Below are 56868 nucleotides of genomic sequence, written 5' to 3'. Positions count from 1 at the left end.
GCTGGATCTGGCCCCCGGGCCTTATTTTGCCAACCAGAAGGCCCTCGGAGCTGGACCTCAGTGTCTGGGCTGAGTGATGTGGGTGGAGATGCTGCTTCAGACCAGTAAGGACTGAGCTACTTTAGTGGCCACAGGCTGCTGGCTCCCTCAGAGTGGAAGGAAAGTTGGAAAATGGAAGTCCCCATAGATGTCACTCCCTCTGCCACTGTTGATGCTTTAAATAATAGCACACTGGACTATGGAAGTCCAGTTATAGTCATTATTAAAATGGAATGGTGGGGGTTGTTCGGAGAGAATGCAGTCATCCGCTAAAGGAGAGGAGAGACTCTAGAATGGTTTTTGCTCAGACTGATGAATCAGCCCAATAATCCAATCAAACAGGCCCTTTTTTGGAGGGTTGCCAGGAAATCAATACCTTGAATTCCAAAACCCAGATTGTCGCTACCAAATTGATTCCCTCCCCCCCTCCCCCCCCCCCCGATTTCCCTGCATATGTAAAGAAATGCAGAGAAACTCAAATTTACCTTGGCTTGTGAGGCGAGAATGAGAAGGGTTCAAAAGTAGGAGAAGCTCTTGAGTTTGTATGTTTAGTCTGGAAATGAGGAGATTGAGGGGAGATGTGTTAGCCATATTCAAATACCAAAAGGGCTGCCGCATGGAAGAAGGAATAATAATAATAATAATAATAATAATAATAATAATAATAATAATAATAATTTGTACCCCGCCCATCTGGCTGGGTTTCCCTAGCCACTCTGGGCAGCTTCTAACAAAGATTAAAAATACATTAAAATGTCACACATTAAAAACTTCCCTAAACAAGCTTGTTTTCTCCTGCTCTGGATGGTAGGAGTCGAACCCATGGCTTCAAGTTACAAGAAAGGAGATTCCAACTAAACTGATAATAAGAATCATTTGACAATGGAACGGGCCCCTCTGGGTGGATATGGACTCTCCTTCCTCAGACTTCTTAAGGAGAGGTTTGACAGCAACCTGCCATTGATACTTTAGCTGAGATTCCTGCATTTCAGGGGGTTGGACTAGATGTCCCTTGGGTACCTTCCAACTGTACAATTCATAGAATCATAGAATCATAGAGTTGGAAGAGACCACAAGGGCCATCGAGTCCAACCCCCTGCCAAGCAGGAAACACCATCAGAGCACTCCTGACATATGGTTGTCAAGCCTCTGCTTAAAGACCTCCAAAGAAGGAGACTCCACCACACTCCTTGGCAGCAAATTCCACTGTCAAGCAGCTCTTACTGTCAGGAAGTTCTTCCTAATGTTTAGGTGGAATCTTCTTTCTTGTAGTTTGGATCCATTGCTCCGTGTCCGCTTCTCTGGAGCAGCAGAAAACAACCTTTCTCCCTCCTCTATGTGACATCCTTTTATATATTTGAACATGCCTATCATATCACCCCTTAACCTCCTCTTCTCCAGGCTAAACATGCCCAGCTCCCTTAGCCGTTCCTCATGAGGCATCGTTTCCAGGCCTTTGACCATTTTGGTTGCCCTCCTCTGGACACGTTCCAGTTTGTCAGTGTCCTTCTTGAACTGTGGTGCCCAGAACTGGACACAGTACTCCAGGTGAGGTCTGACCAGAGCAGAATACAGTGGCACTATTACTTCCCTTGATCTAGATGCTATACATTTCACCCTCAACTTGTCTGATTTGTTGAGAGAAGCTGCCATCTACAGTTTACGGAGGAGAAAACAAAAGGCCTTTCTAATGAGGACTGAACCTGGTTTCTCTTTTTTTATAATTTTTTTTATTAATTTTCCAATTTTAACAACAAAACAACACCAAACAATGCAAACAACAACAAACACAGACACATACATACATTTTGCTTTCTTAACCTCATTTTCATAAGCCTCTTTTCTCGGACTTCCCCGTACCTTCCCCTTTTTGCATCCTAGTTTCAAAATTTTTCAGCAACCCTTTTAGCCAATTATAGTTTAACTTATTCTCCTCTCAATTACCCTTTAAATCAAAAGATATATATAGCTGTAATTATACATCTTCCTTTCCCTTAACACTTTAACACTCCTCAATTTTATAGCAATTTTTAAGATATGCTTTAAACTTCTTCCAATCTTCCTCCACAGTCTCTTTCTCTTGGTCACGGATTCTGCCGGTCATTTCTGCTAATCCCATAAAGTCGATCACTTTCGCCTGCCACTCTTCCAGCGTGGGTAACTCTTGTGTCTTCCAATACTTTGCTAGAAGAATCCTTGCTGCCGTTGTGGCGTACATAAAAAAGATCTTATCCCTCCTCGACACCAATTGGCCGACCATACCCAAAAGAAATGCCTCTGGTTTCTTATGAACTGAACCTGGTTTCTCTTTCCTGAGAGGGTTGCCAACTTTTCTCTCCCTTCACCGCCATGCCTCTGCCTGCAAGAATTAAGCAGGTGAAACTTCCGCCGCCATGTTATCTCCACTGCTTAAGGTTGCATTGTATGGGACTGCTCTTAAAGACAGAGGAACAACTTGGCAATGAAAATGGATTCAGCAGGAATGAAGACGTGTGCTTTGAACAGCTCCAGAACTTGCAACAAGTTTCAAGTATGTGTGAATATATATATATATATATATATATATATATATATATTTGCTTTCGTAGATTTTCACGGGTACAGGAATGCAGGTTTTGGTGTCCTCGGGTGTCTTCCCGTGTAAAAGTTGGGGTGTCTAGGCGACGTTTCGACGAGGTCTCACTCGTCATCTTCAGGCTGGTGCTTTCGGCTTCTTGTTACTGGAACAGAGCGGGATCTCAATGTTTGAGTTCCTATAAATACTGTAGAGGGGGTGTGGTGTCTAGCCTCCAATGTTCTGGGCAGAGAGGAAGTTCCCAGGCTAGTGTGCCTTTTCTTCTTTTGTTCCTTAATTACTTGAGAGATACCTTGAGTGATTTCTTGAGTGATATCCTGAGTACCACTTATATATACACATACACACACACACACACACACACACACACACACACACACAGTGGATGCTCGGGTTGCGAACGTGATCCGTGCAGGATGCACATTCGCAACCCGCAGCATTCGCAACCCGCGTCTGCACACGCGCGGGTTGCAATTCAGCACTTCTGTGCATGCGCAAAGCGAAATTTGTTGCTTCTACGCATGCACGACTGCCGAAACCCGGAAGTATATATGCACACACACACACACCACATGCATAGCGCCAGATTAAGACCTTTAGAGGCCCTTAAAAGATTTTGGTGTCCCCGCAGAGATCTAATTAAAAACATAAACAAAGATAAACTGTAAAATGGAATTCTATTTTTCAAAATAAAACCTACAGTAAGATGGAAAACAATGTTTATTTTTCCATTCTTCCACTTTATATTTGATTTTTTCTCTCCAACTTTTTCTAATTGCAGCCTTTGATCAGATCCTCACAACTAATCTTACGTGAATGCATTTGCTTTTATACTTCACAGCCATAAGGCATCCAGCCTGCCTCGTTGCACAATTGTTCCGTGGGGATCTTTCATATACTTCCAACTGAGAAAATGCTCAGCTGAGCAATTTGGGTGCACTTCTTATGGGTGCCTTGATTTGAAAATCCAGGTGTGTTGCATTCATGCTTCGCATTAAAAACAATAAAAATAAATCACAGATAGGTGTACCTTTTAAATCATAATGTGTGGAAAGAATGACAAGCTTGGGGTGAATAGACTTATCTGTAGGAACTGGGCGAGTGCATGGCCTCGTCTTGGAGCAGAAAATCCTCGTTTGCCTTCTGGTTCCCCTACAGGCCTGTGAAACCATTACTCTTTTTTTCTTGCCGCAATTTAATTTGCCTTAATGCGACTCTCATTCCCCTACCCCGTCCTTCTCCTCCCTCTTCCCTTGTATCCCTGATCTTTCTTAAATGTAGGACCTTATCCGTTGTGATGGAAAACAACACGCCAGCCCTAGATTTTCCTCTGTAGTTTCTTACGCTCTTGTTGCAAGTGGAGTGAATGTCCTCTAGTGGTTACGTCCTAATGTGTATGCTTTCAAAAGGCTTTCTGACAGGAGTAACACAACCTTAAAATGTGACTCTCAACCTCTGTGAGGTCCTGGATTGGCCCCCTTTGGCCTGATTCAGCAGGGCTCTTCTTATAGAATCACAGCATTGCGGAGCTCGAAGGGACCAAGAGGGTCCTCTAGTCCAACCCCCTGAAATGCAGGAATCTTTTGCCCAAGGTGGGGCTCGAACACACAGCCCTAGGATTAAAAGTGTCAGGCAATAGATTTAGGACACAATATAGATTTCCAGAAAAACTCTGGAAAAGCAACTTGAAATTTACGGCATGTTATTCTTCGAAGGTTAAAAAGCAGAGACATCACCTTGCTGACAAAGGACCATATAGTTAAAGCTCTGGTTTTCCCAGTAGTGATGTATGGAAGTGAGAGCTGGACCATAAATGCCAGCTGAAAACTCTGGCATTATTAAGAGAAATTCAAGAGTGTAAATAAGTTTTGATGGATGTAAGAAAGGAAAACTGATTGGTATAGTTTTTGTAAAATATGCAGGGATTTAAGATACGTAAAATGAACCATGGAAAGAGAAGCAGGGAAGCCACTGATCTATTTTAAGGATGTAAAATGAGTATTTGAAATTGTAAAACAGAAAATTTAATTAATTTTTTAAAAAATAAAATAAAAAGTGTCAGGCTTCACCAACTAAGTCAGTGTTCTCACTCACTCACATAAACCCCTTCTTCTGCCTTGCTCCCCAGTGCACCCACTCTAATCCCTATTGGGCTTAGACCTGCATATTGGGCACCCCTGTTGCGTAACTTAGACAAGTCACCAGATCTGGGAGGCATCCAGTCACAAAATTTGGAAGCATAGGGAGAAGACTTAAGCGGGGACATGATAAAGGTGTTTATTATTACAGAGAAACTCAGTATCTGTCCTCCCTCTCTCATATTACCGTAACTCGGGTTCGTTCCATGAAATTCGTTGGCGACAGATTCGGGACAGGCAAAAGGAAATACAGTCATACCTCATGTTATGTCTGCTTCATTTTACGTTCTTTCAGGTTACACAGCAACCTGGAAGTACCGGAAAGGGCTACTTCTGGGTTTCACCGCTTGCACATGCACAGACATGCAAAATGATGTCACGCGCATGCGCAGAAGCAGCAAGTCGCAACCCGCGCATGCGCAGATGCGCCACTGCAGGTTGCGTTCCTTTCATGTTGTGAACGGACCTCCAGAACGGATCCCGTTTGCAACCAGAGATACCACTGTACTTCTTCACACAATAAACAATAAACGTATGGAATCTGATGCTACAAGAAGCCAAAGCTTTTGAAAATAAAACCAGCACCCCAAACCTACATTTTGCCCCCAAAGCTAAGACCCCCTGATGTTCCTACAAGCCTTGCCTCTGAAAGGCACATGTTCGCACATGTTCATGGAGGGCGCATGGAGAACAGGGGTCTCCTGCTCTGATTTTGAACAGATGTGAGCTCGGAGCGAAGTTTGCAGTGGGAGGTTAAAGATCTTGCCAGTTAATGAGTTTTCTGAACATTTGCATAGCAATCACAAGAGCGTGCAACTTTCTCATTAAAAACCGCTGAACGGTATGAATGCTGCTGATGGATCTGTCAGCGAGGGTATCGCACACTAAATCTACCAGTGGGAAAAAGACAAACTGGGTTGTGATGTCGCCCAGGAAAACAACATGTGGCTCCTCATCTCCTCTGGGAATTATTTCAGAACTTTGTTGCACAGTCTCATAGTGGAGATGGTGTTTCTGGTTTGATTATTGTCGGTGGTGATGGTGGTATAATCATAGGATCGTAGAGTTGAAAGGGACTCTGAGGGTCATCTAGTCCAACCCCCTGCAATGCAGGAATCTGAGGATGTCCCATACAGGGATCGAACCTGGAACCTTGGCATTATCAGCACCACGCTCTAACCAATCGAGTAGCAGTCGCTCTAAGAGCAGTTCTGCAGAGTTCCTAACAGGAGAAGGGGCTGTGTGGGAGGGTGCATTTCCTTAAAATATCCAAGTGATCCACTGATCCGGTGGGTGGTGAAGGAGGAGGAGGAAGGGATGGGAAAGGAGAAAATAGCCCGTACTGTGTAGCTTTCTTTTTCCACCCCTGCAGCTAGCTAGCTACTCACTCACTCAGATGTTTAAAGGGCTTTGCAAGTCTCCCTGTGCTCCAATATCAGGCGTTTAATTCCCCCCCCCCCAAATAATATTTTTCAGTTGCATAATCCACATACACATAATGTGTTGCATTTTACATTTATACTTGCTCCTAAGCATTGACTTCCCTCCTTCCTTCTTCTGGTTTTTTCATCTATTTTGTATGTTATTCATTTCCCATATTTGTCCATAGTATATCGGCGCTGTGGGTTAAATCACTGAGCCTAGGACTTGCCGATCAGAAGGTCAGTGGTTCGAATCCCCGCGACGGGGTGAGCTCCCGCTGCTCGGTCCCTGCTCCTGCCAACCTAGCAGTTCGAAAGCAAGTCAAAGTGCAAGTAGATAAATAGGTACTGCTCCGGCGGGAAGGTAAACGGCGTTTCCGTGCGCTGCTCTGGTTCACCAGAAGCGGCTTAGTCATGCTGTACGCCGGCTCCCTCGGCCAATAAAGCGAGATGAGCGCCACAACCCCAGAGTTGGCCACGACTGGACCTAATGGTCAGGGGTCCCTTTACCTTTACTATATCCATAAACAAATAAATCCTCCTGTTTATACAATTCTTGTTGTCAGTCTGTATTCATTTACAACTACTGTTAGTTATGTTAATCTCCTTATACATTTTGCTTCTTATTATTTTCATTATCCATCACTTTTCTTAATCTTTCCCATTATGAGGTTTATTTCCAATTCTACTGGTTTCACTATTTCATCTTATCTTTCCTGTACACGACATAAATTTTTCCCATTCTTTTTGAAATGTTTCCTTGCCCTGTTGTCTAATTTCCCCTGTTAATTTGGCTATTTCTGCATATTCCATTACCTTCTGTCGCCATTCTTCTACTGTTGGTATTTGCTGTTGTTTCCAGACTTGGGCTAGCAGTAACCTTGCTGCTGTTGTTGTTGCATATAAAAAGAATTTCTGGTCGTTCTTGACTACATATATTCTCCTACCATTCCTAACAAGAATGCCTCTGGCTTTTTCAAAAACGTATATCTAAAGATCTTCTTTAATTCGTTGTATATATTTTCCCAGTACATTTTTACCTTATCATATCAGGCATTTAAAGTGGTGTCAGGGTCTGGACAAAGGAGGAATGATGGAGACTCCCCCCCCATTCTGACCCTCCCAGGAGAAGGAAGAGGAAGACAATATAGACTGACAACAGGGGTTTGAGGGACGTCACAGCTCAGAGGCAGATGAGGGGGAAAGTTAGGACATAATGGGAGAGGAGGAGAAGGAGGCAGAATCGGAACAGCACCTGGCTGACATGTCGTCACTAGAAAGCATCCCAGATCCTCCATCTCCCAGAACCTGGTGAGCCTTAAAAGTAGCAGAGCAAAGAGCTCAAAGACAGAGGGCACTTAGCGGCACCCGTAGGGAAGACGACGAGAATGATGAATGAGGAAGTGGGAGAGATGGGAGGGGTGGAGATTCACTCGGGACAAAATGCCATTATCCAAGAAGCTGGGTGCTATAGCCTATTTCTGAAAAGATTGAAATAAAACAGGACTGTAATAAACTTTTACAGAGCTGGTATGGTGTAGTGGTTAAAAGCGGTAGTCTTGTAATCTGGTGAACCGGGTTCGCTTCCCTGCTCCTCCACATGCAGCTGCTGGGTGACCTTGGGCCAGTCACACTTCTCTGAAGTCTCTCAGCCCCACTCACCTCACAGAGTGTTTGTTGTGGGGGAGGAAGGGAAAGGAGATGGTTAGCCGCTTTGAGACTCCCTAGGGTAGTGATAAAGCGGGATATCAAATCCAAACTCTTCTTATTCTTTTCATTGCCTTTATACTTTCCCCTGGGCAACCAGCCAGGAGCCACTGACATCATCCTGACAAGCATTGGAAACTTGCAAAGACCTGCACAGCATTTGGATAACTGGGCGGGGCAACACACCTGCCAGTCAATGTGATGATATAGTGATGTGATGTGATGGACAGGTGGGCAGCCTCATCTTTGGCTCCTAACGGGGTAGGATTGGGGAAGCAGGAAGATCCAGGGTGCCCTATGACTTTATGTTATGCCGTGAGCTTTCCAACACCCAGGAAAGATGGGAGAAGAATTCCGTGCCGCTCAAAAGCTTGCTTCCAGCCCTTTCAACATCCGTTCTTTCAATAAAGGCATTGGATGGATCGACACACCGGGGGGGGGGGGGGGGCGACGCTATAAATAAGTCAGAAATTAAATCACCATAACCGAAGGGGGAAAAACCCCTATGTAAAAATGGCAATTTGTTTGCTCTCTGATGCCATCTGGTGTTGCATGTTTATAACGCATTCAAAGCGTTGGGCTTTTTTTGACTAATGTAGCTGAGTCCATTGTCTCCCTTAAAGGTAAAGGGACCCCTGACCATTAGGTCCAGTCGTGGCCGACTCTGGGGTTGCGGTGCTCATCTCGCTTTATTGGCTGAGGGAGCCGGCGTACAGCTCCATGTGGCCAGCCTGACTAAGCTGCTTCTGGCAAACAAGAGCAGCGCACGGAAACGCCGTTTACCTTTCCGCCTGAGCAGTACCTATTTATCTATTTGCAGTTTGACGTGCTTTCGAACTGCTAGGCTGGCAGGAGCTCACCCCGTCCCGGGGATTTGAATTGCCGACCTTCTGATCGGCAAGTCCTAGGCTCTGTGGTTTAACCCACAGCGCCACCCGCGTCCCTATTGTCTCCCTTACCGAGGAATAAATGCCATGAAAAATTCCAACATGGCAGGCCAGTCGAGTAGAGATGATGTCCAAGGAAGATTAGCGAAGAGGGAGATCAAAGTCTAGCTAGGAAAAAAAAAAACAGCAGCTAGCAACTCCCAGCAGAAAAGTGTCCTGGCCCCTTTGTTCTCCTGCAAAAAACCCCCCACACATCTGGCTTTGTACCGCCATGTCTCTTGCAATCCCTTTGCTTGTTTGCACTGTGGGTTGAGCTCTATTCAGCAGCTTCTCGGCTCACGCTCAGAACAAGCTCTCCTTTTGCCATAGCCGTCAAGCTGAGAGAAGCTTCAAAGGCCTATTCTTCTCCCTAACAAAAGAAGGGGGGGAACTGGAGCCTCGCTAGTTCTGTAGATGGCCCACAATTTAGAAGGAACATCCGTGCGCATGCTTTGGAAATCGCTGCTGTGAGAATGCAGTGCTTTCGCACGCCATTGTGTACCTCCCGAGTGACGATGACACACAACAGACACTAATGGGGTGTCATCAGAAAGGGGACAATGCACAAGAATTTTTAATCTTGCAGAAGGAGCTAAAAATGGATGCAACCCGGTGGGAAAGAGAGAGAAAAGCTCTTTTTGCGGATATTACTTATTTATCTTGATGGAGTAGGCTCCTTTCCCCACTTTGAAACATGATTCCCTGTTTGCATGTTTAAGGCAGTAGGTCTTTTTGCCACCTCAGACCACTTGAAAATTGCTGGTTGCAGCTCGTGGTTTTTCATTCTGCTTCTTGTTCTTAGGCAAGAAGCATATTCCTTAAAAAAAAAAAAGTTTATAGAGAAAACTAGAAAACTTAATATATTTCCCCCTTTTTTTAACCAAACGAAGACATTTATCTAGATACAATAAGAACACAAAAAAGGTGGAGAGAAAGAAATAGAGAAAGAAAAAGAAAGAAAAAATAGCAGAAACGAGGATTAAAAAGAAAGAAAAATAAGATTCCGAAAATAAAGAACTTCCGATTCTTCATCTGTCCGCTATATGAAAACAATATTCACTTTGTCCAATCCGATATAACAGCCAAATAAAGCCACTTTCTATAAACAAACATTATCTTCAATCCTCAGAGTCCTCAAAGTCGAAGCGTATTCTTAACTCAAATTGTAATCGTGCAACCGGCGTGAGCGTTAAAGAAGAAGAAGAAGAAGAAGAAGAAGAGTTTGGATTTGATATCCTGCTATATCACTACCCTAAGGAGTCTCAAAGCGGCTAACATTCTCCTTTCCCTTCCTCCCCCACAACAAACACTCTGTGAGGTGAGTGGGGCTGAGAGACTTCAGAGAAGTGTGACTGGCCCAAGGTCACCCAGCAGTTGCATGTGGAGGAGCGGAGACACAAACCCGGTTCCCCAGATTATGTGACTGCCGCTCTTAACCACTACACCACACTGGCTCCCCGTGCCTGTTCTGAAAGTCAGGGCCGTGCCTGTTCTGAAAGTCAGAAAACATAAATCGCTTTCAGATCATCTGTTTTGCGTGCAGAAGGTCCCAGGTTCAGAGCTGCTGAAAGTCAGCTGGACCTCAATGTCCGGGCAGAACGATGGAGGTGGAGATGCTCCTTCCGGTATACTGGACCGAGGCCGTTTAGGGCTTTAAAGGTCAGCACCAACACTTTGAATTGTGCTCGGAAACGTACTGGGAGCCAATGTAGGTCTTTCAAGACCGGTGTTATATGGTCTCAGTGGCCGCTCCCAGTCACCAGTCTAGCTGCCGCATTCTGGATTAGTTGTAGTTTCTGGGTCACCTTCAAAGGTAGCTCCATGTAGAGCACATTGCAGTAGTCCAAGCAGGAGATAACCAGAGCATGCACCACTCTGGTGAGACAGTCTGCGGGCAGGGAGGGTCTCAGCCGCATACCAGATGGAGCTGGTAGACAGTCGCCCTGGACACAGATTTAACCTGCACATCCATGGACAGCTGTGAGTCCAGAATGACTCCCAGGCTGCGCACCTGGTCCTTCAGGGGCACAGTAACCCCATTCAGGACCAGGGAGTCCTCCACACCCGCCCGCCTCCTGTCCCCCCAAAACAGTACTTCTGTCTTGTCTTTGCTCCGATGTTCCTCTAGGCAGAGTCTAGAGTGGATTTTGTGGAATCTTCCGCAGTCTTTCCTTGTACCTCTTACAGAGCTACGATTCCCAGAGTGTTTGAAGCCTCAAATCCCTGTGGGTGGCGTGAGGGTGCCTTGTTTGGGTGGTTGCCGCTGTGGAAAGCAGGTGGTCCCGACTTCACTTTGATTTCCACAGGCCCATTTCAGGAGTTCCCCCGCCCTCCTAATTCCCTCACATATCCTTTCTTGAAACAGAGAGACCCAGGGAAGCAGAGCACTGTGCTCTAATGGCCTCCTGCCAGGCAAGGAACGGAGCGGAATAATTGAATTGCTGGCTTTACGCAGAAGAGGGACGTTCTGCCTTTTGTCCTTAACGTTTGGCCCGTCCGTTCCAAAAGTCATTTCTCTAATCCGGTCCCCACACCCGAACGCACACACGCTCCGAATCCTTTTATGCCTCACCAGAAGCAAACAACAAGCATCTCTCATCATGTCCGTTAGCATTAAGGCAGACTTGAGGGTTTCCTTCAGGAGAAAGGGATTTTTCTCTCACATAGAACCACAGAACAGTTGGAAGGGGTGCAGGAAATGTGGGCTATTCAAAGGGAATCACATGGAATTAAGTGGATTATTCGCTGTCCAGGTAGATCCAGTGGAAGCTCACCTTGGTGGGTGAAGCAAGTCCAGGACCTGCTCACATTCTTGTTTTTTTATTATTATGTACCTCCTGGTTTAATTCAACATGTAAATAAATAGGAAGAAACGGCTCCTGCAGTTCTGGGGTTTACCACTCGGGGGAGCTGCAGATGGTTCCAGGGGCTCCCAACAAAGGAGTCTCTCTAGGAGAGGCTTCCTCAACCTCAGCCCTCCAGATGTTTTTGACCTACAACTCCCATGATCCCTAGCTGGCAGGACCAGTGGTCAGGGATGATGGGAATTGTAGTCTGAAAACATCTGGAGGGCCGAGGTTGAGGAAGCCTGCTCTAGGAGATGCTGTGTGGATGGCTGTTAGTTTAGATGGCTAGAAAAAGAAAAAAAGGAGATAAATTCATGGAGGAGAAATGACAGTGCGCTTCTATGTTCAGAGGCAATGTACCTCTGAGTAATAGAGACTTGAAGGAGGGGCAGGAACCACGGTGACAGCTGCCATTTCCATGTCCACTTTGTGAGCCTGGTTGGGAATAATATGCTGCAGAAAGTGGAGGATAGCTCAACTGGTAGACCACGAGACTCTTGATCTCAAGGTCATGGGTTCGAGTCCTGTGTTGGCCGAAAGATGCCTGCATTGCCTAGGGTTGGGCTGGATGAACCTCGTGGTTCAAATCTAGAATTCTGTGATGTGATGAAAGGGAAATGCGACCACGGCTTACGAGGGACGGAGTTCTAAGCCCTTTTTACAAATCAAACATTGACGCATCCCAGGGTCCCAATGGTATCAGGCTTGAGGGACTCAAATGTGAAATGGCTGAACTTCTAACAAAAATGTGCTATTTGCCATAACAACGTAAGAATAGCCTGCTGGCCCACCGACGAAAGAAGAATGGAGGATGAAGTTGATGGACTATGCAGAATTAGATAAATTAGCAGGAAGGATTTGAAACCTGCGGGATCAGAGATTCTTAGGGGACTGGAGTAAATATATGAACTATTTGAAAAGTAATTGTGAGGAACAGATTACGCTAGTAGGACTGCAAGAAGTTTTGTAAAGTGGATTATCTGAAATATTACAAGAAAGAATATGAAAAGAATTATTAGTTAAGGAACATTTAATGCAATATAGAAATTAAGAAATGCATAATAAGTGAGAACGAATGGAAAATCATCAGAGGTGTTGACGGAAGTCTAAAACATTGTATAAGATGAGAAGATATGTTGTATGGCTGCTGGAACTGTTATGTTAAAAAATCAATAAAAGTGTGTGTGTGTGTGTGTGTGTGTGTGTGTGTGTGTGTGTGGAGAGAGAGAGAGAGAGAGAGAGAGAGAGAGAGAGAGTTATGTACCTATATATATATGTACATATGTACATATATATGTGTGTGTGTGTGTGTGTGTGTGTGTGTGTGTGTGTGTAGAGAGAGAGAGAGTTATGTACCTATATATATATGTACATATGTACATATATATGTGTGTGTGTGTAGAGAGAGAGAGAGAGAGAGTTATGTACCTATATATATATGTACATATGTACATATATATGTGTGTGTGTGTGTGTGTGGAGAGAGAGAGAGAGAGAGAGAGAGAGAGAGAGAGAGAGAGAGAGAGAGTTATGTAGGTTGGACTAGATGATCCTCAGGGTCCCTCCCAACTCTACAAGCCTGTGATTCTATGATCAGTAGCCAGTATCGAGTCCAGCATCCTCACAGTAGCAAACCAGATGCCTGTCAGAAGCCTACAAGCACAAGATCCTTCTCCCCTCTTGTGGTTTTCAGCAAAGGGTATTTGGAAGCTGTAGAGACAGAGCATAGCCATTGTGTTAGGTTGTGAGCGAACATATCAGCCGACACAGTGATTCTTCAAACAGCTCTTCTTTATTCTGAGGCCAGAACTGAACTGAGCTGAAGGGCTCAGTCTGCCTGCTTATATAGAGTTCCAGTACCTTGTTGCGTGGAGAGTCTCTTCCCCCATGTGAAATGAAGACACTGGACACATTATTTAAGGTTAAAGGTAAAGGTAAAGGTACCCCTGCCCGTACGGGCCAATCTTGACAGACTCTGGGGTTGTGCGCCCATCTCACTCAAGAGGCCAGGGGCCAGCGCTGTCCGGAGACACTTCCGGGTCACGTGGCCAGCATGACATCGCTGCTCTGGCGAGCCAGAGCCGCACACGGAAACGCTGTTTACCTTCCCGCTGGTAAGCGGTCCCTGTTTATCTACTTACACCCGGAGGTGCTTTCGAACTGCTAGGTTGGCAGGCGCTGGGACCGAGCAGCGGGAGCGCACCCCGCCGCAGGGATTCGAACCGAAGACCTTTCGATTGACAAGTCCTAGGCGCTGAGGCTTTAACCCACAGCGCCACCTGCGTCCCTTATTTAAGGTTAATGGGCATTAAAAGGCCACAACTTTATTGATTACAGAATTGAAAGGTATTGGCTTTAGGCATTGGCTCCTATCGACTACCTGGCATGGAGACCGGGAAGGGTTGTCCACAAGCCGTGGGAGTCCTGTTGAAGTACGCCAACTAGGATCCCACAGGTGTCACTGCTCGGGGGCGTGCCGGAGGCCCTTACCTCCCTAGGTTTCGGACAAGGCAACGCCCCTCAGAGTCCTCTACCGGACTACCCCTTTCATTGGGGGGAAGGTGATGGCGCTTCCTCCCCCGATTCATTTGCATAACAATTAACCCCTGCCAATGCCTAACCGCCAATACCGCGGAAGTTGTGACATTTGCTACGAGGTAGGCGAAAAAACCAAAAGGCTCGAAGTGCGCCAAGTTGGAAAAATTCCTACCAGGCCCCTTGCGGCGACCAACCGAAGTCCATAGCAAGGTCATAGCTAGCTAAGCCTAAGGGTGGGTGGGATGGGAAAACCTCTTGGCTGGCAAGGTGGAAAGAGGGCGGTCCCTGGGCGTGCCTGGCCTTAAATAGGCTAGGCCCCACCTCCCCAGCCCGCTGATTGGCGGGCCGGGCCGGAGACACGCCCGGGGATTCCCTGTTCGCGCGGGGGCAAAGGCCAGCCCCCACGTGTGTGTGGGAGGAATTAGCCCGCAACCCCCTCTCCTCCCAAGTCGGAAATGGCTTTACTGTAACAACTTTCTAAAACTATCCAATCACTGAACGTCACTTTTGATCCTTCATTTGCATAACTATCTACAGTATCCCCCTGCTGGCCCAGGGTGAGAACTTCAGTACATAACACATTGTAGCTATTGACAACCCTCACATCGCTGAATTTGTCGATCCTGTTTTAAAGCCATTCAGGTTGGTGCCTATCGCTGTCTCCTGTGGCAGGGAGTTCCATAAGTGCTGCATGAAGAAGTACGTTATTTTATTTGTCCCGAATCTTCCTTTTTTTTTTTTAAAAAAAATCATCTTTATTAATTTAAAATACAATCATACATTACATATGGGTACATCAGAGTTGAACCTGAAAATGAAAAAGAAAAAAGAAAAAAAGACATAAAAAGAATTAACAGTAGCAAAAAAAAAAATCAGTTAAAAAAGCCAGTTATTTATATAGCATCATATCCTATCCAATAAAGTCTAATGAAGAAAACTTCCAATCGTTCTCATTGTACTTATTACGCTGTCATGATTTTATCACACAGTTTGTTTTATGACATTTTCTATTTATTCCTCTAAGATGCTTATTTCATTAGTTTATTATATTTGTCCCGAATCTTCCAACACTCAGCTATATTGGATACCAATAAGTTCTACTGTTAGAGAGAGAGAGAGAGAGAGAGAGAGAGAGAGAGAGAAATCTTTTCTCTATCTCTTTTCTCCATGCCATAGTTAATTTTTAAAAAAACTTCTATCAAGTTGTCTCTTACTCGCCTAAGTTCATTTTCCATACCCAAGGTCTGGGAAAGTGGCCAATCTAATACCAAAAAGGACCTTTGAAATTGCAGGCTCATTAGCTTGACATCTGCTGTGGGGGGGAAATGAGTGGAAAGCATTGTCAAGAATAAAATTACCCAGCGCGTCGAAGAATGAGCCTCGCTGACAAAGAATCAGCATGGCTTCGGCAACGTTGAGCCCTGTCTAACCAGCCTTTCAGTGTTACACGTGGCGTACTTGCATTTTCAAAAAAAAATAAAAATCGTTTGATGAGGTTCTTTACGAAAAAGAAAACTCCTGAGTAAGATCGGCAGCCACAAGATGAAGAGGGCAGGTTCACTTATGGGTCAGACACAGTAGAATCATAGAACTGAAGAATTGTAGAGTTGGAAGGGACCACAAAGTCATCTAGTCCAACCCCTTGCAATGGAGGAAACTCAACTAAAGCATCTATGGCAGATGGCTCTCCAATCTCTGTTTAAAAACCTCCAAGGAAGGAGAGTCCATAATCTCCTGAAGGGGACCGTTCCACTGTCAAACAGCTCTTCCTGTCAGAAAGCTTTTTCTGATTTTTAGTCAGAATCTCCTTTCTTGTAACTTGAATCCTACCCTCCGGAGCAGAAGAAAACAAGCTTGTTCCCTCCTCCGTGTGACAGCCCTTGAGATAGTTGAAAATGACGATTGATGGTTAATTTTCAAGCTAAAAGTTCAGTGAGGGGTCAGCCCCACACAAACCCTCCTCTCTGGCTGTGGTGAAGTAGCAGAGCAGCTGGATGAGGGGAACTCAATGAGGCTTGGAAATCAGAAGTCACCAGTTTTAGCTTATCCGCCTCTAGTGAACACCATTGCTGTGTTGTTGTTGTTGTTGTTGTTTAGTCGTTTAGTCGTGTCCGACTCTTCATGACCCCATGGACCAGAGCACACCAGGCACTCCTGTCTTCCACTGCCTCCCGCAGTTTGGTCAAACTCATGCTGGTAGCTTCAAAAACACTGTCCCACCATCTCGTCCTCTGTCGTCCCCTTCTCCTTGTGCCCTCCATCTTTCCCAACATCAGGGTCTTTTCCAGGGAGTCTTCTGTTCTCCTGAGGTGGCCAAAGTCTTGGAGCCTCAGCTTCAGGATCTGTCCTTCTAGTGAGCACTCAGGGCTGGTTTCCTTCAGAATGGAGAGGTTTGATCTTTTTGCAGTCCACGGGACTCTCAAGAGTCTCCTCCAGCACCATAATTCAAAAGCATCAATTCTTCAGCGATCAGCCTTCTTTATGGTCCAGCTTTCACTTTCATACATCACTACTGGGAAAACCATAGCTTTAACTATACGGACCTTTGTTGGCAAGGTGATGCCTCTGCTTTTTAAGATGCTGTCTAGGGTTGTCATTGCTTTTCTCCCAAGAAGCATTGCTGTGTTATTTCAGTCTAAATACAGCAAAATGGTAGATATGGACCAGAAAGACACACACTCAGCCATGAAACTGGCTAGGCCACCAAAAAGGATGTTACTTTTTTCTGTATGCCACAACAGCTGTGAGAATATTGCTAGCGAAGAATTGGAAGAAGATGTACCAACTATTGAAGAATGGCAGATGAAGATGATGGACTATATAGAACTTGCTGAACTGACCGGGAGACTCTGAGACCAGAGAGAGGAGACGGTGGAAGAAGACTGGAATAAGTTTAAGGAATATTTGAAAAAAATATGTAAATATTTAAATATTTGAATAGCTTTGAATAGGCTGTAGGATTAGAAGTAGAAGATAGTGTATTTTAAAATAGTATTATTTGTAAGTGATAAAATGTGAAGTTATTTTAAGTGTGATTAAAAAAAAAGATGGTTAGAAACTACCTTGCAAGGCCGTTGTGAGGATAAATTGGGATCTTTCCCCTGAGCACCTGGGCTATAATTAGACATGATCAACTAATAATCTCTCATTCCTCTGAACAGTCTGAGCGTCCTGCAAGCCAGATGGGGAGATGAATCATCTTGCGTATTTTTAAGAAGATTGCAAGGCACATGCTAATAAGTCAGGATATTTCTGGGCCCACATCTTATCGTCAGCTTCCTCCATTCTGATTCCTGGGAGGAAAAGTTCTTGGCAAAGAGCCCATCCTCGCAGTAAATAGTGACTTTACTATTAACAGGTACCTCGTAGGATCACACAGAGAAGATTGCCTGCTTCTCCCTTGACTAGGACAGGTTTTTGAGAGTGTCCGTGCTTGTGCCTGTTGTTGTTCTTGTTGTTGCTGCTGTTGCTGTTGCCGTTTGTAAACCACCCTATACCTGCTGGTCTCAGGGCAGTTCACAAAATCACAACAACAACAATTTATTATTTATACCCCCGTCCATCTGGCTGGGTTTCCCCAGCCACTCTGGACAGTTTTCAACAGTATATTAAAATACAATAGTCTATTAAATATTAAAAGCTTCCCTAAACAGGGCTGCCTTCAGATGTCTTCTAAAAGTCTGGTAGTTTTTTTCTCTTTGATATCTGATGGGAGGGTGTTCCACAGGGCGGGTGCCACTACCGAGAAGGCCCTCTGCCTGGTTCCATGTAACTTGGCTTCTTGCTGCGAGGGAACCGCCAGAAGGCCCTCAGCACTGGATCTCAGTGTCCGGGTAGAACAATGGGGGTGGAGACGCTCCTTCAGGTATACTGGACCGAGGCCATTTAGGGCTTTCAAGGTCAGCACCAACACTTTGAATTGTGCTCGGAAATGTACTGGGAGCCCATGAAGAGCTCTCAGGACCGGTGTTATGTGGTCCCGGTGGCCACTCCCAGTCACCAGTCTAGCTGCCACATTCTGGATTAATTGCAGTTTCCGGGTCACCTTCAAAGGTAGCCCCACGTAGAGTGCATTGCAATAATCCAAGTGGGAGATAACCAGAGCATGCCCCACTCTGGCAAGACAGTCCGCGGGCAGGGAGGGTCTCAGCCTGCGTACCAGATGGAGCTGATAGACAGCTGCCCGGGACACAGAATTGACCTGTGCCTCCATGGACAGCTGTGAGTCCAGAATGACTCCCAGGCTGCACACCTGGTCCTTCAGGGGCACAGTTACCCCAGTCAGGACCAGGGAGTCCCCCACACCTGCCTACCCCCTGTCCCCCAAGAACAGTACTTCTGTCTTATCAGGATTCGACCTCAATCCATTAGCCGCCATCCATCCTCCAACCGCCTCCAGACACTCACACAGGGATAGAGCAACGGGAGCTCATCCCGTTCCGGGGATTCGAACCGCCGACCTTCTGATCTGTAAGCCCAAGAGGCTCAGTGGTTTAGACTGGGGTGGGCAGGCGTGGTGACACATCAAGAGGAGCCAGGGAGCAGAGCTGAACGTGGCGGCAGCATAGCTTCAATGGCTGGTGGCTCCTACTTTCAATGGCTCTCAGCTTCCTTCTCCTCATTCTGAACATTGGGGGGATATTGGGGGCTCCCAAAGTGCTGGCCCCTAGAAGCTGGAGCCAATGCACACCTGGGTTTCTCCCAGTCCTATCTGAAGGTGCTGGGAACTGAACCCAAGACAGGTGCTCCAACCACTGAGCAAAAGTGCTTTTCTCAAGAAATAGGAAACTGCCTTATATGCAGTCAGACCATTGGTCTGGCTCTGGCTCAGTCTCGTCAACACTAACAATTCATGCCTATTTGTGCAGGCCCAAGCAGTTAGCAAAACCGGGGTGTTTATCACGTCCTTGGTGGGCTACCGTCAATTTGTTTGCTTGTCTGTTTTGCTTCGAGGCTCACAAATCGAGACCAGTCGTTCCCAGTAGTTCTGCCTTGCCATGAACTGAGCAAAGGAAAAGCCGCGTTGACTCCAGCTCTTGGCAGGAGCCACAGTTTGCCTTTGCCTAGTCAGGAATCGGTATTGAAGGTGGCTTAACATTTTAGCACCCAAAGCAGATGAGAGGAAGCATCAGAGCTCAGTGTTGGAGCATCTGCTTTGCATGCAAAAGGTGCCAGGGTCAGACCCTCCAAGTGTCCCTACTTCCCAGGGATAGTCCTGGATTTACAGAAGCCTTCCCACTTTCTGATCCGATCCCGGAATGTCCTGCTTTTCCTTAGGACATCCCTAGTTTCATTGAAGAAATGTTGGCAGGTATGGTAGGAGGCCCCTATTTTCACTGGAGAAATGTTGGAGAGGATGGAATAGGATGTCCCTATTTTCATAGGAGAAATGTTGGAGGGGATGGAATAGGATGTCCCTATTTTCATAGGAGAAATGTTGGAGGGGATGGAATAGGACGTCCCTATGTTCAATGGAGAAATGTTGGAGAGGTTGGAATAGGATGTCCTTATTTTCCTCAGAGAAATATTGCAGGGGATGCAATCCCCAGCGAGTGCAGAGAGCTCAATACGTAGCAACCTCCTGTGATCCTAAAGCAGCTTACGGAAGCCCATGATAGAAACAAAAAGAGAGATCATCATAGAGCAGCAATAAAAGCTGCCAATCTGAAACAGCAGCCAGTTTGAAAGTGGGCTGCATCAGGCACATTGAAAGCATGTTGATGGGCAACGCATTTGCTTCTAAGCAGAGCTGTGTGCGTTGCAGGACGGTGCTATTTAAGAAGAATATATGTTATACATTATACATAAAGTCTCGTTCAAGCACAAAGACCGTTCGATCGGCGAAGGAGACGCGTTTTCTAAATGCTCCTTCGGGAATTGTCAAAGCTCTGATTGCGGAAAGGACCATTTGCTGGGTTATTTGTTCGAAAGACCATTTTCAAGCGCACAGAAAAAAGGAAAGAAAACCAGAGGTGTCTGAGAAGGGGATGAGGAGATGGGGCATTAACATTTTTTATTTTGCTTCCCACCTGCTGGTGATCAATTTGTGGTGGGCAAAGGGGAAACCTCTTTTAGCTGAATCTCATACGCTACCTGTGGATCTCATTAGTGGAAAGGGAACAGTTCACTACCAAAGACATTTTCCACTTTAATTTTACTTCACATGCTCTGTGGATGACTTTCAGCACTGAACACCACAGGCCTTCGAACACAGGCCTGGCTTAGATTCAGTCCTGCAGCAGTGGTAGCCGAGAGAAAAAATTGACAATACAGCTCAGGTTTTACAAGATCCTCTTTTTTCCTGACACTTTGGAAAAGTTTACACTTTGAACAATATTATTAGGGATAGAATATATACATACATTTAAAATCATAATTTAAAAACCCATAAAATCAGACATAAGAGGAAAACGGGGGGGGGGGATCTAAAATAGCATTGTAAGGGGGAAAAACCTTTAAATTTTAAATAATATTTGACGATGCAGAAATGCTTTATATATCCATACCAGGTTTCTCACGACTGAAAACTTTTCATTTTGCAACGCTGAGGTTTAGTTATGGTGACAACTATGATCAAATTAACCAGCTCCCAAATCTTAACAAGTGAAGTCATCCTTTTTAGGTCTTAGGTGGGATTTGGGGGTTGCGTGTTCAGATGATCCATGTAGACTTCAATATATAAAGAATGGGTTCTCATATAAAGAAGGTATATTTTTAGTCTGGCTGAAAGGAAACAATAGCAGGTCTTGGTTTACTTGCAGATGAAAGACTTTAACTGCCGGCTACCACCATTCGCTCCTGCGAGGTTCCTGCAAGGCGTCTCCACTTCGCTTTTCTCAATGCTCCCTCGAAAAAACCAGCAAAAGAAGTGTGACAGAATCGATTGCACCTTCGTGGCAATTCGTGCAGCCCTGACAAGACTCGTTTCCTTCCTCGCGCAGCTCGCCTCTAGCTGTCCAGGTTGCTGATGCCCTGGCAAGGAAGGATGGAATGGGAGAGACCCAGATTCTCTTTCTGCTCAGGGAAACGAGAAGAGATCCCCCAGGCTGTTCTCCCTGAGTTTTTGCAGCCGCCGCCAAGATCTGCCTGGTGTTTCCTTGCCACTCTCTGTGTGTCTGCAGCAGAATGATGCTTAGGAGGGGAGGGGGAGAGGGGAGAGAGAGAGAGTTGAGGGAGCTCTTTGCATCTTCTCCTCCAGCTGTGGCAGTTCTTAGCTTGCCCGGGAAATAGAAGCAGCCTCTAGAGGATGTAACCTGGCGACCTGGAACCATCATTTTCACTCTTGGATCTTTCTCAGGGAACGCTTGGACCACTGAAAGTCAGGCTTGAAGAGTCTCCAGCAATTTCAAAAAGGTAAAGGGACTCTGTGCTCCTGGACAGAAGATGTCCATCTCAAGAGACCAGGCAAAAGCCATCTCCTGCCTGACATTTCTCCCTCCTCGCTGCCTTAGAGGTGAGACTTCTTTTTCCCATTCTTTCGCAGGAAGGGTATCTGAAGTTATCAGAGGGGCAGCCTCTCATGCGCTGTGTGCAGAAAGCCAATCTCAGCCTGGGATTTTGCAGGGCACAGTGGGGGGGGGGGAGGGGAGAAGTTGTACTTCTTCTGCAGTAGATGTTTGGCATTTGTTTAAAGTGTTTTTAAGGGGAGTGAGGAGGAGAGAGACTTTTGAGAAGATGCATCTCTCTCCGAAAGAGCGCAGCCGATTCATTGTTAACAGCCGAAGGAGACGAGACAGAGAGATGCGAGTACTAATGGGCACTCGGGAAGACGTCTAACCTGGGGTGATGTTGCAGTTCAGCACGACTCTGTGGGGTGCAGAGGTTGTTGCACTGCCTCAATGCTTTGCATGCGTGGCGCACATGAAATCTAAAATGGTCCAAGCATCCATGGTGTTTAAAGAGATGGGATTTGGGAGAGCGATGTCTATTGGGAGTGCCAACGTCTGTTGGGAGTGCCAACTCTCTTAAGAGAAGCGGGGCACCTAAAGGTCCTAAAGTCTGACCCCCCACAAGCTCCCACTCTCCTACACATCCCACTTGCAAATCAAACCTTTGCTAGATCTCACGTTGGCTGAAGACGTCCAATCTAGACTTGTTTGCTGCCAAGTTCAAATGCCCTCTCTGCGGTTGGCAGCCCATCCCTGTTGCCTTCAGACGGTGTCCCTAAATATCATTTTATTCAGCTGCTGGCTGTGGTAGGTCAGTTTCCCCCACCTAGAGCTTGCCAGTTGTTTTGTACTACAACTCCCATCAGCTGGGACTGGTGGGTGTAGTCTAAACATAGGGAGTGCACCAAGTCAAGGAAGGTTCTTCTAGGCTATGTATGGCCATTGAGTTCCTTAATGCAAACCTTGTTAAATAGAGGGCATATTGTTTAATACTTGCACAGTAGCATTTGTGTAAAATGAGGTCCCTGGTCTCAAGGACCTTCCAGTGTAAATACCAGGATGTGGGTGAAAGGCAGAAAAAAGTTGAGGAAGGGATACCATGAGAGCTATGAACATAATTATGTTTGTGTGCTAGATTAGAAGTCTTATTGCCACTGCTCAGTTTTTGGAACTTCTTGATAATTAGAATTCATTGTCTGTCATGTTATGAGGAACGGCTAAGGGAGCTGGGCATGTTTAGCCTGGAGAAGAGGAGGTTAAGGGGTGATATGATAGCCATGTTCAAATATATAAAAGGATGTCACATAGAGGAGGGAGAAAGGTTGTTTTCTGCTGCTCCAGAGAAGCGGACACGGAGCAATGGATCCAAACTACAAGAAAGAAGATTCCACCTAAACATTAGGAAGAACTTCCTGACAGTAAGAGCTGTTCGACAGTGGAATTTGCTGCCAAGGAGTGTGGTGGAGTCTCCTTCTTTGGAGGTCTTTAAGCAGAGGCTTGACAACCATATGTCAGGAGTGCTCTGACGGCGTCTCCTGCTTGGCAGGGGGTTGGACTCGATGGCCCTTGTGGTCTCTTCCAACTCTATGATTCTATGATGATAATCTCTCTCTCTCTAAATTTTAACTCACCAATTTGATTTATCTGTACTTCTGATTATCTGAACAACTCGGATGTCTTGGGCTATTTTGCTAAAGGATAATTGTGTGTGTGTACCTTTGCAATATGCATCAATGAATTCACACTTGAATACATAAAATCAATTCAATATTAGACTTTCCAACTCCTTCTCACATCCCTTCCCAGGGACTTGGCTACAACATTTAATCTAGTTCCCTAATTAGAGAAGAAAAATGTGGGGGATGGGGAGGTCCCTTAATGAAATCCACAAGTGACATCCCTTCTCACTCCAGCAAATCACGTTCTCCCTCCACCTTTTGAAGTCTTTTAAAATCAGTCATGAATGGGACCAGGCCATTTCTGCCACCTTCCGCTCCAGCCACCGGTGACCCAAATGCTGGTTTGGAAGAGGTACCTGCAAAGGAAACAGGAAAAAAAACAGATCTGAGATAAAGGCAATACCTTGCTTGGAGAAACTGCTGGGTGACCCTAAGCTTGTGACTTCCAACTCAGAGGTTCGCCCAAGCGAGCCCCTTTGAAATGGAAGAAGATCGTGTGGAGGCTACTCCATTAATGCAAACAGGTCACTGCCCCACAAACATCAGCCTTGATTCTTCCAAACCTGCCTGCCTTCTTTTGACCAGCCCAGACCATCCTCTGCCTGTTTCCTTCTCCTCCTTAGTCTCGTTTTTGCAGGGAGAAGCACAGGGGGGGAAATGTAGAATTAATTGGTTCTACCTGTCACTGGCTCCATCTCTGTCTATCATTGCTTCTGTTGGTTTCTCTGCCCCGGCATTGTTTTTACGGTGTAAAAACACAGTAGAGAATGTCCATTTGGATTGTGCCCATTACCTGATGCTACAAAACCAGGGTAGCCAGAACGCTACCTTCCAGATGTTGTTGGATTACACGTGAGGTAATGTGGGGTATAATGTTCTGAGGCAGCACACATCTCAGTGAAATTGTGTATATCTGGAGCACCATTGGAAAAGCCTGCAAGCACCCTCTAAATGTCTGGAAACCCTTGAAAACCCCTTTTTTAAAAAAACCAACAGCCCTAACCAAGTCCACCAAACTCCATCACATTTGCTCCCCACAAGCCTCCTTGCTCAAAGGTTGCTACGTTCATAGCAGGGGCAATCAGAATAAGGGCCACTAACTGACGGCTGATTCAGGACTTTAAATTGTGCTCTTATATCAAATTCCCTTTTCTGCGTATACTGTAATGTTTTACTGTTGCTATGGCCATTGGCTAATGCGAATAAAGTTATATCTTATCTCCTTGCTCAAACTCCAACTCTCCACAGACCTCAAAGGCAGTGGCGTAGGAAGGGGGGTGCAGTGGGTCACCCCAGGTGTCATCACTGAGGGGGTGACAAAATGGCAAAAATATGTGTTTTTGAAAAATAATAATTCCTGCACCTGCCTCACCCCCCTCTTCCTACGCCACGGCAGGAGCACTCTCCCCTCGAGTGATTTACAAAAACCAGAAGTATTGTTGCCTCTACTTTGCAGTCAGAGCACAGCCTTTATGACTAGCAGCCTTTGACAGCCTTCTCCTCCATAAATCTGCCTAATCCAGAGGCGTAGCTAGGTGAGGTGGGGGGCACTGGGTGCCAGACCGCAGGGCCTGCATCGTGCCTGAGCCACGCGCCTCTCCTGAGGGGGAGGCGGTTGGCGGACTGCCTGCAAGTTCTGCGCTGCTTTTTCGAGCAGCGCGGGGCTTGCGTCTGCCCACCGCCTCAGCTGTCCTACAGCTGAGGGGGAGGCTTGGGCCGCCCTGCCCCCACGGGCAGCTTGCCCCGCCCCCCATGGGTGGCTTGCTCCGCCCCCAGTTGCAGGGCACGTGCGTAGCCCCGGGCACCCGAGCGACTAGCTACGCCACTGCTCAAAGGCTGGGGCAAGGCCTCGTAGGATTTCTGTTTTTGCTGTTTCCACAATCTTCCGGGGCTGTCCCCACCCCCCATTTTTTATTATTATTGATTTTCCAGAATTTTAAACAAACAAACATGTATCTTAACTATACTTAATCCAATCTTAGTAACATTGTTGTCAGGGAACTGCCATCAGAGAGTCAGGTGGTGGAAGGGCTCAAGGAGGCTAGGAGAGCCTCGGATGCGGAGGAAGGAACCAGTAGGGGGAGAGGGAGAGTTCCTGCAGAAACTCAATCGGAGGAATGGCTCCAAGATGTTTCCAGTGAGAACAGCGGGGAGGGCTCAGGACCTCCGCTGGGGAAGCCCACTCCGCAGAGGAAACTGTCACGCAGAGAATCCAGAAGAAGAGTTTCCGTCAAGGAACTCTTATGTTGGAGTAAATTCCGGAAACGCCCACTGACGGATTCTGCCAGCAATTGAGGTAGCCACGCACCCATGGCTCCTCGGACCGGGAAAGTTTAGGAACTGATGGTAAAGCTTGGAGGCTTTAAACGCTTACGCACGAGCAGCCCCCTTTTCCCATTACAATTGTTAAATGGCTTCCTCGAATCCCCCTGGCTGAGTTTCATTGTATATCTTTGTAACAGTTTTCCAAAACCAATTTCCTCATAAAATTAACTTAGTCACTTAACATCTTTCTTCCTTTTCATTTTAACTTTAAACATATTATTCTCTAACATCACATATTTAAATCCTAAGCCTATCTGGTATTTGCAAGTTTTTCCAATTAAGTTATCTTAGCATATTTAATGAAATAGTCTTTGAATTTCATCCAGTCGTCCTGGTACTCCTCCTCCTTCTGGTTGCGGACTCTTCCAGTCAGGTCGGCAAGCTCCGAAAAGTCCACCATCTTCATCTGCCATTCCTTTCGGGGCTGTCTTTGCCCCTTTTCATGCCACTTCCAGGTTCACAGCGATGCACGCATGCGCGGTTGTGTGTGCCTTGAATGAGCGTGAATGGGGAGTTGCCTATTCAACTTCCATCAGCCCCAAGCAGCATGGAATCATGGGAGTAGTAGTCCAACAACACCTGAAGGCTGCCATATTGACTGACGCTGCAAAAATATGTTGTTTTCAAGGGAAGGGTCCAGCCTCAGAATTTGTGCCCTGCCAATGTTCATATTTCCGAAGCAAACAATATTAATAAAGAGAGTGATCCTTTAGTGAGGAGATTTGTTGGGGTGGATTCAGCAGCAACCTTTCCCAACCTTCCAGATATTTTGTACTACAATTCCCATCGCAATGGCCATGGCGACTAGGACTGGCAGGGAGTTATAGTTCTACAACAACTAGAGGGCAACTTGGCTGGGGAAGGCTGTAACAGTGAATCAGGAAAACGGTAGGCCCAAATGATTGCTGACCACCCAGTTGCACATCAGAATTTGCACTCAGCTCTCCACAATGTAGAAGAGCCGATTCATATAGTAACGACTACATAGAAGAAATCTTCCTGATAATATTAGTTCAGCTATAATATCTAAATGATTCATCAGCACGATTTAGCAATTTCAAGCACTTCCGAACTACTAAAAAGATGCTGTAGGCAGCAGATTATTTTTTTTAAAAAAAATATTATTTTTAATAAAAGGACTTATAAGAATTGCAGGTGGCAAGTACTGTCTTAAAAGCGACATGCCTCTTCTCTTTGACGAAGGAGAAAATGCCACTTCTTGGAAGATTATACCTGCTATGAGATCATCTTCTAGCAAAGAAAGCATGCCTCTCTTTTTTGCTTTAGGACAATTCTTTTCAAACATTTGCAGATTTATGCCAGTTTTATTAATGGACCAGTGGGTAATTCAGCTTAACAGCCTTATATTTTACTGTGCCCGTTTCATTATGATTGAACTGCACTTGGGGAAACATAGAATATATATTTAAAAAGGAGACGGCGAGGAATAAGGGTTGAAAAGGAGACTGATAACTATGCTTACATGAGCTGTCTTAACTATTTATTCTCTTAGTCGCTGTGCATCCTGAAATTGGGTAATCTTTGCCTGCAGAAGTTAGTCTGCAGTATATAAAACATGCAACTCACAGATCCACATAAATGCTTTTGCCAACTTCCCATCTCCTCCATCAGATCAAGACAGGCTGCCGTCTTTCAAACCTCCCTAGCTATGAGCTGGCGAGAGAACTAGCTTGAGTTGGCTGAAATCAGCTGTTTGGTTAAACTGCTGGGGTGTCATGGAATGCTCACAAACATTTTCAAACTGGTTCGAAGTGTCAAGGATTCTCCGCCCATAGAGTCCAGAAACAACTGGTGTTGGTGGAAATGGCCACAATTCCACCATTGGTGAACTCTTAAACTCGTCTCTACCCAGCCTGGTGCCCTTCAATGCTCCCTGGTAGCTGTAGGCCAAATCAGCTAGAGGGCACCCGGTTGGCAAAGACTGCCTCAGACCGTGTGTGTATGAGAGTGGCAGGTGAGCAGTGTGTGTGAATGGTGTTTATGGCTGGCTCAAGATTTTATGTTGCCTAAAGCAAAGAAATGGGAAGCAGGTGGCACTGTGGGTTAAACCACAGAGCCTAGGACTTGCCGATCAGAAGGTTGGTGGTTTGAATCCCCGCGACGGGGTGAGCTCCCATTGCTCGGTCTCTGCTCCTGCCAACCTAGCAGTTCAAAAGCACGTCAAAGTGCAAGTAGATAAATAGGTACCACTTCGGCTGGAAGGTAATCGGCGTTTCTCTGCGCTGCTCTGGTTCGCCAGAAGTGGCTTAGTCATGCTGGCCACATGACCCGGAAGCTGTACGCCAGCTCCCTCAGCCAGTAAAGCGAGATGAGCGCCGTAACCCCAGAGTCAGCCACGACTGGACCGAACGGTCAGGGGTCCCTTTACCTTTACCTTAAAGCAAAGAAGAAGTTTGGATTTGATATCTAGCTTTATCACTACCCGAAGGAGTAGGCCAGATGTCCTCCCCTTATTCCACGTAGGGGAGAAGAGTGGAAGTTAACTCATATTTCAACGCCAGCAATGAGACAGGGTCCCCACCCCTGAGGCAATTGGTGAGCTTAAGAGCAGCTCTGCTCAGCAGGAATGGCCAGGAATAACCCCTCTCCTAGGCACACCAGCATCTGTTGCAAGAGGCAGCCGAATCAATTGACCTAACGGTAGGGCCGGCCCTGATAATTTCTGTATCCGAGTGCTGCATTTTAGTTCCAAGTGGGAGAGCATCTGAGAGCATCGTTAGGGAAGCAGACAAAGCACACATCTGCGAATTTGCATCAGTCTCCATTTGCCGCGTCTAACGTGCCGGAGGTTTGCTTTATTTATTTTTTTGCAGCTGAAGCAATTGGCCTGAAATAATAATAAGCTTGTGTCTCTTCTCTGCACAGTGGTCTGCTCGAAGCATGTTGGTCAGGATTGGCCCCAGCCCGTTTTCGGAACAACATCTTCTCACCGTGGAGGATTTGGGTCAGGAGTATTCCACCCGGAAGTCACCCTTAGCTCCATTCATGCCTGAAGGACCCTCCGCGTCCCCTGAGCCAGACCTTCTACTGCCCACCAATGCCACCAACGCCACGGACTGCGGGGAGGATATACTGCTGTACGGGGAGACTGAGAAGGTCATCATCGGGACGGTCCTCTCGGTCATCACTCTGCTGACCATTGCGGGCAACAGCTTGGTCGTCATCTCCGTATGCATCGTCAAAAAGCTCCGCCAGCCGTCCAACTACCTGGTGGTCTCCTTGGCTGCGGCTGACTTGTCTGTGGCCTTTGCCGTCATGCCCTTCGTCATCATCACCGACCTGGTGGGAGGGGAGTGGCTCTTTGGGGAGGTCTTCTGCAACGTCTTCATTGCCATGGACGTCATGTGCTGCACGGCATCCATCATGACACTCTGCGTCATCAGCGTGGACAGGTAGGGATGGTCTCCTGCTTTATGAATCATAGGCGCACAGAATTGTGTGTGTTTGTGCACATATGTGTGTGGAAATGTTCAGTGGAAACAGCAGCAGGGGCAGAAAACCGAGAAGAGACTGTCCAGGTTCATAGAATCATTGGATTGTTGTGGGAATGTTCAGGGATGCAGGAGAGGACATATTGTTTTATTAGAGCCTTTCCAACTTGTGTTAACAAGTTCACAATTTAGCAGAGTAACAGTCCCCCTTTTAAACTCACAGCGGATGTGTTTGCTCAGGCTTACTAAAGCCTCTATAACTGTTCTGGTATTTTCCCCTTATTCCCTCATAAAAGATAAGACACGACACAGTCTTCTATAAAAGTATAAAGAGTTTACTCACATTCTGCTCACAGTTGGATCCCAGAAGGCAGACTTAGTTTAGAAAAGTAACATATAGCTGGAAACTATCTCATAAGAAGACAGTCCCTTTGTCCTCTCTTGGCTGGAGGCCAGGAGAGCATCTTTGGCTAAGCAGATGTTGCTTCTTCAACGCATGTAGTCGTAGAGAGAGAGATGGCTGCCCTGCCTGTGCTTTTGTTGTTACCTGCACAGGTGAGGCCACGCCCACCTCTAGTCACATGCAGAGGAAGTCTGTCCCAGCCCTGAAGGAAACAGGAAGTTGACCTGCTGGCTGGACAAACATTCCTCCCCATGTGTAAACATGTTCACTCTAGGAATGTTGTACTTGACTGCTCTCGTGTTTCACATCCCACAAAATGCGCACATGGCCTTTGCAGGTCATCTAGACCAGCTTTTCTCAACCCAGGGTCCCCAGATGTGGTTGGACTACAACTACCACCATCCCCTGACCACTGTTCCTGCTAGCTAGGGATGATGGGAGTTGAGAAAGGTCTAGATCTAGATCAAAACAGGAAACCCCCGGCTAGAGCATTTGCTACGCAACTCGTTCTGTCGGCGCAAGGATTTGCCCTTGTGCGAAGGAACTTTCTCCCCTCTCCTCCCCCCCCCAAATAAAACCTTTCCAAAGCAAATTTGGAGAAGGCATGGAGTGCAGTCAGGGGAAGAAGTAGGAGAGAGGTTCCATTTTATACCTACAAATCCTTGCATGAACAGAACGAGCGTGTTGGATACCACCCATGGTCCCTGATAATTTCTTGCTGCTGAATGTGAAATGTGTGCTATTGAAGGAGCACCGCTAAATAAGCGACTACCCTAAGGATGATGATCGTGGATGTGGGTGTACAGCCTTTGCATTCAGATCCTTTTGCTCGATTGGGAACAGTATGAGGATGCGTGAAGATTGAATTCAGATGGGCAGAGTCATTGCTTAGAGGCAGAACACATGTCGTGCATACAGAAAACCTTAACCAGGCCGATTATTTAGAATCACTGTCATTGTCTGGTGTGCTCTGTACTCAACTGCAAATGAAACTCTCTCTAAGTTTCTCACTGAAATACAGGGAAATTAAGAGGGTGGTATGCGTGGCCTAAAGGGACATTTCCTGACGGAGGTCACCCGATAGTCTATTCAATTCAGTTGTCCAAGTGTCTTTATTTATGTAGTGAGAACAGCCACAGGGAGATGCCAGCAGGCTTGGGGGAAATTGGAGACTTGCAGATGTAGGAGCGAGGAGAATCTGTAGCACATCACCCCTCCAAAAAGCAAAACAGCCCAATGAAGATGGCATGTACTCAGTGCCTGCAGAATGTTGAGAGGGGGGAAACTGAAAATAATAATAATAATAATAATAATAATAATAATAATAATAATAATAATAATTTATTTATACCCCGCCCATCTGGCTGAGTTTCCCCAGCTACTCTGGGTGGGTTCCAATTGAGTGTTAAAATTAATAGGGATGGGTTAATGAAAAACTGGGGGTGTGGGAGAGAGAGAAAAGTAATGGACTGGAATATTCATTTTTCACTTTTCCTTTTTTATACATTTTTATTGGTTTTTTAAACATATTTCCAACAATCATATAACATATAACATATCTTATACAATATTTTAGTCTTCCATCAACTCCTCTAATGATTTTTCATTCTCTATCACTTATTCTGCATTTCTTAATTTCTCTATTACTCTTAATTATCATTAACTAATAACTCTCCTCATAGTCTTTCTTGCAATATTTCAAATAGTCCTCCTTACAAAACTTCTTGCAGTCCTACTAACGTAATCTGTTCATTACAATTACTTTTCCGTTTTTCACTTTTCCATACCAGTTCGTGATTGATTGATTGATTGATTGATTGATTTTTAAGGGGTCTTCACAAAAATCCATCAGAAATTTGAATGCAGCTTTCCCCTATGCACACGTCGATACTTTGAGTCAAATGTTGCTGAGGGCTGCCAAACAAGGGCTGTATGTGTGTTGGACAGTGGCGTAGCGTGGGTTGTCAGCACCCGGGGCAAGGCAAGTAATTTGCGCCCCCTAACCCGTGAATTTGCGCCCCCTAACCCTACCCCCCAGATGTTGCGCCCAGTGCGGCCGGCCCCCCCTGCACCCCCCGCGCTACGCCACTGGTGTTGGACCACCCTGGTCTAGTCCAGCCTCACACCACAAGGAAATGCCTATACCACAAATTTAATCCCATTTCAACTGAGCCACGTTGTGTCCAAACAACCTGTTCATTGAGCATTCGGCTTGATTTGCTTACACAAAGATTATGGCTGGGTTGTTGCAACATCCGCTGTGCATCATGCTGTCTTGGTGGAAAGATTGTGTCAAGCCATAGTGCCTTTTTCCATTGCTTTCCTTTCTAGGGGAGAGGGGAGTTGGGGAGGGGTTGAAAGCAGTTTATGGTGCAAGAGCACCCAAACCACTTTAATTTTACATCCTGAATTTTCTGGTAAGTGCTTGAATCCCAGCTACAAAACGGTCTGGAAGCCTAGAAGCCAAGGGGGGCTTCACTACTGTAAATCCAAACCAAATCTGCCAAGATAATGAATTTGTTTCTTTGCGGTATTTATACCCCACTTGTCCAAGGAGCAAAAGGGGGGTGCGCATGGACCTCTCCCTCCTCTCTTAATTCCCCACAACAATCCTGTGAGGTAGGTTAGGCTGAGGTCACTCCGTGAGCTTTGTGCCTAAGTGGGGATTTGAACTCGTGTCTCTCCCGGGTCCTAGTCTGGCACTCTGCACCGCGCTGTACAGCTATCCCTTGATGCTTTTAAAATACCCTGTTCTTCTTCCCCCAGTCTGTGCACTTAATTCCTTGTCTGTGCGACTTTCTATCTTTGAAACAAAAACAAAGGAAAGAAATCTGAGCAGAATTAGGAAGCAGACACTTAAAGTTAATTGTGCAAGTTACAGCAGCAGCGTCTCTGAATGCAAAGGGTAGGCGTGTGGAATTCAAAAGCAATCCCAGACTGCACGTATTTAATGTTTGGTGCTCCCGTTAGAAGGAGCCATAAAGTCTGAGAGGTAGAGATTTATTTTATTTATTTGGAAATCTCTGCACAGCCCTTCAGTATAAATATGCAGAGAAATAAAAAGGAGCAGCCTCTTCGGTGAAGGACGCCCATTGTACACAAACTGGGTTCAGCAATCGCATTTATCACTGCCTGTTGTTGTTGTTGTTGTGGCTTTTAAAAAAAGAATGGTTACGAAGCAGAAGTCCCTTGTAGCAGGGATGGGGAGCTGTTTCCAGCCTGAGGGCTGTCTTTCCTTCTGGGCAATCTTCCAAGGGCCACATGCCAGTGTTTGGAGGGCCAGAGGCAAAGGCAGGTGGAACAATGAATATTTTTTATAGCTTTGTACAACAGGCTGGTTCCTACACATACTCACACCCCTCTCTCTGCCCTCCATCCAAACAAGGAAGAGACATGATCAGAGTTCAAGGACAAATCCTAGCCAGGCAAAAACCCTTGAGGAAGGTGAGAAGGAAGGCTGATGAGAGGTTTTGCTTGGGGATAACACAAGTGGCTGGGGTGGAGGCAATAATAATAATAATAATTTATTATTTGTACCCTGCCCATCTGGCTGGGTTTCCCCAGCCACTCTGGGCGGCTTCCAACAAGGATTAAAAATATATCAAAATGTCACACATTAAAAACTTCCCTGAACTTCAGATGTCTTGTAAATGTCAGGTAGTTGTTTATCTCTTTGCCATCTGATGGGAGGGCGTTCCACAGGGCGGGTGCCACCACCGAGAAGGCCCTCTGCCTGGTTCCCTGTAGCAAGGCCAGGGAGAGAGATCTAAGGGGCTGCATTTGTTCCCTTGGCCTGAGGCTCCTCACCTCTGCATTAAAGAGATGGCCCATTTGGTGGCCAACCCAGCTTGAGTGATTGGTCCCTTCATCCATCCCTCTGAGATACCTTTGATCTAAGTTTAAACACTCACATTTTTGCTAGCAGAAAACAACAATAGTTAGTTACCAACTCAGTTAGAGCTCAGTCTTTTCTTCAATATAAAAAAAAGGTAAAGGACCTCTGACAGTTAAGTCCAGTTGCGGATGACTCTGGGGTTGCGGCACTCATCTCGCTTTACAGGCCGAGGGAGCCGGCATTTGTCTGCAGACAATTTTTTCCAGGTCATGTGGACAGCATGACTAAGCCGCTTTTGGTGAGACCAGAGCAGCGCACAGAAAAGCTGTTTACCTTCCTGCCGGAGTGGTACCTATTTATCTACTTGCACTTTGACGTGCTTTCGAACTGCTAGGTTGGCAGGAGCAGGGACTGAGCAATGGGAGCTCACCCCATCGCGGGGATTCAATATAAAAATGGTAAAGGGACCCCTGACCATTAGGTCCAGTCGTGACCGACTCTGGGGTTGCCGCGATCATCTCGCTTTACTGGCCGAGGGAGCCAGCGTACAGCTTCCGGGTCATGTAGAGGGAGCCAGCGTACAGCTTCCGGGTCATGACTAAGCCGCTTCTGGCAAAACCAGAGCAGCACACGGAAACACTGTTTACCTTCCTGCTGGAGCGGTACCTATTTATCTACTTGCACTTTGACGTGCTTTTGAACTGCTAGGTGGGCAGGAGCAGGGACTGAGCAACGGGAGCTCACCCCGTCGCGGGGATTTGATATAACCCCGTGGAAAATCCCCACATTCAAGCCTTCGTTAATGTACATTTGGGAATTCCACATTTCAGTGTCAATTAAACAATTGTACTTAACAAGTCCATCGCCTTTGGCTTGGGCTGGGCACACCTGACTTGACTTTGTTGCAGGTGGTGGATGGTGTGGGCGCGATGGCATCACTCACCTGACCTTCAGTCGGTTGCATCATTGCTGCTTACTGGGAGATTAGAGGGGGAGAGGAGTCAGGAGGTTGGTTCAGTGTCAACGCTCCAGAGGGAGTGCAGGATTGGCTCCGCTGGTGCATTTGCTCCACTGCGACCTCGCATGCCCCCTCAGCAGCGACGCAACTGATGGGAGGTTGGGTGAGTAACACCACCACACCTTCTTGGAATAATAGGTCCGGAATTGCCCAAGAAAGATGTTAGATTGTTTTTGTACGCCACAAATGCTGCTAGGATTTTGTTAGCCAAGAACTGGAAATTACAAGAAGTGCCAACAGTGGAGGAACGGCAGATGAAGATGATGGATTTTGGGGAGCTAGCCGACCTGACCGGAAGAGTCCGTGACCAGAAGGATGTGGAGTACCAGGAGGAATGGATGAAATTCAAAGACTATTTAGCTAAATATGCTAAGATAATTTAAATAGAAATACTTGCAATTACCAGATTGGCTTAGGATTTAAATATGTAATGTTATAGAACAATATGTTTAAAGTTAATATGAAAAGAAAGAAAGCTGTTACTTGACTAAGTAAATGTTATGAGAAATTAGTTTTGGAAAACTGTTACAATGATATACACTGAAATTCACGGCCTAGGACCCTCGTACCTACGGGACCGCCTCTCCCGGTGTGCCCCACAGAGGACCTTAAGGTCCATAAATAGCAACACCCTAGAGGTCCCGGGCCCTAAGGAAGTCAGATTATCCTCAACCGGAGGCAGGGCCTTTTCAACACTGGCCCCAGCCTGGTGGATCACTCTGTCTCATGAGACCAGGGCCCTGCAGGATCTGATTTCTTTCCACAGGGCCTGTAAGACAGAGTTTTTCCACCTGGCCTTTGGCTTGGAGCCAATTTGATTCCCTCCCCCTCTTTCTTTTTCCTTTCTCCTCCTGTGATGAGGCTGCATTTTAATATTTTAATGTTTCAATATTTTAATGTTGTCTTTTAATCTTGTTTTTAAGTTGTATTCATTCAACTTGTTTTTATTATTGCTTGTTAGCCGCCCTGAGCCCGGCCTTGGCTTATTATTATTATTATTATTATTATTATACACTGAAATTCAGCCAGGGGGATTTGAGGAAGTCATTCAATAATGTTAACAAAAGTGGAATTATTACAGTTAGGATCTATGTTTGTTTGTTTGTTCGTTCGTTCATAAATTTGGAAAATCAATACAAAAAATGGAAACAAACAAACAAACAAACACCACCACACCTCCCTGTGTGTTGCATTTCTTGCACACGTGGTCCCTGGGGACTCAGCATGGGTGTCGGCGGGTCTGGCACCCGACCCCTCCTCACGTGTGTCTCAACGGACTTCTGCATGCTCTGAAATGAATAAATCCTGAGTGGTGCTGGCTGCCTGCAGGTGTCACCGAAGCAAATAGGACCTGACACTGTTCCCAGCAACTGGAGCAGACCCTGAACAGCATTTAAGCATGCATGCAGCACCCTTCTCTAAGCCTTACGCGACTCCAGATCAAAGTACAGATTAATTAATCACTTAACGATCCCTTGCAAGTCTTTTCACGGCCTCCTTCCAGATGCTGTGTACATGGAGGAGGGGGACTTCATTGCTGGTGATAGAAGCACTGCTAATCCGGATCTGTTTTTTAAAAAACACTGAACTGAAATAAACTCTGCCGTCTTGATGAATTTTCAGCCGAGTGCTCTTTTCTGCAAAGCCTCAGAAACGTCCGCCTGTTACCTCCATCTGAGACCTGCACCGGTGGCTGAATTGCTACTGGGCCAGGTTTAAGGTGGGGCTATTAGCATGCAAAGCGCTTAACAACTTGGGACCAGTTTGCCTACAAGAACGCCTGACCCCACATGCATCTACTCGACTGCTGCAATTGGGGGAACTCGCACTGTTACAAGTGCCACATAAAACCCATTTCTCATTGGTAAGAACTCAGTCTTTTACTGTGGCAGCACCTGCCCTTTGGAACTCCCCACCACTTGATAGCAGGCAGGCACTCTTTTTGGCACCTGCTAAAAACATTCTTGTTTAGACAAGCCTACCCAGAGGGTTAAATAGTTGGTGCAAGTTGTTATTGTTGTTTACATATACCCTGCCCATCTGATTGGGTCGCCCCAGCCAAAGCTTAATCTATTTTTAGTCTATTGCCTTAACTTTTCAAAAGTTTTAAATTATCATTGTTAAAGTTTACAATTTTCTTATTGATGATTTTGTTGCTCTATCTTTTTTTGTGAACTGCTTTGAGGCTGTGTTTGTGGGTTGGTGGTTTGTTTTTGCCTTTCTAAACTTTCTAAATCCAGTCATTCCACAATAAACATAATAAGCATTTAGACAATTAAAGGTAAAGGTACCCCTGCCCGTACGGGCCAGTCGTGTCCGACTCTAGGGTTGCGCGCTCATCTCGCTCAAGAGGCGGGGAGCCGGCGCCGTCTGAAGACACTTCCGGGTCACATGGCCAGCGTGACTAAGCGGCATCTGGCAAGCCAGCACCAGCGCCGCACACGGAAACGCCGTATACCTTCCCGCTATAAAGCGGTAATTATTTATCTACTTGCACTTAGGGGTGCTTTCGATCTGCTAGGTGGGCAGGAGCTGGGACCGAACGACTGGAGCTCACCCCACCACGGGGATTCGAACCGTTGACCTTGCAATCAGCAAGTCCTAGGCACTGAGGTTTTACCCACAGCGCCACCCGCGTCCCATATTTAGACAATTAGAATAAAATTATTCTCAACCCGGCTCTCTCAGCCCGGCTCCCTCCAGATGTTTTAGACCTCAATTCTCATCAGTCCTGGCCAGCCCAGATCCCAGTGCACCTTTGGAGGGGTTTCTGGGGCCACAGAGATTTCCTGGGATCTGGATCACAACACTGCATGCCCACGCATGCCCATTTCTGTTTTGCTGGTTAAATCCTTACAGCAATTGCAAACAGTCCTCTGTATGATCTGCCATCGCAACGTGGTTATGCAACGGACCCTGGACCCTGCTATTTTTACATTAACTCCAAGAGCTAGCAGGACCCCCTGTAGGACAAGCTCACACGTTGTTGCCTGGTAACCAAAGAGATGTAATTAGAACAGAGTAATTTTTTTAAAAAAGAGAGAAACCCTACCACGTGGGTTCTAGTGGCGGTTCCTGAGAGGGTGGTTAAAAGGTGGCTGTGTTCACTGCTGCAAAGATTTGTGACCCACTTTGCATCGCCCAAAAGAAACTCAATTCAGCAGCCGCAGTGTCGTGGGCAGAGGGAATAAGTGACCTGTGCGGAGTTTTGTTTTGCTGAGTTAGAGCATCGGGCCCTGAGCAGCGTCTCCTTGGAAGGGAGAACTGAGCTTTCCCCCATCCCTGCTAACTGTGACACCGGCTGGAGAGACCAGGGATTGAATCCACCCTGGACGCAGCACATGACAAGCACATGGCTCCACCTCAACCACTGGCTCTGCCCCATGTGGCGGGGAGTGATGCGAGCGATGGGAATTGCGTTCAGGTCACATTTAAAGGTGTTCCTGCTTAACTCGCCTTTCTGAAATAGCATGAGAGTCAAAACGTGGCCACCTTTCAAAAATTCACACTTCCCCGAATTTTGCAGTGCAGTTCGCCAGTCAAGTAATTTGTATAAAAAAGGCATATGGCATAAATAGGCATGCCTTTGTGAATACAACATACAACATGCATGAACCTAGCCGGACCCTGAGATCATCCTCTGCGGCCCTTCTTTGTGTGCCTCCTCTATGTGAGGTCCAGAGGGTGGCAACACAAGAATAGGCCTTTTCTGTGATGGCTCCCAATTTGTGGGATGCTCTCCGAGGGAGGCTCATCTGGTGCCTTCATTATACATCTTTAGGTGCCAAGCAAGAATATTCCTCTTCTCCCAGGCCTTTGGCTAATTAAACTATCTATGACCTTTTAAACTGTGGGGGTACTGTATTTGTTTGTTATGAAAATCCTCGTTATTGCATATTTTTACATGGCTGTTTATTCGTATATTTTTTTTTAAAAAATGTATATGAATATTTTATGATGGCCTATATTTCTAATTGGGAAGTGGGTGGCGCTGTGGTCTAAACCCCTGAGCCTCTTGGGTTTGCTAATCAGAAAGTCAGCAGTTCAAATCCCTGCCACAGGATGAGCTCCCATTGCTCTGTCCCAGCTCCTGCCAACCTAGCAGTTCGAAAGCACACCAGTGCAAGTAGATAAATAGGTACCGCTGTGGCAGGAAGGTAAACAGCATTTCCATGTGCTCTGTTTTCCGTCATGGTATCCTGTTGTGCCAGAAGCGGTTTAGTCATGCCAGCCACATGACCCGGAAAGCTGTCTGTGGACAAACGCCGGCTCCCTCAGCCTGAAAATTGAGATGATCACCACAACCCCATAGTCACCTTTGACTGGACTTAACCGTCCAGGGGTCCTTTACCTTTTTACCTTACCTTGTATTTCTAATGACTACTAAGGGTTTGGTGGAGCCAAATCCAACCTACCAACCTTTCCTTGGTGTTTTCCAGGTACCTGGGAATAACACGGCCACTGACGTATCCCGTGAGGCAAGACGGGAAGCTGATGGCCAAGATGGTGTTCATTGTTTGGCTCCTCTCGGCCTCCATCACTCTGCCCCCTTTGTTTGGCTGGGCGAAGAACATCACGGTGGAACGGGTGTGCCTCATCAGCCAGGACTTTGGCTACACCGTCTACTCCACCGGCGTCGCCTTCTACATACCCATGGCCGTCATGCTCGTCATGTACAACAGGATCTACAAGGCAGCCAAGGCCAGCGCTCAGAAACACCGATTCATGGACTTCCCCAGGCCTTACGAGCCAGACGGAGCCTACTGCATCGAACCTGGCGTCCGGCGCCAGCATAGCACCAAGAGAAGCAAGGCCGTGGAGCAATGCGCCACCTTGTCCAAACTCCTCCGCCAAGACCGGAAGAACATCTCCATCTTCAAGAGGGAGCAGAAAGCAGCCAGGACCCTGGGCATCATCGTGGGGGCCTTCACCTTTTGCTGGCTCCCCTTCTTCCTGATGTCAACGGCCCGGCCGTTCATCTGCGGCAGCCGCTGTAGCTGCATCCCACTGAGGCTGGAGAGGACTCTCCTCTGGCTAGGATACGCCAACTCCCTCATCAACCCCTTGATCTACGCCCTCTTCAACCGGGACTTGAGGACTACTTTCTGGAACCTGCTGCGCTGCAGCTACCGCAACATCAACCGCAGGCTGTCCGCCGCAAGCATGCACGAGGCCCTGAAAGCCACAGAGAAACACGAGGGCATCATCTAAGTCCCATGTGGACGTCGGCGTTTAAAAGCGTTGCGGTCACTCACTAATGGAGGCAGACCCTCCCTACGGCTGCCCGCTCACACCAAGGATTGGGGTCTCACCTGGATGGGCATCAGCAAAGCAGGGCAACGATTATCCGGTTCCCCTGCAGCCCCGGGGGAAAAGACAGCTTTGCAAATAAGTCTACGGAAGATGCTAATTCACAAAAGGACCCAAATAAATCTGTGCATCTATAGCCGCCGTTTGCAGTATAAAGGGGAAGCAATATTTTGCCACTTTCAAGAATTTTCCTATGTGTGGGAATTGGGGAGAGGGGATTATAAGATCCTAGTAAATGCCTTGTAAGGGAAAGGAAATTAGCTGGCAAGCCAAGCGAGAATTGTATATCCGAGAGGCAGTAGCAAGGATGCTCAACAGAAGGCCTAGATCAGCTTTTCCTGACCTGACGCCCTCCAGATAATTTGGACTTCAACTCCCATCACCCCTGACCTTTGGCCATTCCGGCTGGAGCTGATGGGAGTTGGAGTCTCACGACATCTGGAAGTTCCCAGGATGAAGAAGGCATGACATCTGCTTTGGAGCTCTTATGTAATAATAATACTTAACATTTACACAGTTCTTCCCGAGTGCCCAGGGCATTTCGCATTCATTTGCCTCGATTATCCTTACCGTACGACCCGTAAGGATAGTTATAGCCGCTAGGGACTGAGAGAGAGGAAGCGGTTTATGTTAACAGACCATAGATGAGGCAAGATCTCGATGTAGGGCTCTTTGTTTTCATGGGTGCACACACTGACCAAGTGAGGACTTAGATTTTGAGTATGGGACCCAGCATGCTGAGATGCTCTGTCCCCATCTGAAATAAAAACAAAAAGGCAAGTTTCTTTGGCTAGAAAGGGAAACGGAGCAAAAATTTTCAGGGGACCTGACATTAGCACCTTGCGCCTCACTATGGTGGAGAGAAGTGGAGCATAAGATAACGGCTTTCTATCAGGCCCGATAGTTTGTCCATCTTGGCCAGTAATGTCTGCTCTGACTGGCAGCATGTCCCCAGGGTCTGAAGCAGTAAAAGGTCTTCCCTGGCTCCTGTTCTCCGATCCTTCTACCTGAAGATGCAAGGAATTGAACCGGGGCCTGCTACAAGCATAGTATTTCCTCAACCGCTAAGCATTGGTTCAGTCCAGAAGGCATTAAGCCAAATGAGTCAATACATTCTCATATGCACCCATGTAGACAGGTAGCAGAACACAGTTTTACTCTGCCTTCCTTGACGATTCCCTGGCCTCCCCACAAAGAGCCACGTCCTGCGTTGATGCTGGATAGCTCAGTCAGTATAGCAAGGGACTCTTAATCCCAGGATTGTGGGTTTGAGCTCCATGTTTCGCAAAAGATCCCTGCATTGCAGGGGGTTGGACTAGATGACCCTTGTGGACCCTTCCAACTCTACAGTTCTATGATTCTGTGATCAGAGATGCATATTTTCATTCCTTAGGTGGTGGCCTGGAGTATATTAGGCTCAACAAGCCTCTTCTATCTGCCAACTGAGCTTGCTGTCCAATGCCTCCCAATCTCCCCACATTTCTCGCATTTCGCAGCAGCTGCTGGCTCTCTTTCGCTAGTCTCTGCTGCCGTCTGGTAACTATGCATGTCCACGCATCCAAAGCAATGTACAGAAAACAAAAACAACATTATACCCATCAGGCATAAACATGGTTTGACTACATGCAGTGGCTTTTAGAAAGAACAACAATGGGCTAACTATCACAAAGAGGCGTACCACATTGGACTGGGGGACTGGCTATCAGACTGGAGGACATGGATGGCGTTGTGGTCTAAACCACTGAGCCTCTTGGGCTTGCTGATCAGAAGGTTGGGGCTTTGAATCCCTGCCACGGGGTGAGCTCCCGTTGCTCTGTCCCAGCTCCTGCCAACTTAGCAGTTCGAAAGCACGCCAGCGCAAGTAGATAAATAGGTACTGCTGTGGTGGGAAGGTAAACAGTGTTTCCGTGTGCTCTGGTTTCTGTCACGGTGTCCCGTTGTGCCAGAAGTGGTTTAGTCCTGCTGGCCACATGACCCAGAAAGCTGTCTGTGGACAAATGCCAGCTTCCTCGGCCTGAAAGCGAGATGAGCGCCACAACCCCAGAGTCACCTTTGACTGGACTTAACCGCCCAGGGCTCCTTTACCTTTACCTTACTGGCTATCCATTCTGAGTTGCAACTGCAAGAGAATGGCGATGGAGCTTCGATAGCAGGTTAGAAAGTTTCACCACTCTGCCACTCTGGTAATGTAAGCAAGTAAATCGGCAGAAAGGAAATCCTCAGTGTTTTCCAGACCAAAGGCTCCTAAGTCTCAGAGATGAGAGTGATTTGAATGGCAGGGTCTAAATTGAAAACTTCAAGACACTCACTAGCTTCTAATTTCTTCAAATTTCAGCCAGCTTTGGAAACAAGAGGTCAGGAACACACTGGGTTAATTCAAGGGCAGAATGCAGCACCTTGAGAATCAATGGGAATGAAAAGGGCACTTTTGTGTGGAGGCAACTTGTTTAAAATAGCAGCACCCTCCAAAAACCTTTGCCAACCTGACCAACGTGCAGGTGGGAGTTGTCCTCTGAAACATCTGTAGGGCACCAAGCTGACAAGCGCTGCCCTACTCCGAACACACTCTAGAAAAACTGTGTGCATTTGTGTGTGCCTGGCGCAACCCTAGATGACACAACCATGTGGAGAACTTTCTGCAGGAACCACACAACGTCAGTCACCAGCATAATCTTTGTCCCTCTGATCCAATATGGCAGACAGGGTAAAATCACTTGGCTAGCTATTCCATGGAGTAGAGATGAGAAGCCCTGAGGGGGAAACTGGGCGAAAAAACAATTTCCCCCTGTTTTTCCCCATTTCCCCCCAAAGCCATTTTTTCCCAGAAAAATTGAAAAAAAACAAACAGTTTGATATAGTTTGAATATTCCACACACTTTTTTTTCCTCCATTCTCCACTTTTTTTCTCCATTCTGGAAAAAAACCAACTTTGGGGAAAAAATGGGGGGGACCTGTCCCCCCCCCCAATTTTTCCAGTTTCCCCCTGAACTTCCCATCTCTACTAGGGTGCTTTTTTCTGTCTGAAGGCTACATTCCCTTCTCACCCCCAGAAACAAAAGCTGGCAGAACAACGCGTGTGAATTTTACATTTGTACGATAAGTTATTTTATACACACACATACCCTGCAAGTCTCCCAGCAAAACCAGGACATCCCTTTTTTTAAAAAAAAAAAATTGCTCGAGAACGGCTTGATTTTTTGAAAATAAATCAGATCTGAGAGAACACTGACAGATTCCAACCAGACTGAACTAATATCGAGAGGGTTTGTTTAGAAACACAGTGGCATTTTTTTCTGCCGGGGCTGATGGGAATATCGAGGGCACCTCCTTGGGAAAGGCTTTTTCTACCAGGAACCAGGAAAACAGGCCAGTTGTTCCAAGGGCTGAGGGTGAAATCTGTGGTAATTCAAGAGTCCAAATTAAATAAAGGTGTTACTGACTTACCAGTTGAGCGCCATGGTTATTTGAATTTTGTGCATGCCTCATGGTACGTTTAGGTGTACCAAGAGCCACATTCTTTCATGGACAACCTTTTGGGGGCCATACACCAGCAATGGATGAGGACAGAAGCAAAAGAGGAAAAGCAGGTGGAGAAATGGATAGGAGTCCTTGTATCAGAAGCATTATTGGCGATGGAAGACGTTATTTGTGGTTGCTCCCATTTTGTGGAATTCCTTCCTGAAAGAGGTTAGACTGGCTCCGTTTTTCTTATCCTTCTGCCAGCAGATGACGATCTTCAGGCCAGCCCTTGGAAACTAAGGTGCAAACAGTGCTGGTCGCTCGCTCTTTCAGGAGGCAGAGACGGTCACCAACTTGAATGGCTTTAAAAGAGGGTTGGAAAAATTCACGGAGGAGAAAGGGGCAATCAATGTAATGATCTCAGACAGGCAAGCTGTCTGTGTCTGCTGCTCTAGCTGAGTCATGGAACTCTTGGTGAAGGGGGGGGCAAGCCCTCCCCTTCCTGCTCTGTCTGCAATCTTTCTTCTCCAGAGTTGGACTCTGTCTCTCTTTGTACTGGCAATCCCTCATCTCCTGAGTCTGACTCTTCCCAGGCGTTCGATTCAGCCACGTCCCTGACAATCAATGGCTTCTAGCCACAATGGCCCCTGCAGCTGGAAAAAGCAATGTTTCTGGATGTCAGTTGCTGGAAAACATGGGAGGGGAGAGGGCTCTAGGGCTTGAATCCTGCTTGCTGGTTTCCCAAAAGAGGCATCTGGTTGGACTAGATTACAGAGGGTGTTGGGCTTTTGGTCCCTTCCAAACCTACTGTTCTATGATTCCAAACCAATTGACTCATACCCTTTTGACTTGAACACAAATCTCTTTGTAGAACTGCGACAGTTCCATTGTTATGGGCGTGCAAAGTTAAATGAGAAAAATGAAATTCAGTCACGTTGCCCTTCATGACACCATAGTGAAAGACAGAATACATGGTGCGTTTCCAAACATGGAGCTTGCACTGTGTGTTTTTCTGACACTGGTGATTACTAACTGCTCTAAAGAAAGCTTTTTTTTCTCAGCTGAAAAGAATGGGGAAGGGAACCCACGGAACACAACAATATTTTAGGACAAATTTGACTCACTTTCCCTAGTGTGTTTTGTTGAGTCAGCTTCAATGAACTTATCCAGAATTCTGCAATCAGAAAATCTAGAAAGAAGCTATTTTAATTTTGGTATGCATCCTCCATGTGTCATTTTGAAATAAATGAAGCTTTATCTTATGGTTTAGCATTGATTCTATTTCGAATTACATATTTGGGGCACCCTAATCTTTTCAGTGCGTAGGGTCTCTAAAGGTCTTAATCTGTCCCTGCCTCCACCCTGATGATCTATATAGTTCCCTATTCTGTTTTTTTTAAATAGCCAGCCCAGCCAAGCCCTGTTTCTCCAGCCCCTGCTGCCCGAGGCTGCCATCTCAACTCTGCCTAACGGGAGGGTTGGCCCAATGCCTCCAGGATGTCCTCAAACAAGACATGGATGCAGCAGCTTTCCACCATTGATTGTTGTCCAACAAGAGATACTCACAGGTACAGTGTCTCCAAAGCTGGAGGCTCCATTGAAGTGCAATGGCTAAATGCAGGGAGCGGAGAAGCACACAGATGTTTGAGGGCATCATTTTTAAAAGCAAATATGTATTGGACCATTAAACACTTATACATCTGGATTGTTTTCTGTCCATTGAGTTTAGACATAAACTTACACACGCAGGGTTCGAACATATTAATTAGCGTAAACTATCCACCAAAAATGGGGATGTGGGCGGTGCTGTGGTCTAAACCACAAAGCCTAGAGCTTGCCAATCAGAAGGCCGGCGGTTCGAATCCCCGCAACGGGGTGAGCTCCCGTTGCCCGATCCCAGCTCCTGCCAACCTAGCAGTTCGAAAGCACGTCAAGTGCAAATAAATAAATAGGTACCACTCCGGCAGGAAGGTAAACGGCGTTTCCGTGCACTGCTCTGGTTCGCCAGAAGCAGCTTAGTCATGCTGGCCACATGACCCAGAAGCTGTCTCCGGACAAATGCCGGCTCCCTCGGCCTATAGAGTGAGATGAGCACCACAACCTCAGAGTCGTCTGCGACTGGACCTAATGGTCAGGGGTACCTTTACCTTTATCCACCAAGAATATTGAGTGGTTGGTATATCAAGGTCTTGATTTGGGCCATTAACCTAGTTAAAGAAAGGGGTCGATGTTTCTTAGAAGGTGTCTCTATTCGTTATGCCTTTAATTGGTGTCTGGTAAGATGCTCAGACATTGCTCTATTCCAGATATTATTTTCCAGGTGTTCAAGGGTATCTCAGTCTGACGCAGGGTCTATGTCCAAAGATAGTAGGGCTAAGGCAGGATTTGGAGAAAGAGGTTGGTGTCAGGTTTGTGGTGTCTCTCTCACACCAAGACCAGCAAGCTGGCAGGTTTATTACTCTTAGATTTATTGAGTATTGTCAGGGAACTGCCATCGGAGCCAGAGGCGGAGGGAAGGCTCCAGAGGGATGCCGGAGAGGGTCCCAGTAGGGAGAGAGGCAGCCCATCTGCTGGGGAAGGAAATCAGCATAACACCAGGGGTGAAGGGGGGCAGATGGGGGAATCGGAGAGGAGGCTCCAGGACTCTTCGCCGGAGACCAGCGGGGAGAGCGCGGGTACTCCGCTGCCCACACCCTCCCTGCGCAGAAGACTTCCGCGCAGGGAGAGTAGGAGGAGACTTGGCGTCAAAGAACTTCTTTGCTGGAAGAAGTTCAAGAAACGCCCACTGAAGGATTCTGCCAGCGACTGAGAGAGCCACGAAGTGAAGGGCTGTCCAGACAGAAAGGGTTCAACCAGGTAAGCTAGCCAGGAGTGGCGGCAACTTACGCACGAGCAACCCCTAGAACCATTACAAGTATTTACACAGTAGCTCAGTCCGAGCCCTCTCAGCTCAGTCCTCAACCGATGTGACAGTTGGACCGACTGGATGACACCAGCAGGATATCCTCCACTGATTGCTCCACCTCCTGCTGGGCCAGCATTGCACCTGTACTCTACTCTTCCGCCTACTCCGAGGAGACTCAGGAGCAGCCTGGTCTCTCTGGGAAGAGAAGTCCCTGACAGTTGACTTGTAATGATGGATATAATAGAGAATGCTCAGCTCCAAACATTTTTAACATGGGGGCATTCCCATCAAACGTGAATAATGAACCAAGTTTTTCACAACAAAAAACGGAAAGGTAGGGATTCCTTTGTGCTGGCCTGGCTATCCGGTGCCATCGAAGGATGACTTTGGGTGAAGCCTCCTGTAAGTGAGCAGAGATGGTTTCAAAGAGGCGAATGGTCCAAATACTTGTCTGAGGGCATCCTTAGCAAAACAGCTGTTCTTCTGACTCAGGTTTTAGAGCAGAAAACAATGGAAGCGGCTAAAACGAGGATAATTCTGAAAACAGAGACTTCTTCTGTTTGGGGACCTCTGGGACACAGCCGTGGAGATCTCTGGACTTAGCTAAGGTTGTGTTTCCTTTGACAGAAGCTGGCACCATAACACAGCTATTTCTGAATATGTCTCTAAGGCAGTCGCTGTTCTGGGACAGCATCCAAGATAGGTAAATGTTTGAAAGGCAAATCAAACAACTGCGCTCAGCTTTAGCTGGGAAGTGGAGCAATCTAGTTACATTTTTTAAAAAAAAATAACAAAATGTGTTTTTTGGGTAGCCTTAAGGGACTGTGTTATCCTGAAGGAAGATGCAAGGAGCTTCCCCCTGACTTGAAATGTTGTGTCCATATGGTTCCCTTTAAAAAAAGAGGAACTGCATATGTTTGCCGCTTGGGAAACATCAAAAGTCATCTGTTTCCCAGCAGGACCTCACTCTCCAGGTGAAACAACATCTGTCTTTCCACCTCGACGGATCTTAATGCCATTCCGGAATCAAACAGCATGAAATGAAGAAATGCTTTCTGGAGGAATGTGCAGCTGGCAATTTGACCAAAAGGATGCCCTTCAAATTCTCCATCCAGGGGATTAAGTTGTCTCATGCAAAAAAGAAAATTACACACACACACACACACAGAGAGAGAGAGAGAGAGAGAGAGAGAGAGAGAGAGAGAGAGAGAGTTGTACCTTGGAAGTCGAACAGAATCCATTCCACAAGTCCATTTGACTTCCAAAACTTTCGGAAACCAAAGTGCGGCTTCTGATTGGCTGCAGGAAGCTCCTGCAGCCAATCGGAAGGTGCAGAAGCCGCGTCGGACATTCAGCTTCCAAAAATAGTTCGCAAACCGGAACATTCACTTCCAGGTTTGCGGCATTCAGGAGCCAAAACGTTTGAGAACTAAGCTGTTCAAAAACAAAGGTAAGACTTTTGTGTGTGTGTGTGAGAGAGAGAGAGAGAGTGAGAGAGAGAGAACATGTATATATAGGATGCAGATATATATATATATATATATATACACATACATACACATATATAAAGGTAAAGGGACCCCTGACCGTTAAGTCCAGTTGTGGACGACTCTGGAGTTACACACTCATCTCGCTCTATAGACCGTGTTTGTCCGCAGACAGCTTCCAGGTCATGTGGCCAGAATGACTAAGCCGCTTCTGGCGAAACCAGAGGAGCTCTGTCCCAGCTCCTGCCAACTTAGCAGTTAGAAAGCACGCCAGTGCAAGTAGATAAATAGGTACCGCTGCGGCAGGAAGGTAAACAGCATTTCCGTGCGCTCTGGTTTCTGTCACGGTTTCTGTCACGGTGTTCCGTTGTGCCAGAAGCGGTTTAGTCCTGCAGGCCACATGACCCAGAAAGCTGTCTGTTGACAAACGCCGGCTCCCTCGGCCTGAAAGCAAGATGAGCGCCACAACCCTATAGTCCCTTTGATTGGACTTAACCTTCCAGGGGTCCTTTATCTTTACCATTACCATTGTTGTTGTTATTAAGTCGTTTAGTCGTGTCCGACTCTTCGTGACCCCATGGACCAGAGCACGCCAGGCACTCCTGTCTTCCACTGCCTCTCGCAGTTTGGTCAGGCTCATGTTTGTAGCTTTGAGAACACTGTCCAACCATCTCGTCCTCTGTCGTCCCCTTCTCCTTGTGCCCTCCATCTTTCCCAACATCAGGGTCTTTTCCAGGGAGTCTTCTCTTCTCATGAGGTGGCCAAAGTACTGGAGCCTCAGCTTCAGGATCTGTCCTTCCAGTGAGCACTCAGGACTGATTTCCTTAAGAATGGATACGTTTGATCTTCTTGCAGTCCATGGGACTCTCAAGAGTCTCCTCCAGCACCATAATTCATTACTATAATTCAGCACCATTACCATTACCTTACAGCAAAGCACTAAGACTGAGCCATTCAGGTCGGAGAAGATAATTTTAGCAGATGCAACTTATTATAATCCATTAATGGCTCAGCCTAATACAACTGAGCGGCGTCTTGAAATTTCCAGCGTCAAAAGCCCAGCCAAAGACTTTCTCACTTCCTGCCAGAAAACAAAATGTGTGTTCAGCAAGCTGGAGCATAATTAAGAAGATTGTCGTGTGCTACGTTCCCTTGAATGTGCCTGATGGCAGTGAAGACGGAACAGCTGCCCAATTGCATCCCTCTGCTTGGCCAGGTTTCGTGGAATTGCTAATGCAAAAGTGTTGGGTGACTCCTGGCTCCCGCCCTTTCAAGATATGTGTCATTAGGAAATATGTCATTGGCAGCGATGGACTGGGCTGGTTGGACGCAGAGGAACAGTGGGAGGAACGAGCCGGGGAACCACCAAGGGAAGAAGGCTCAGAGCCCGAGTTGGTGGTGGGACAATGAGTGCTCAGAGAGATAAGAGTGGGAAGAGGAGGTGTCAGAAGCTGAAGAGGCAACAGGGCTTAGTGAGCGGGGGGGGAGTCTGTGGCAGAGAGAAATTCAGAATCAGAGGTAGAAGATGAAGCAGAAGAGGAGGGAGGCCAAGAGCCAGAGAAGAGTCAGGACTGGGGGAACCAGAAGAGGCATGAAAAGGGCGGAGGAGAGGCTGGCTGAACGCAGGCACAGTCTCCGATTGCTTGGGAAAAGCTCTGGACACTTAAACGGCTCTGGGGAATCGGAGACTGATTCAGTCTCAGCGACTGATTCATGGGATGAGCTGCTGTGCTCATTAGGCCTGACATCCAGCCAAGTCTGCGAAGATTGTGTTTTTACTAATAAAATGTTAACTGCAACTTTGGACAGTGATTTATTGCCGGCTCGCTCTCTGACAAGCGGTTTACTTAAGCATGAGCAAAATTGAACGTAGGATTCGTCTACTGGTAGTTACTTGTCGTGGCAGTTTTACTACCTCTGGTATCAGATGGCAGCGAACCTCTACTACCTCTGGTATCAGATGGCAGCGAACATGCCTCTAAATATCAGGTTTTGGAAATTGCAAGAGGGCAGAGTGCTGCCCTTCTCATGCCCTGCTTGTTAAATTCCAATTGGGGCATTTGCTTTGCCACTGGGGGAACAGAGTGCCCCCCCACTCTTCCTTATGAGGGTCTCACGCAGGTGGGACATGAATCAGGGAAACTTAAAAACCTTGCCCACTGTTGCCCCAAATGCAACCTCGCCTCCACCCAGTTGTTGTTGTTGACAGAAATCTGCACAAATTCTCTTTTCCCTGTGCTATCGACCTGGGCAGCACACCGTCTTAGCTCAGGATATCCTCCTTTTAAAATTTGAAATTTGATAAGGCAAAGTTGAAAGGTGAGACCAGAGCTGCTGAAACAGAAGGCAGCTCCACATTTGTCAAAATGACAAGGAACTGGTTGTGACGTTAACATATGAGAGAGTGCTGGAGGTGAAATAGTTAAACAGGTTGCCCAGTCTGGAAGGACAGATCCTGAAGCTGAGACTCCAATACTTTGGCCACCTCATGAGAAGAGAAGACTCCCTGTAAAAGACCCTGATGTTGGGAAAGATGGAGGGCACAAGGAGAAGGGGACGACAGAGGACGAGATGGTGGGACAGTGTTCTCGAAGCTACTAGCATGAGTTTGACCAAACTGCGGGAGGCAGTGGAAGACAGGAGTGCCTGGCGTGCTCTGGTCCATGGGGTCACCAAGAGTCGGACACAACTAAACGACTAAACAACAACAAACATTGGAAGGACAACAAAGGTCATCTAGCCCAACCGCGTGCAATGCAGGAATCTCAACTGAAGCTTCCAAGGCAGATGGCCATCCATCTTAAAAACCTTTTTTAAAAACCCGCTTGAAAACCTCCAAGGAAGTAGAATCCGTTTGGAGGCCCATCTGTCATGGATGTCCCTCAAAAATAAATAAATAAATATTTTTAATGTATGCAGAAAGGATGAAATGCGAATGTGATTAATAGATAGGCAGGAAGGGATGTTCTCCCCACCTCTTGAATTTTTGTGACACACTTAGTGTTGATTACAATTCGGCTTCCCTCAGGATTCTGCATTTACTCCTCAACATTTTTGCTTCAGGAACTTGCATTGGTTCCAAAAACAAGGCCATATTCCAACGTCTCTCTCCTCCGCCCCCAAACTTATCTATCCACCCCCCTTTCTCTTAATAAATAGCTTCCTCGTTGGTCTAAATGCCTCTCTCTTCGCCTCCTTCAAAGTGACAGCTGTTATCATAACCACTATCCTGATGACTGTCTTCAAGAAATGTGCTTTTATCGTAATTTTTTTGTCCTTCCTGTGGCACATTTGTATTTATAGAATTCCATTATTATCTGTCAATCACAAGCCATGTTGTAAGCTGGAAAGAACAATTGCTAAGCAGATCAAGGTAGAAAACCTCCAGGTAGAACCAAGGAAGGAATTGGGAAGAATTTTATTTATTCATACATACATACATACCCTGCCCAGTTGGCTGGGTTTCCCCAGCCACTCTGGGCGGCTCCCAGAAGAATATTAACAATAACAGTTAAAAAGCGATAAACCATCAAACATTAAAAACTTCCCTAAACAGGGCTGCCTGCCTTCAGATGTCGTCTAAAAGGCAGATAGATGTTTATTTCCTATTTATCATTTAAAAGAGCGACTATAAATTACATGATAATTTGCTTGGAAAAATGTATTGACAATGTAAGTGTGAACGGGAAACGTGAGGAAGTCCAAAAAGGTTTGAAAATTTGTTAAGACAAAAGGAATGTTGTTTATTATTTTTGTATTTTTTATAAAAAACCCTAATAAATATCTTTATAAAAAAAAAATAGATGTTTATTTCCTTGACATCTGATGGGAAGGTGTTCCACAGAGTGGGCACCGCCAAAAAGAAGGCCCTCTGCCTGGTTTCCTGTAACTTCGCTTCTTGCAGTGAGGGAACAGCCAGAATCGTCTGGCTTTCAGAACATGAAAAGTGGGGGGGGGGGGGGCTGAGAAGATTCTATGGAAGGTGAGGACTGTCAAGCTCCTATCCCAAAATACAACAAAAAAACCACACTTTTTTCTTGCAAGTAAGAAAGTGATTAAGGGACGCAAGTGGCGCCGTGGGTTAAACCACAGAGCCTAGGGCTTGCCAGTCAAAAGGTTGGCGGTTTGAATCCTGCAACGGGGTGAGCTCCCGTTGCTTGGTCCCAGCTCCTGCCAACCTAGCAGTTCAAAAGCACATCAAAGTGCAAGTAGATAAATAGGTACCACTCCGGTGGGAAGGTAAATGGCGTTTCCGTGCGCTGCTCTGGTTCACCAGAAGCGGCTTAGTCATGCTGGCCACATGACCCAGAAGCTGTATGCCGGCTCCCTCGGCCAATAAAACTAGATGAGCGCCACAACCCCAGAGTTGTCTGCGACTGGACCTAATGGTCAGGGGTCCATTTACAGTACCTTTTAAGAAAGTGATTGGCCCTAACTTTGAGTCACTCTGATCAATGCTTTTTGCTTGCTTGGCTAGAGAGGGATGTTTGAGTGTGTTGTTGGCACCCATCTGCCTCAAGAGACAATGGAGTGCACCTCCAGGGGTGAAATCAAACCATTGCATTAGTGGCACTGAAGTGACCTTGCTGGGGCTCAAGCCTGGGCAGGGTATACGGAGATCCTGGGTTGTCAGCATGCAACAGTGGCCACACCTTGGGAAACGGATTCGGCTGGCCGGCTAAACCAGGTGAGGGGAGCCAGTGGGTCTCAAACCTTCATTGAGTTAGGGACTTTCCCTGCATGTAAAGACAGGCTCTGGCGAATTGAGCGGATGAGATGAATAGGAGACCCAAACAAGAGCCATGGAGCCGGTTTCTGCACTTGTTGTAGAGGGAAGTGAGACTGGGGGGGGGGGGGGGGCTGGTCCACCTGGGAAGAAACCGGCAAAGACCTGATGAAGAGAGCACAGCAGAGGTTATATTTTCTGAGAATCCTCCAGAAAAACAATCTCTCAAAGGACCTGCTGATGGCATTTTACCATTGTACTGTGGAGAGTGTATTAACTTATGGTCTGTGCGTGTGGTTTGGGAGCTGCACGGCCAGGGAAAAAACAATGCTGTCCAGGGTTGTAAAGACTGGAGAGAGAATAATTGGGTGCACTCTTCCCACCTTGGACCAAATCTATGCTTCCAGGTGCCATAAGAAAGCTGCAGAGATAGCGCAGGATAGTGCGCACCCCGGAAATGATCTCTTTCAGCTTCTGCCTTCTGGAAGAAGGTACGGGGTTATAAAGACCAGGACTAGCCACCTGAGAAACAGTTTCTACCCAAATGCGATTCTGCTTTTAAACGCAGTGTAAGGTAGTCTCTATGGGACTATATTGTATTTAATTATGGGGTATCAGAGTTTTTAGGGGTTTTTGAATGTCCTATGTAGATTTTCAATTTCATTGTTCTGTATGGGACAATGACAATAAAGATATTGTATCAAGAAGGAAGACTCTGACCCGAAACCTCTACACAAATCCAGACTGGATGGCTGGATGGCGCCTTGTAGCTACATCTCCTTCCCAGAACTCCTGCAGCCCAGTCTTCCTCCTCTTTTCTTTGGATCACATCAAGAGGGGGGTCTTGTCCTCTGGGCAGCCCAGGATCTCCATCCACACTGCCCAGTATATTTTCTTTTAATTGTTGAATGATTCTGTGTACATTGCGGCAGCCTTTGGCTATGTGCAATAAAACTGACTGACTGACTGACACTGCCCAGGCTTGCACCCCCCAGTGGTTTGACTGCACACTCCACTGTCTCTCTAGACAGACAGGTGCCAACAGCAAGGCCTATAGAGTGGGGGCTGGGTCAATGCTTTGGAGAAGGGAGTTGCAAAACCTGGTCATGGAGCAAGGACTCTGCTGATAAAACAAGAAACTGCCTTCTACCAAATCAGGTCTTCGGTCTGTCTGGCTCACTGTTGCCCACACTGACTGGCAGCTGCTCCTTAGGGTTGCCAGCAAGGTTCTCTGACAGCTCTTCCTGCCTTCTGCGTGCAAAGGAAATGCTCCACAATTGAGCTGCCACCCATCCCCATCAATGAGTTGGAGGGAGAATGCGTGCCTTTAAACACTCAGGATCTTTTCTCTATGCTACGGTTGCAGCAAGAATAGTCATGGCGACAAATTAGAAAAGTGATAAAGTCCCTTCTAGATCAGAGTGGATTCAAAAAATGACCGAATATGCAGAATTAGACCAGTTATCAGAAAGAAAAAGAAAAAAAATCAAAGGAAGTATTTACCATAAAATGGGAAGTCTTTAAAATTTATTTGAAAAATAGCAATGACAGTTTGAAGTCTGTAGCAGCATTTGAATAACTTCAGTAGGAGTTTTAAATCTGATGGAAAACCTAGGATAGAATAAATAACATTAAAGCCAAAATATGTTATAATGTGGCACTGAATAACAGAGGAAAAATAGAAGTAAGGAGTAAATAGGAAGTCAGCTACATAGGAAAAAGTCATTTTTATGTTAAATGTATTGTGAGCAATATTCAATGTATTGGTGGTGTTGTTGTTTTATTTTTATTTTCTTTCTTTCTTTCTTTCTTTCTTTCTTTCTTTCTTTCTTTCTTTCTTTCTTTCTTAGTTGTTAGGAGGTGATGGATATCTGTGTATCTGCATATTTTCTTTTTGTATGTGCTGTATTAAAATGCAATAAAAACTAATTACAAATAAAAAAATACTCAGGATCTGGGCCACAAAGGGCTCCCACTCGCTGAGGGTTGGCTCATTCTGTAACTTCCTAAACTCTGTCCTTGCAGAATGTTGTTTCCTGGCATGGCGCACTTACATGCCAGTCTGTCTGCCAGGGCGCCAGTAAACACAAATCCATTTTCTCCTGTTCTGTTTGGCAATGCAGAAGTGGCGCAGGAGCCTTAACGGACCTTTCCTTGCACCGGATCCGCTATTTCCCTTTCTTCTGTCCTTGCTGAGAGTTATTTAAGGTGTCGTCATGACTACTGAGAATAATCCAACTTCCTTTAGGAGTCTTTTATTTCTTAGCAGTCAGTTAGTTTAAATAACGAGGGATCCTTTTTTTGTTTGTAGCTGTTCTCTCCTCTCTCTGTGTCTAAAAATGCATATTCCTTTTGAAGGGTTTCTCTCCTCCAAACACTTGTTCGGAAAAAGCACACGGCGGAATCAGCCAACGCCGCCACATCGTCTTTTTAAAAATGCGAGGCTGCAGATTCAATTATCAGCCTTCGCAGTTTTGGCAACCCGCAGGTCTCTTTGTACAGAGCAAAAGGTTAATCAGATAGGAGGCCGGCCAAACTTTTGAAAAACCTTCCCATTCTAATGTACCCAAAAAGCCTTCTGGTCTGCATTTAAAAAATCATCGACTTCTTTAAATTTTAATAATGAGATATCCACAGGAGGCTAGATTCTGAAACGCCATCGAAAAGCAGGGAAGTGGATCAAATGAATTGGTGGCATGCCTCCCCCCTAAGACCAGGTTCCAGAATCTGCCAGAGACCATCTCCTGAGAGCCCTTGGTTTGCAAAGGCATTGAAACAAGGAGGGAGGCACTGTGTCATGTGATTGGATATGTGGGCGGGGCTTACCTGCTCCCCCTCAAATATTTTATTCAAGTTGGCACCCCTGCGAGTGAAGATGCAGAACTGAGCCCCCACACATACCCACACAACAGTTTCCATTTTCATATTTTCTTTTTAAAAGGGGGCAAATCAAGTTTTTGTTTTTTTATGGGGGGTGGAATCAAGCTTTGAAGTGGGGTGTTATGTACTGAGCTGAATCTTAGAACAATAGGATCCAGAATGCAGCAGTCTGATTGGTCCGCAGGAGCCACCCAATCAGCTCCAGGTGTAAATGACTCAGCAACCTGATTGGCTTGCAGGAGCAGCCAATCAGGCTCCTGGATGAAGTGAATCAGCAACCTGATTGGCCTGCAGGAGCAGCCCGGAATTAGCCAATCACACGGGGCCCATTGTGTAAATAATGTATATATAGCTAGACGTTTTGGGGGAAGCTTCAGTCATCGCTACTCTGAGCTGAATAAAGAGCATGAAATTCACACTTGGCTCCGAGTATATTTCATGGGGGAATCAAGATTGCAAAGGCAGGGATTGCAAATAGAGCCCTCGAAATTGTTAAGGCAGGGTTGGACACTTGTGGCTTTCCGGATATTGTTGGACTCAAACTCCCCCACTCCACTCCCAGCCACTATGGCCAATTGTAAGGCAAGGAGTGTTCAGAGTGAGGAATTACCTCTTCATTGTCAAAAGTATACTTGCAGGTTAGGAAAAGGTGTGTCCCACGTCTCTCAGCGACTTCTAGGTGTGGACCCGATGAGGCAGTTGCAGCAACAGAGACCCCCAACCCCAGCTTATGGATCTCCCCCACACAATTTGCGCTCAAATAAGCAGAGACTAAGCCTGCATGCAACCTGCTTCCGTTCCTCCCTCTTCAATACTCTCCTGGTCCTGGGAAATGGTGGAACAGGACAGGTGTGGGCAAGAAGAGGAACTTCTGTTTTGGGGGGACAGGGGGCAGACAGGTGTGGGGGACTCCCTGGTCCTGAATGGGGTTACTGTGCCCCTCAAGGACCAGGTGCGCAGCCTGGGAGTCATTTTGGACTCACAGCTGTCCATGGAGACGCAGGTCAATTCTGTGTCCAGGGCGGCTGTCTACCAGCTCCATCTGGTACCCAGGCTGAGACCCTACCTGCCCGCAGACTGTCTCACCAGAGTGGTGCATGCTCTAGTTATCTCCTGCTTGGACTACTGCAATGCGCTCTACGTGGGGCTGCCTTTGAAGGTGACCTGGAAACTACAACTAATCCAGAATGCGGCAGCTAGACTGGGGACTGGGAGTGGCCGCTGGGACCACATAACACCGGTCTTGAAAGACCTACATTGGCTCCCAGTATGTTTCCAAGCACAATTCAGAGTAACATGTTTGCTTGCCTGCGCTAAGAAGTGAGAGTTTATTCTGCGGTTATTATGAGAAGTAGAGAGGGATCGGGGTGTTTCCTTGCTGAAAAGGTGCATTGTGAACCTATCATTCAGAAACCTTTCTGGAATGTTTGTCATGCCTTTTTACGGGTTTGCGAAAGGAAGCCTATTGTGCAGTAAATATTTTGCAAAGCTCAAAGCTCATTGACTTTGACAGTAAAGTTATGCGCGTTTTTCTCAGTCCCACTCTCCCTACGTGCTTGTCGATGATCGCATTGTAGTGTGCACTAACTCTGTTCCTAACGCTGTTCTTTTTTGTACTGCTGTTCTAATACAATAGTAAAACTGATTTTTTGAGAAAACAAGTTCCACGCTCATTTTTAACTACTTAGCTACAGAATCAAGCATTTCATTTGCTTTGCACCTTTCACTTTCCCCTTGTTCACTGTCCCTTTGTATCCCTTTTTGCTTTTGAAACCAAAAATACGCCAGTCATTTAATTCTTGCCGTTCATA

The 56868-nt window shown here is 46.5% G+C and overlaps 1 protein-coding gene across 2 annotated transcripts; it reads left to right on the top strand.

Annotated features, from left to right (window-relative positions):
* The first annotated feature begins 19866 nt into the window (after nt 1–19866).
* On the top strand, nt 19867–42347 carry LOC310852752 (5-hydroxytryptamine receptor 7-like). 2 transcript variants are annotated; one of them, XM_083756709.1, is made up of 3 exons: nt 19867–21643; nt 28469–28995; nt 38730–42347. In XM_083756709.1, exons 2-3 carry the CDS (start codon nt 28484–28486, stop codon nt 39499–39501), a joined length of 1284 nt encoding a protein of 427 aa, XP_083612835.1. In that variant the 5' UTR covers nt 19867–21643; nt 28469–28483; the 3' UTR covers nt 39502–42347. The 2 variants fall into 2 exon arrangements, with proteins under 2 accessions (XP_083612835.1, XP_083612836.1); XM_083756710.1 differs by lacking the exon at nt 19867–21643 and adding an exon at nt 23948–24114.
* The last annotated feature ends 14521 nt before the right edge of the window (nt 42348–56868 follow it).

This window comes from Podarcis gaigeae, assembly GCF_964106915.1.
Source record: "Podarcis gaigeae genome assembly, chromosome: 9".
In the NCBI taxonomy this organism is placed as follows: domain Eukaryota; kingdom Metazoa; phylum Chordata; class Lepidosauria; order Squamata; family Lacertidae; genus Podarcis; species Podarcis gaigeae.
The sequence above is the reverse complement of the archived record's forward strand: the minus strand, read 5'-3'. Positions and strand labels throughout refer to the sequence as shown.

Bases quoted from the DNA above. Each gene is read 5' to 3' on its own strand.
- LOC310852752 (XM_083756709.1), top strand. From the start codon at position 28,484: ATGTTGGTCAGGATTGGCCCCAGCCCGTTTTCGGAACAACATCTTCTC. The intron at 28,996-38,729 runs GTAGGGATGGTC...GGTGTTTTCCAG, and splicing joins TGCGTCATCAGCGTGGACAG to GTACCTGGGAATAACACGGC.